Source organism: Ammospiza nelsoni, chromosome 7 (genome assembly GCF_027579445.1).
Source record: "Ammospiza nelsoni isolate bAmmNel1 chromosome 7, bAmmNel1.pri, whole genome shotgun sequence".
Taxonomy (NCBI): domain Eukaryota; kingdom Metazoa; phylum Chordata; class Aves; order Passeriformes; family Passerellidae; genus Ammospiza; species Ammospiza nelsoni.
Window position 1 is genome coordinate 9,812,281 of NC_080639.1, and position 70,658 is coordinate 9,882,938.

General features: G+C 42.7%; 2 protein-coding genes and 1 long non-coding RNA gene across 6 annotated transcripts; 2 read left to right on the forward strand and 1 right to left on the reverse strand.

Moving 5' to 3' along the window:
• The first annotated feature begins 602 nt into the window (after nt 1-602).
• MFSD6 (major facilitator superfamily domain containing 6) lies at nt 603-35,075 on the forward strand. Of its 4 annotated transcripts, XM_059476495.1 has the most exons (8): nt 5,890-5,955; nt 15,181-16,777; nt 21,821-21,918; nt 27,671-27,832; nt 28,392-28,490; nt 30,243-30,523; nt 32,637-32,655; nt 32,874-35,075. In XM_059476495.1, exons 2-8 carry the CDS (start codon nt 15,234-15,236, stop codon nt 32,882-32,884), a joined length of 2,214 nt encoding a protein of 737 aa, XP_059332478.1. In that variant the 5' UTR covers nt 5,890-5,955; nt 15,181-15,233; the 3' UTR covers nt 32,885-35,075. The 4 variants fall into 4 exon arrangements, with proteins under 4 accessions (XP_059332477.1, XP_059332478.1, XP_059332475.1 ...); XM_059476494.1 differs by lacking the exons at nt 5,890-5,955; nt 32,637-32,655 and adding an exon at nt 603-635; XM_059476492.1 differs by lacking the exon at nt 32,637-32,655 and having other exon boundaries at nt 5,936-5,955.
• Nucleotides 35,076-36,181: 1,106 nt separating this feature from the next.
• Nucleotides 36,182-50,276, reverse strand: NEMP2 (nuclear envelope integral membrane protein 2). Its single transcript, XM_059476496.1, has 9 exons — nt 50,182-50,276; nt 47,668-47,783; nt 45,971-46,199; nt 45,725-45,797; nt 44,642-44,735; nt 43,847-43,961; nt 42,957-43,182; nt 40,561-40,737; nt 36,182-38,557 (listed from the first exon to the last, which is right to left on the reverse strand). Exons 2-9 carry the CDS (start codon nt 47,755-47,757, stop codon nt 38,332-38,334), a joined length of 1,230 nt encoding a protein of 409 aa, XP_059332479.1. The 5' UTR covers nt 47,758-47,783; nt 50,182-50,276; the 3' UTR covers nt 36,182-38,331.
• A 2,503-nt stretch (nt 50,277-52,779) lies between these two features.
• On the forward strand, nt 52,780-55,453 carry LOC132075760 (uncharacterized). The gene is made up of 2 exons (XR_009418822.1): nt 52,780-52,919; nt 54,914-55,453. It is a non-coding gene; the product is annotated as an uncharacterized LOC132075760 (long non-coding RNA).
• The last annotated feature ends 15,205 nt before the right edge of the window (nt 55,454-70,658 follow it).

A 70,658-nucleotide genomic window follows, 5' to 3' on the forward strand; every position in this document is an offset into this window, starting at 1 on the left:
ATAAGGCAGTGAAAAATTCAGAACTGGGAAGCAGTTCAATATCTCTTTGTTTCTGTTTGAGAAATTCCTTTGTAAGGTCATTTACATCCTGCCAACACTTCCAGACAGACTTTGGAAAAATGAGTAGCTGTCCTGCACTGAAACCTGATACCTGGGAGTGGGGTTGTCCCCCAGCCATATACAAATATCTGAGGTCCATTTTCTTATGCTTGACTATATAATTCTCTTAAAAAACCTGAGAAAGATGCTTTGGTAACTATGGGTAAAATAAGACATTAAGTGGAAGGAACAAACTTTCTCAAAGGTATGTTTCAGCCTTAAAGAGGAGCTGCTTCTTTAAACCAGGCTATATCACAGTAGCTATATCATGGCAACTAGATTAAATAAGCTGTCCATTCTCAATCCTTGCCAAACACAAACCACTAATGTAGTTCCTGGTCTTTGCCTGAAGTCTGACCCCAGTTGTTGAAATAGAACTTTAGGCCAGAACACACTGCACAGTCAGGTCCTTCAGACCTAAATTAGCATTCTGTTGAAAACTAAGCACTTTTTTTTTCACTGTCAATAATTTTGTTTCCAGGTGAGGAAAAGAAACACTGCTGTGGAAGAATCCAATGAATTTATTAATGAGCTTGGTAAGTGCGTAGCTATTAATATCTTCTGAGATTTTGTTTGTCTTATTTTTATCTTCAGTTCCAGTCTCTGAAATAAACAGATGTTCTGAAGCTTTCCACTGAGAATACTACAATATGCTGATTTAAATACATTGTGATAACTGGGATATTGTAGGAAACAAGTAAATAGCTGTGTACATTATTTCTGAAACAATTTGTACCTTTACATTAAGTACTGTATCTAATTTATATCTCTCTAAAAAGAAAACATCTAAAATATTTCTTGGATGTTATTAAAGATTTTTCTTTGCAACCAGAAAAGAGAATATAAAAATTGAAAAAAATACATAACTTTGTCCTCTAATAATATTAGAGAGCATTAAATATGCTATTATTATTCCATGGCATGACTGGCAATATAGTTTACCTGTCCTAAGCACATTTTCATAGCTGAGTCCTTCAATTTGTCAAAAAGTTTCTATTTATTTCACAATCACTTTTGATCAGAGATACTGCTTTCAGTGCCAGTGTAACTGAAGTCTTTGGCAATCCTCTTACTGAGACTTAAGTACTCAGGTCCTTTTTTCTTTGCAGTGAGGATATCATCTCGAATTTGAGAAGGGCATCAGTAAATTGCTCATTGTTTTTACACTTTGAAGGGAGGGACCCATTTGAAATGCATCTAGAAACTAAATTCAACTACTAGTATTGTTTGGATGTTCTCCTGTTAACCAAGAAATTAAGAGATCAACCCATCAGTTATGTTGGAGGTCCTGAGAGGAAATGCAGAACAAAAAGATCAATATGCTTTCTGGGAAAAGAGGCTAGATGGCTTGGCTAACTGTGACTCCCTTCTGTATGAAATATGACATTTACTGCTTTTATTTATACTGAGGCAAATTCAGCTCTAGAGAGATTCAGATGTGAGGCCTCTGAAATCAGCAGCTAGCCTCGGTCTGAATTTGGTGCAGTGTGTTCCTCAGTACAAAAGATTATTTCCCTGCTTGTGTCAGTTAAATTTACAAGTACTAAACAAAAATACCTTAGTCTTGGTTCAGGTTTACAAAGCTACATTGTAGAAAATAGGAATTTAAGCAGGGAGATAAGACTACATGGCTGCACTTGCATCTGATTCAAACAAAGAAACAAAAACCAGTTCAAATGAAAAGTGCTCTGAGTTATCACCATTTTTTTAAAGCCATATAAATTGTGAGAGCTAGTCCTTTTATTAAAAGAGAAGAATATGTAGTTCTATATAAAATCAGAAGTAATTTTCTTGAATAGTCTTTCCATATGTAAAAAATGGAACTTCAATTTAAATTTCTTTTGGTCAGGGAATATTTTGCCATGCAATGGTATGGTGTTTCCTTTAAAAGTTATTGTCAGAAATATAATGTTTTTAAGAGCTGAGAACTCAAATTCTCATTGTTACTGCTCATAAGCCTCATAAGTTATTGCTTATTAATTAGGAAAGCAGAGATATCTGGCCCTATATGCATTTTTTTTGTGGATGTAAAGGACAATAACAGCGAAGAATTTCTTGCTGTAATGCTGGTGTTCAACCCCTTGCTCTCAGAGGGGATAGAAGTAGTTCTGGGGATCAGAGAGAAGTGGTCAGTTTGCTGTCCCTTGGTCACATACCTGCAGTCATCAAACACATGAGGCTCAGGAGGTACTTGGTACACTCAGGACACAGCAGCATAACAACCATACACTTGTTTTACTAAAGTCATGTAGAAGTAAGGACTCATTGTGCAAGGACATAGTGGGCAGAGGAGGTAGGAGGATGTGTCACATTTTAGACTGCTTTGCCTGCCCTACTCATTTCGCATTTTAATTTTAACATTTCCAGTGTTTATTTAGAATAAGATGTACAAGTATGTGGGAGCTACCCTTTAAAGTTTTAAGAGTTGGATTTTTTTCTTGGGACCCCAGAGGGTCTAAATAGATCCATCTCTAAGCTCTGGCCTGTTAAGCTTCCTTCCCTCTGTGAAGACAGGCCAATGCAGAATTCATTGCAGGTTCAGTGGATAAATTGCATAAATTGTCTCTAGCTTCTGCCTGGGCTATGGGGTCAGCAGGGCTTTGCATGTTTCCCAGTCTGGAGGGTCATGACAGGATCGAGGACATCATATTTTTGCACCTATTCAATGGCATTAATGTCATCAGCAGCCCAACTTAAACATTTATTCAGTGGACAGCAAAACCAATGAAGTTCTATTTCCTATGGGTTTGTGTATTTGTATTTTTACAAATGCAAATTCCTTGCACTCCCTTGTGTCACCACTTTAAATGTCTCACCTGTTTCCTCCCCTTCTTCTCCAGTTCCCTCCTCTACTCCCTTACCTGCCTCCAAATTCTTCACTGCTGCTCAGGCACAAGGAGTGATTCACAAAGAGTGATTCACTGAGCACATGGACATTGGACACTGTGGAGTTTCTGCCCTGGAATTTCCTCCCATGGAGGGCACTGTCCTGCCTTTCTTTCCTGAACTATGTTGTAGGAACACACTATGCTGTAGGAATTTAATATTTGTGCCCACCAAATTTAATATCTGCCAGTGGGTTCAAAGGTCTTGAGTTGAGGAAAGGTTCATTACCATATAAGCAGACACCATGCAAAGACAAATCTGAATTCAAGGGGAAAAAAGGCCTATCTAGTAGGAAAAAATTGGTGTATACACACAGAGTAAAGATAGTCACAGTATGCACAGTTTCTGTCTTTGCCTTTGTGCATTGCTCTCCCTTAGCTAATGAATGTAATGCTTTAAAAGTGTTAGATTAAAATTCAGAGGAAGTGAATACTCTGTTTGCCTACCAAACCAGACAGACCACTGCACTGATTGTCTTGCTGGCTGTGAATATTTTGTCCTTGGTTACCATAAACATTGCTGCAGCTGTGCCTGATTTGCTGATTCACTTTGGTGACTGTTTCTCAGTTGCTCTGTTGGGATTTTTCTCTAACTGGTAACATAACTGCTTTTAGTCTTTGAAGAAGTAAGGAAAAGTCACACTGTTCCTCATACTAATTTAAAATCGTCTCAGATTTACCCTGGGATATGTACAAACTGTTGTATTATAAAGAATTTCCACAAGAGGAAGAAAGGAATGTCATAGCTGCCTTAATACAATGCCTCTCCTAGCAAAGGATTGACTATAAAAGTAGTTTTCATCTTATGCAAAATATATTAAAGGTCTCATGGAAGGAAAAGCTTTTCTGTTGGCTTCATTGTATTCTGGAGCAAGTCCTAGCAGCATAAATCTCACCTTCACCTTATCTTTCTAATCTGACTGATGTAAATGATTGATTGTTTTTTGGCTGAGTTAAAAGCTGCCAAAGGACAGTAGAATATTTTATATCAACCAGAAATTCTTGATTTCAAAGTACAGTTCCAGCTCATTAAAGAAACCAGTAAGTTTTTCTAATAATGAAAATTTAAGTTCCTAGAAACTATATTTGCTTTATTTTCTCTCTAACCTAAGGAACAAATCATAGAGTCAGCTGACACCACCTTGTCCTTTTCAAGCAAAGTCTCCTATAAGTCTGCATAGTCTGCTGGTTAGCCATGTGCCATCCTAGCAGGTATTTGTAATTAATTTTGTTTATTTTACTTTTAAAAGATAAACTACTTTGCTTTTTCAGTTTATTTGGCGCTTTCTTTTAGACCTTAAATTTGGTTCTTTTGTTTTTAAGCCATTAAACATTTGTAACTTTTTCTGGCAAGCATTCTCACCATAATATATGGTAAAGTTGTATGGAGAACACAAATCAAAATCTTTATAAAATAACATGTGCATTGAAATAAAATCCCACAGAAATCCAAAGGCATGGATAAGTTAACCCAGGTGAGTGTTTGTAGTACAGAGGTTTTATATGGCATGTTTATGTACAATTTATATTAATTTTTGAAAGTATTAATTCTGAATTTTCAAATAGCCAGTGGTCATGTACATATTTCGTAGTGTCACTGTCTTAGCTAAGAGAAAAAGATTCTATTTTGGTATATCACATTTTTATATCCCATTTTACTGTCATTCAGAGCTTGAGGTTTTTGAAAAAGAGGTATTTCAAGAATTTGAATGTATTTTACACCTGACTCAGCTTTTTGTTTTGTTTCACACTAGCAACTATTTAAAGAAAAAACCCAACTTTATACTTCAAGTAACTTAAAACGACATTTCCTTTTCTCTGAAGACTGCTTTGGCTAGCAATATTTGTGATAGATACATTAGGACAGTTTGTGAGCAGTGCAGCAGTTTGGCCATTTTTCCTAATCTTCATTTTCATAGCTGAAAAAACTCTCTGAGCAAGTGTAGTAATTTGTAACAGGCTGCAATCCAGCTGTTTACACACAGCCTGGCTGAAAGAAATAACCATGCAGAGCCCCTGCTATGTTCAGTTCTGCCCAGGCTAGAGCAGCTTGTCAGGCTGGAATAATTCTGTTCTGTGCTCAGAACAGCAACACTCACCTCACCATACTTAAATGAGGATGGATTGGGCTTTTAAACTCAGTAAGAAACCATTTTTATACATATAAACATTGTACATCACTCTTTATTGGTCATATTCTATTCTCTGGTCCTCAATTGTAATATCTTGTTCACCTAGCAGGTTATGCAGCAGCCTACAAAGAAATTATATGTGTTTGGTCTTGATTCCTCTATTCAAAGAGTGTTTAAATATTTCATTTTTTAAAAATTTTATTTAGGAAATGACCCTGGCACCTATGAGACCAAGTAGAAGGAAGGGGGATGATTACAATGCAAGTGTTTAAAAACACAGCTACAATGAAAGGAAAAACACAGCTGCAAACAAGGCTGCAGAATATGGTCACATTCCTAGTGTGATGGGCAACAGTGACGCTATCAGAGATTAGAGAAAAACTGCTTTTAAGACCTCAGTAAATGTAGTCTGTGACTACAAAGATCTGCTTTTCCTTTTCAGTTGACAAACAATGACTGCAAATTATTTGAATTACATGTTCTCCCTAAAAGCTTTTCTAGTAATTTGCCAGAATAGTCTCCATCAAGACGAAATAATTTTGTTTGGAGCTTAGATCTGGTTTATTTACAGTGCCATTTTGTAGTAAAAGCCCCACTACATGACCTGATAATTGTCTGTCTCTGAATTCTGCAAGATTACAGGAGGCCTGCACTCCTGGTCCCAGACGTGGTTTCTCTTTGTGGTTAATTAGCCGTGGGGGAGATTCTCAGAGATGATGAGTTCTGAAAATCTTTCCAGAGACAGATGATAAACAAGCCTTCTCCTGCCCCAGGTCACCTCCCCTAGGAAATTCAGCTTCTGTCTCCTGCCTCCTTCAGGAGAAGCCTTTACTGTGGAGGTAAGCAGGATGTTAATGGGACGCTGTCACACACACAGACTGTGCCCCGTTGGTGTGTCGCCGTGGCAGGGGAACAACCTGGAGAGAGCATTGCCTTCCACCTGCAATCCCTGCACTTCGGTGAGAACTAAATTAAGTGGGTCAAATGCCTGTCGTGTTTCTGTTCCTGTTTGTCTGCCTCAATCATGCAAACTTGTAGTTTTCTCTCAATTTCTTCCCCTGGGCAAAATAATGCAAATTATGCTTTATTCTTTGAAAAAAGGGGGATCCTCCCTCAGAAAAGGGAGGTGCGAAATAAGATGCAAGTAGTGATGTGTTTGTTCTGTAGTATCTCAGTTAACGATGTCTGCAACCTGTCCTGGGCAGGAGCTGCCGTGCTGTGCCACTGGGAGGGCTGGCCAGTGGAGCTTGTTCATTTTATCAACCTGCTTGGAATAGGGCCCAATGTGAACTCTTGTGTAAAGAGCACCATCATTTAATCCTCAAACATCTTCAAGACCTCCTGTTCGGTTCACGGCTGATGAACACTCAAAATCTCTGGCTGGCCTTTCACTTCGTGACTATTCTCCTTCTTTCGTTTAACATCGCTGACCTTTTATATTGCAGCACGACTCAGCTGTTGCTCAGGAGTTGCCCTCTCTCCCTTTTTCTGCCTCAGTGATTAGTGTGTGGGGAAGTTTATGTTGTTGTCATTTTAAACATTTAGGGAATTTTATTTGTGTGCAAGTCTAGAAGCAGTGTTATCGAAGAGGTGATGCCAGTGGCTGTGAAAGGCACTACGGCAATTAATTCTTTATGCTGTAATACGCGTTCGGGACTTGTGACGCGCAGGAAGCGCTGTGAATGTCATTCGGCTCCTGGGGCCCAGGACGCTGCCCAGGCAGTGTTTTTAAGCGCAAGGCCCCGCCGTGTCCCAGCAGAGGTGCCGGTGCTGCCACCCGGCAGCCGTACGCGGCCCGTGAGCGGCCCGCGCAGGGAGGGCCGGAACGCACCGGGCCTGGCCGCCGCGCGGGCCCCGCGGAGGCGTTGCCGGGCGCTGCGCGGCCCCCCCGCGGCGGGGCGGGGGGCGGCTCCGTCCCTCCCCGCAGCGCCCCTGCGCGGCGGCGGCGCGGCCCGGCCGGGGGGGCGGGAGGTGCGCGGAGCCGCCGCCCGCAGCAGCCGCGGCGGCAGGGAAGGGGCTGCGATGCTCCCGGCCGAGCGCCCCCCCGGAGCCGCCCCCGGGCGAGGTGAGTCAGCGCGGCCCCGCGGTGCGCGGGGGGCCGGGCCGGCAGCCGGGGCCGCCCGACGGGGTGCCGCCGCCTCCCCTGCCCGCGCTCCGCGGGGACCGGCTCCGCGGGGCCGGCTGTGGCGCACCGGGATGGGGAGGCCGTTCCCCCCCCCGGTGTCTGCCCCGGCACCGGCTGCAGCGCCCTCCCAGCGGGGCGGCGGGCCTCGTCCCCGCAGCCGCCCGGGATGCTGCTGCCCGTGGGCCCGTATCGCAGCTTCTCCCCAGCGGCGTTTCCTGCCGCGCCGGGGCCGGTCAGCTGCGCCTCCCCGGAGCCGGCCGGTTGTGTCAGCCTTGACGGGTGCCGAGCTCGGTGGGTGCCGGCCCGCTTCTCCTGAAGCTCAGCATCGTGGTTGAAGCGTGCTGCGGCCGAGCCGTGTAATACCCCCTGCCCTCCCCGGTGACAGAGTCGTAGTCCCGGAGGTGGCCGGGCCGTGTCCCGCGGGAGCTCCTGCACAGGCATCCCCGCACTTCTCCTTGCCGCCAGCATCCAGGCGTGGCGTTACTTGTGGCTGTCACTCGGATCCACAGCCCTTACATCCTTCAAATACCGTGGGGTTTAGTAAGCGGGCTGTCGGTTGCTCGTCTGTTTATTGGAACAAGCGTAGGAACAGATACTTAGGAAGTCAGCGCTGAAGGTGCCATAGCTGCTACGGATGCCTGTGATGTTCTAAGTTAGATGGAGTTTTAAATCCCTGTCTGTTTAGTGGCTCTAAAGTTTTAGCAGCAGACTCTTTTTAAATCTTTTGTTAATGAAAAAGTGCAGTGTTGAGGAGTGATAAACATGGTTGGATAACCTAGCACAGAAGAGAACAGCTGAATAAACATAGTGCTGAAGTATTTCAGTAAAACCTTCTCCAAACATTATTACATTACTAAGATGTATTAGGTCTTGTTGTCCACTAGTTGGTAATGTCCAAGGAAAGAGATTACAAAATGCTAGTTTTCTAGCTTGGTTATTTTGTGTGTGTTTTTTGTTTCACTGGTTAGAAATAGACAAAGGTGACATGTATTTTGTTGTTTGTATTCTCTGAAGACCCACCAAGGAATAGGCGAAAAGAAAACAATCATCCCTTTAAGGGTTAGTATTTGTGGTAGTTGTCACAAGTCCAGTAAAAATCGTAAGAAGACTTTAAAAAAAAAATCAAACAGGGGGAGTGAGAATATGAGAGTAGAAGCTGACAATGTGAGGAGATAATGGGAGGAAGCTGTGATTTATCAGTAACAGAGCTGGTACTAGGGTACAGCTTGAATGCAGCCTAAAATTCATCTTAGTCCTCAGCTACAGTACAATGGGCCTGAGTTTATATAGCAGTGTGGGAAATTATGAGCTGGTGGCATGATCCACCTGCAGATTGGTCCCAGAGGCTGGAATGGCCAGGAAGGCCTTGCTGTCCTGCAGCAGACCAGGACTGCTGCTGCTGCCAGGCTTGGAGGGGCAGCTGGGTGCCCTTGTCCCTCCCCAGCGCTGGCAGCACTGTGCTGATCTCCTGGAATGCCCTGAGCACTTGCCTGGTTTGGAGCTGAAAGCACACTTGCAAATTACCATCATTGATCAAGTGTAAACCTTGGAGGCAGTTGACAGCTGGAAAACTGGTCAAAAAAACTGGAGGCTGATACCAACTAAAAACAAGCTCTTTAACAAATAAGAGTCTACTTGGACATCTTAATGTGCACGTATTAAATGGAAAACAAGATTGGAATGCAGGAGTCCTAAGATGTGAGTTTAATGGTTTTTCTTTAATAGATGAGGATTCATAGTGTTCTTCAGTTTAATGTTAATACTAGCACTATTGTAGTAGCTTTAGACCAATCTTAAGTGCATTAAACCTATTATAAACCTGATCTTGACATATTTCAGACATATTGTTATCTCCCAATCTAATTGACTCAATGTCTCAGTGTGTAGAGTTTTTATATCCATAATGAAGAAGCAGAAAAACCTATAGCCCAACACATTAAGTGCGTATCACCAACATAAAGTAGTTTGAAGTGCTTTACTTTGAACAAGTTGGTTTCACTTTCATGGAAACCCTAATTACGTTGGTTAATGTTACAACACTTGTGTCTTTCTTTACAATTGAAACAAGCATATTTCCCAGCACAAATTCACTCTATGTGAATTGTTTCTGATTTTTCAAATTCAGTCAGGTGCTCATGCTGGGGCCGCACAGGAGGAACTGCTTACCTTTAATGATGTGGGGTAGGTGGGGCACCCTGTGGGCCTTGTTCTGGATGGCTTGGCAGGGAGCAGCCCATCCAAGGGCTCCACCTGGAGGTTGGCTTTTTCTGGGAGAGGCTTGGGAACTCTTGGTGATGCAAGAGTGAATGGAGTCCAGGCACTTACTTCTCTGCCATGACGTAAGTTGTTTGCATAACATTCTCCTCCTTTTTGGCATGGATGCGGGTGACAGCGCCAGGCTGCTCCTTAGGGGTGAAACTTGCTTGAAAATGGAAAACATGGTCTATTATTTATGGCTGCTGCAGCAGTGCCTTGTAGGCCTGCTGGATGCAGGGCTTCCCTCTGGAGCTGCTGCACAGATAGTGAGCAGAAAGTCTTTATTGCAAAGGTTTTGGAGCTTGGATTGATAGGGCAGGGTGGCTGAGGAGGAGGTGGTGAGCATGAGCTGTGTGATGGATGCTTTCATGGCAGTTTCACCAGCTGGGGGATGAGTGAGGTGAGCCTTTGTGTAGTTTTCAAGTCTCCTTCTCTAGCAGACTTGTTCTTGATCAAACAGTTCTTAGTGACTTAAAGTGTTTTAAAGAAATTTCTTTTCTATTTACAGATTTTAAAATGTTTGTATGAAAACTTCATGTGGACTTTAATGTATTTGCTACAAAGTGAGTTTTCTAGTCAGTGAAAGGCTGGAAGGGGTCAACTAAAACGTGATGCCATTCTGGCTGGCTTTGATTTATCTGCACAATGCAAACAGCAAGCTGGCCTGCTCTGTTCCTACAGCTGCATGTTGTTTGAGAGATTACTTGATCATTCCTGCTCTGAGTATGTTTTCTGAGGCTGTATAAATATAAATCTGCTACAGTTAGTAATTTTTTAGGTATTTAATGGGTTAAGGCTCTCGTGATCATTTCCACTGTCTTCTCGTGAACTGTCACGGGTTTTTTTGGTGGTTTGTCTTTTAACATTCACATACATTCAAACCCAGATTTTGAGTCTCTGCTTTGTGAGTCTTAATTATATTTTAATTCTCAAAGCCTAGTGAATGGAATATTTATGGCGAATTAGATTTTATTTTAGAACAACAGTACACTTTCACCTCAGATCTAACTTTCTGTTGGTCTGCAGATGAAGTTTCAATGCCTGGTTCTGTAAGTAGTGTGGTATTTTCCCTGAGAGGTTTAGGGATTTGCTACCCCAGGCTGAGCTCTTGTTTTTTTTTTTCTTTTTTTTTTTTTTTAATTTGAGATATGGTTCAAAGCAAGGGTTTTTTTTTTTGTCCTAAGTTTTGGGAAGAATGACTCCAAGGGGAGAGCTGAGTTTTTAGTATACTGTATTATTATTTTACTTTGTTACTTTTGTTTTGTTTTTATTCTTGCAATGTCAGATTGTCTTGAGTAGATTAGCTTTTTATCCTTTCTGATCTTGAAATCCTGTTAATTATTAGGAGAGACAGACTAAATGAGGATCGATTTAAGAAATAAAAGCAAGAATGCCAAGAAGATACTTAACTAAATGTAGAATACCCTCTTTCTACCTACCTGCCAGAGAGGCTCATTTCAGTTTTTAAAATGACCACTGCACTGTCATCACTGGATTTCTTGGGACAAATGGTTCTTCTTCCATTCCTAAGATAGCTGCTCAAAGGTGCAAGTCTGCAGGGAAGTTGTGTCTGTTTGCAGGAGATGACTGGATAAAAACCATGTTCTAGATGTAAGGGCTTGAAAGTGGATTTTGACTTGCCGAGGAATAGGTACTAAAGCAAGTGACAGCAATGTGGGATGATGTGGGGCAGGAAACCCAGAAAAAATAATAGTTTGTACTTATATTTAAAAAATCCCATCTGTGCAAATCTTGAAGGGAGAAGAGCCTTGTGGTTAACAAGTGCATTCTTTGCGGAGAAGCACACGCACTTGTGCATGAAGAGGTTGGGAGAAGGCGTGATCTCACGGAATAATCCCGCTCTGAGAGCGCTGCGTCTGCCGGGCTCCCCGTGCAGCTGCCAGCCAGGGAGGGGAGGGATGCGCTCTCTGCCCACCGCGCTGGGATCGCGGCTGGGGAGGGGGAATCGGCACTGCAGCGCTCACTGAGCTCCCTTCCCATTGCAGCCTTGGAGGGGTGATGGGATGGTGAGGAAACAAGGGCCTGGTTCCCAGTTCTGAGTTCTGTAGCGGTTTGGAAATGTAAACCTCTGTCAGGATAAAAGCTCGTTTGTTAGTTGGAGGACCGAAGTGCTATCTTGTGACACATGTGCCGCTGTGCTGTGCCCTTGCTATGCCTCTTCCCTTTACCCTTTGCAGGGCTTTCTCAGGGTTCCTGGAGGAGTTCTTTCCAATTTACATCTTAGGGCTTTCTTATGTGTTTCTGAACCCTAAGTTTGGGGGTAACACCTCCAACCCATTATTCCTGTTTTCAGAGTGAACATACCACTCTGCAACCTCTGTGATCCCATTTGTCCTGGCAGAGCTGATTACATTCAGCAGGCCTCTCCCAGAATGTTGTGTTCTCTTCAACTTCAAATGAGTTAAAATTTATAATCACTCTGAAGTCCATCTGTTAACTCTCCTAACCTTTCTTCTTTACTCATGTTCTCTGTTGTTTGTTCTCCATTGTGCTTGTCTTCTGTCCTTCTATAGTCTTATGCATTAGAAAAGTATTTGCAAAGTACAGATACAGTATTTGAAGGCAATGGTTAAAATAACCAATAGATAACTAGTCTCTTATCACTGAGAAGTATATTGGTTTTTCCATCTGTCTAGTTTGCTGCATGTTCAATCCCTGACTGGCACGGGGCTTTTGCCATTGAAGGTAATCCCCATTGGTTCAGGGTTTTTGTAGATTTCTTTCAGTAACAATACTTTGTTCATTTTCTTGTTTTCAGTCAATTAATTTTAGAATTTAAAACATTGCTTAATATGACTTTCAAAAACCTGACTCCTAAACAAACTAGTGATCAAAACAATAAAGAATGCCATATGGCTCCTACCGTTCTTGATGCTGTTACATTTCTGAAGAGTATATTCTGTATTATTAATAACATTCAATGAAGCTCTTAGTGTGGGAAAATATTTATTGGAATTATTTTGAAATAGACTTTTCATAGCCTTCTAACCCAGGATGTTCTAGTCAGAATAGCAGGAGTGGTTCTTTTGGATTATGCAATGCATTAGAAGATGGATGCTGAGGCCAATAAAAATTGTGGAGGGGGGAAGAATATACAGCAACTGAAGAGTTTAAAGATTAACAGTATCATAATTTGTTATGTTCTCACTATTCATACAACATATGGAATTGAAATTCCACTTCAAGAGAAAAGGGAAACAAAATTAATAGTAATTGCTCTAAAAGCTTTCAATATTATTTTTATGAAACCAGCTGCATCAGAGCTCATATACAGGAATAAACTTGTTTAAATGAGGATGATTTCAAGCCATACTTACAAAGAAGTTCTCCTAAAATATCCACGTGGTTAAAATGTGAGTTCTATCTTGTCATGTCTGGGGAACAGGAAATCTATTCTTCAGAAGTAAATGCTGTAAAGCTCTGATGCAGCAAGCAAGCGAGTTGCTGTAAACAGATGAGCCTGTACTGAAAGCTCAGTTACATCCCCTTGACATAAGTGGGGCCCTGCACAAGATCTGCGGTCTTTGTTGTTAGAGAAGGGCAAGGCATAAAGAAAATAAGAGCACAGATAATTTACTCATTAGAAGGGCTTGTTTTATGGATATAGAAATGAGCAAAAACCCCACAGTTCTTCCACCTGTCAGGTGGATGTGGTTGGCTGAACCAAAAATTGCAGGAGCTCACTAGACAGCTGCTGGGTTTTGGTTCATGTGGCTTTTGCTGGTAACAGGTAAGAGCAAGAAAATGTGCTTTCACATTTGACTGTTCTAACAACTTAATTAGGTCTGTCTAGTCTTTTGACAGTTGAAATAGTTTTTAAAAAATTTAATTGGATTGTCTCTGAAGAAACTGGAGGAAAAAACTTGAATCTCTGTGTATATGCTGGCATGGTTTTCATTATTTTTGACCTTGAATACATGAATATTTAAGGTTCCAAGATTTGTATGTAGCCTTTTCTCCCTAAGTGAAACCAGAGATCCTCGTAGATAGTATCCCATAGAAGTGACATTTAAAAGTGAAAAACATAGACAAACCTTATGAGTGTTTGGGATTTTAATGATGGTATTTTTAGACTTGTCTTTCACTGAACTGTGTAAGGTTTAGATTATTCTCATGAACTGTTGTTTTTAGAAATACCCATGGTGTGTTGTCAGCTGTTATATATATGTTGAATCAATAGGGGACAATTAATTTAACATACTACTGAATGTTAGTCTCTTCTCTCTTATTAGCCTTTGTCAGTATTAAATAATCCATTCCAAATCCATTGTCAGTATTAAATAATGATGAATTATAGTTAATTTAAAGGCACTGAATATACTGTTGCATGACTAATTTTAAAGGGATGATATTGTGCTTTCAGATGAGTAATGAAAGACTTGTTTCATTGTCCTCTTATGCTTGGAATAAAGTACAGAACTGCAAAAAAATACTTATCATAGAATGATATAATATCCTGAGTTGGAAGGAACACAGTAGGATCATCTTGTCCAATTTCAAATTCCTTGAGCAGGTCAAGATCACAAATGGAGTCCTCTTTGAGAAATTTCAGGTTCTTCTGGTTCTGCTTGCAAATATTGGTCCTTGAAAAAGTTACTCTGTGATAGTAATACTAATCCAAACAGGAAAGGATTATAAAACCAAAATATATAAAACATTTAACTTTCTCACAATGAACATTAGGTGATCTTAAAGGTATCAACAGAGCAAAACCAGTTTTTTAATAATAATTTGGAGCTGATAGCCTGCTGGCAGAGCTGGTTTTTGTTCTTTGAAAAGGAAGCTTTTCTTAGTTAGGCTAGTTTATTGGAATGGGTTGTGTTTAAATGTGAAAGCTGGCTGGTCACTCAAAGTCTAAGTGTTTATTTTTTAGTGTTGCTTATCAATTTGGCAGGCACTTCTGCAGAAGATAAGTGCAGGCAGCTGCAGTGCTGTTGCCTCCCAGTCCACCTCTTTTCCATTTCAGAATTTGACTTGAAGATAGCTTTATAGGGCCTGTGTCTGTTTCTTTGCTCCCAGGTCTTTGATGTCTTTGAGATTGTTACCCTAATTTTGATCTTTAAGCCCCATCCTAATTCCCACCTCTTCCCATTCAGTGTAGAAGCTCAAGCCTCCCATCAATTTCTGCTGTAGTTGTGGAGTGCTTAGAAAAATGTGTTTCAAGAGGAGATTGCTGAGCCTTTTGAAGGCCATCATGAGGATTTGGATAATATGTTTTGATGATCAGAATAACCTGGATATATGTGGCTGCATTGCTTAATTACAGAATCGTGGCTATCCTTTGGCATAGGAGGGAATACTGGAAATAAAGCAGTTGGCCTTGGGGGAGAAAAGCTAGCTTGAAAGAAGAGAACTTGCAAATACTAGCACTTAATTGGCACAGTAACTCTGAATATATAAGTTATTCTCTCTCCTAAACATGAAAGATGTTTTATTGCAAAATATGAAAGCTGATGTTGGGAGAACTTCACAGAATTAGTCATAAAACACATTTTTATTGATGCTACCATGTACCACTAGTCTAGACAAATGGTCTTCTCCACCCTGAACACTGCATTTATTGCTCAGGAATGTTACTTACAAGAAAGAGGCTCTCTGTCCTTGATGGCTGGCATTGCAGGTCCTGCTCTCCTTAACCACCTTATGTTTTATTTGTTCGCAGGGTAGCCCTAGTTCCTTGAGAGTCCACCAGATCCTGGATGCCTGTGGTAAACCATGGCAGCTGATGATAAGGTGGCCATTCTAACTGACGACGAAGAAGAGCAGAAGAGAAAGTATGTGCTTGCAGATCCTTTCAATGGCATTTCCAAGGATCAAGACTTGCCACCCAATAATGAATCCCCTTCAACAGAGACAACCACTGCCCCAGATGAAGAGCTGGATTGGTTAGAAAAGCACTGTGTCAAAATCAACAACGATCTTCTGATCTCAAAGGTCTTTTATTTTTTCTTCTATTCTGCATATGGCTCTCTCTACCCCTTGCTGCCCGTGTACTACAAGCAGCTGGGTATGACCCCCAGCCAGAGTGGACTTCTGGTGGGCATCAGGTACTTTATTGAGTTTTGCAGTGCTCCCTTCTGGGGAGTGGTGGCAGATCGCTTCAAGAAAGGCAAGATTGTCCTTCTGTTTTCACTTTTATGCTGGGTTCTGTTCAACCTGGGCATTGGATTTGTGAGACCAGCCACCTTAAGATGTGTACCAAAGGGCCTTCCCCCTGCACATCCCACCAACGCAAGCAGCCTTTTAACAACAATCCTGCAAAACACCTCCATGGCTTCTCCACTAACCACAGTGAGTGCTGCATCCCCGAAAGTTCGTGGGAGGAGAGACCTGGTCACTTCCAGTTCAGCCACTTTGGAAACAACAGGGACACCTAATCCCGAAATAACATTCCCAGTACCTACACAGAGCAATGGTGAGGATTTTACCTTGGAGAACAGTACCCATTTGATTTTGCAAAGCACCACCACTAGCCCAGTCTCACTAGGGAACACAACTCTGAGCACCACCCCAGCTTCCATCAGCACAAAGCCCATGCCTTCTGACCAAGTTGTGCTCGTTTATGATCAGCAAGAAGTAGAGGCCATCTTTCTACTCATTCTGCTGGTTGTCATAATAGGAGAATTTTTCAGTGCTTCGTCTGTTACCATTGTGGACACCATAACCCTGCAGTACCTTGGCAAACACCGGGACCGCTATGGATTGCAGCGTATGTGGGGGTCTCTGGGCTGGGGGCTGGCCATGCTCTCCGTGGGAATTGGCATTGACTATACTCACACAGAAGTTGCCATTGAAGGTCAAGGATGTAAAGCTCCAGAGTACAAGAACTACAGGATCGTTTTCATTGTTTTTGGTGTCCTCATGACAATGGCTCTGATTGTGGCCACCCAGTTTCGATTTCATTACACGCACTTCAAGCAAGATGAAAATAAGAGAAAAGAGGTTGAGATCTCACAGGTGGACAGAAATGCCTCCAACGAATCTTCAGATAACACTCCTACCAGTATGAGCCAGTCACAGTCTTTCAGTTTTTGGGACCTAATTAAACTGCTGTGCAGTATCCAATATGGCTCTGTGCTCTTCGTGGCCTGGTTCATGGGGTTTGGATATGGCTTTGTATTCACCTTTCTGTACTGGCACTTGGAAGACCTAAATGGCACCACTACTCTCTTTGGAGTTTGTTCTGTGCTCAGCCACGTGTCTGAGCTGACTGCCTATTTCTTCAGCCACAAACTCATTGAATTGGTCGGTCACATCAGGTAAGATGGCAGCAATCATTAAAGAGCTATACAAAAAATGGTGACTCTCAGGCTCAGCCCTTGTGCTACAAAGTGAAACTCCAACTAATCTTTTTTTTTTTTTTCAAATTCATGCTCAGTTATGTGGCTCACATGATGGATTTTTTTGTTATTTCAAGAGTTGAAAATGCTCTGAAATGCTTGCTTTGCATTTGAGTTGCATGTTAGTATGTGCTTTCTGCCTGGCACCATAACCTTTTGCAGATGGTTCCAGAAGATAGCCTTGTTCCCTGATGCATCGCTCTGAGATCTTTAGAAATTGCCACCCACTCAAGGGTTGTCTGTTTTGACATACAAATGCCATTAGTTTTTCAGTTTTTTTCCTGTGAGTAGCAGCATTCTGCTTTAGCCTAGTTCCCCTTGCAGGGCAGTTTGCTGCCCCCACGGTAGCCTGGAAAGGTGTCAAGGTGTCAGCTGCAGGCTGAGAGGGAGAAGCTGAGCTGAGGAAACGAGGTGAGCACCTCCTGTGTACATGGCCTCGTAATCAGACTCTGGGTGTTGGCAGAATGAGGTTGCAGCCTGGCAGTGTCACTTACTAGTTCAGGGCTTGCTCTCTTCCTTCAGTTGCAGTGTCTGTGTCAGCTATGAAGTGAGATGGCTGCAGGGCTTGTCCTGTTGTTTTTGCCTTGTCTAAGTGAAAGCGACTGCTTCCAGCATATTAGTGAGCATTGGTTTCCAGTAAATTCACTACATTGACTTAATAGCCTTCTAAATCCCTCCTCTACTTTTTAAAAAAAAGCACAGGGGAGGAAAGATGGGGAAAACCTGAGTTAATGAAGCTGCAGAGGTGGTTTTTTTTAATATTTACTCAGGTATTCTGTGCATGTAAGTTCAGAGCTGTGTGTTGTTAGCATCATATCCTTTCCAAATACCCAGTTTATATTCATACAGGCATTGAGATGTAAGTATTTTTAAGCTGTTTGCACTGTTCTTTTTGTGTATTCTGTTCTAAGGTCCTGCTCTTCGTTTTGCTTTTATTGGGAGGAATATTTTTATTCATTTGCCCTCTACTAAAAATGTTTGAGATGTTTAGCACAGTAATTTGAGAGATTACTTAAAAGATGGAGTTCTTTCTTACTTGAAACTGAGGAGGATCTCTTTACTTAGAGTCAGTCCTAATCTCTGAATTTGACAATAATTAGTAAGAGAAAATGACACCTTGCATGCAAAGCCTGGAGGAAGGATATGATGATGGAGGAGTGGTGAGAACAGATCACAGTCTTCATAGCTAAAGATAGCTTGGGTATGTTCTTTCAATGTATATTATAGTACAAAATTCAGGCTTAGACTTCAGCTAAAGAATGAAAACTGAAAGAGTAGTAGGATTGTGAATAAGATTAAATGGAGGGGATGGGAGCATTGGCCCATTGGGCAGTAAAAAGAAGGATGATAAGAGGGGATAAGTTCCTTTTTTTTTCTTTTTTTTTTTTTTTTTTTGGGGTACTGCTAAACCTGTGAAGCCAAGATGGGATCAAGATTGAATTGTTTAAACACTAGTCCCTGTTTGCTATGAAACAGCATTCTACATACCTACACCTGGGAAATGCACATTAGTCATATTTTAGTGTTATCTAATGCTTGTGTTTAGTCATCACAGTTTGAGATGACTCCTCCTGGTTGCCTGCCACTTTGTACTTTCTGAACTTTGTGTGTTTGAGAGGAAGCAAGCTTTTCTTTTTTTCTTACCCAAAGAAATATGGATAGGAGTTTTCACAGCTCGTCTTTGACAGTTCTGTGTATGTGTTGTCTGCTGCCTTCTAGTGCAGATAATAATTTTCCTATTAGGAATAAAATTCCTATAGCCTCCAGCTCCATATCTTTAGTCAGAAGCATTCAATGTTGATATTTTATTTATTTTTAATAGCTCAAAATTCCTTTCCTCTGGGTTGTTGGACTTCTAGATGTAGACTTTCTTTCTGAAGTGTTTGAATATTGTCATTCAATTTTTCTTTCTGTGACAAGTGTTTGAAGACAGGCATGAGTACCAGAATTGCATTCATTGTCACAGTAGCAGGAAAAAAGGCTGTTGAATGTCCTTTGTGGAACTGCAAGGAAATGAGCTTTACACCCTATCAGACAGAAGCTCAGTTTCCCTTTTCAAGTCTTAAAAATCTTTCTGTTTCTACCATTGTATGTGGTGGCATATAAAACCCTTAAAACAGTTTGAAACCTCCTATATTTTCACAGTTTTTTAAAACTAATGTTCAGATTATTGTCCAAGCGTTTTACGCGTGATGGTATTAAATATTTGCTGATTAAAATGCCCAATTTCTGACTTCATGAGCTCTACTATTCATACATTTGTGCAGTGCATGTGTGCTTCTAGTGTTTCTTTGAGAGGATATTAGGAAGAAGTTCTTTACTGTGAGGGCTGAGGCCCTGGCACAGGTTGCCCAGAGAAGCTGTGGCTGCCCCATCCCTGGAAGTGTCCAAGACCAGGCTGGATGGGGCTTTGAACAACCTGGCCTAATGAATGGTGTCCCTGCCTATGGCAGAGGGGTGGGAACTAGATGATCTTTAAGTTCCCTTCCAACCCAAATCACTCTATTGATACTGTGAGCAAAAAAATGTGCAAAACTGGCTATGAAATATTTAGATCCCACCTGGTGTAGAAGCACTCAGAACTGCTAGTCACTTAAGAAGATGATGTCAAGCTCTGAAAATAACTTCCTACTTGAGGTTAAGCTAGAATGTGTTTGTCTGACCACAGTTCCAGCATGTGAGCTTTTATGGGAAGCAGAGACTGGTAGTCATGGCTGTAAACAGCTCAGACTCCTTGTCACAAATATAGATTCAGTGCTTTAAATGTGTAACCTGTGAAGTGAGTATGGTGTCTCTGTGAGTGCTGCATATAGGGTTCATAGGGAACATCTGTTTACATTTTCCATTTAGGTCTGATAGGGAGCCTAAGTGATTATTATAAATTCATTTTTGAAAAGACTCTGTAAATATACAAAAGTTTTCGTGTGACGTACCCCTCCAAAACCATATTTATAGAAATCTTCATAAACTGTAATTTACCTAAAATTCTGTACATATATTCTAACAAATTAAGAGGTAGAACCTGACTAAATTGCTGCTCTTAAACTCCAAATCCAAATCTTTCTGCAAATGTAACGTGTTGGAAAAACACAGGTAGGTGAGTGGTTAGTGATGATGGAAGAGCTCTGAAGCAGCAGGAGGTCACATCTCTGGTGTGGCTATGCTAGGGAACAGCTGAGATAGGAAGACAGTTCTTGGTGAACAAAGTTTTTGCTAGACAAAAGTGAAATTAAGCTGTCTAGAACTCATCCTAAACAGAAAGGTGCATCTGTACTGCTGCTGAGGAAAACCAAATGTATATGTGAGGCCATTCCTTTGTATTCCTGAGAGTATCCATCACCCTGGACCTTTCTAGTAGGGGAGTGAAGACAGGAGCCTGCAGACCTTGTGACTTTGGTTACCTTTTGAGGCTGATGTGTCCTAATACATTTCAGAAATGTGGTTTTACATAAGAGCTATGTTAAGTTGTGGCTATGAAAGGAGCCGAGTTATTGGTTTGGAACAGAAGGCATTAATTAAAGGATGAGATGAAATTTATGATTCACAGCAGAAAGAACAAGTTTGTTCTCATTATTGTATAACAGTGAACTTTTTCATGGCTTCCCATGTTTTCTTCCTTGAATGCTTGGCCTTTTGTTGCCTAAAGGCAGCTTAAACCAGCTATTCATGGACCTCACATGTATCTGGAAGCAGCACAGCTTGGTTTGATCTATGACTGAAGGGGGATGACTTCCTGCCAGCTTGCCCTACTTCTTGAAAGTAAATTCATCTTGCTGTGAAATGCACAGGCCTTTTTTGATATCACTGACATGATAAAAACTCTAGAAGTGGATTTTTCACTGGCAACATGTGTATTTGGAGACCTCAGATGTTGGCAAGATGCTGTGTTTTTGTGATGGTGCCTCACTCTAGATTTTCCAGTTACTCTGTACCATTTAATTAATTATTGGTGTGCATTTGTAGAAAAACTAACTGAAAAAGCACCACAAAGAATAAAGAGCCCTTTCACAAGGTCAGTGCTTCACCTTAATTACCAATTGCATTTATTTCACTTATGCCCAACCAGGGTTCAGACAACAAGCCCTGTTGGGACAACAAATTATCCTTGTCCCTGAAAAAAATCTTTAAAGGTTGCAATAGCACCCTTTTTCAAGCTGTAAACATGTTTTCAATTAAGTCCTTGTTTCCCAAGATCCATCTAAAAATAAGAGGAAGATAGCTGGATGAATGAGCACCCCAGAGGGAAGCTATGCTAAATCTAAAAACTGGAAGGGAAGAGTCATCAGGTTAAATGTGCAATGGGAAATGCACTTCACAAATAGTCTTTGTATTTCATTGTTTAAAAGCTGTTGTAAGAGTTTTTGTTGGTTTTCTTTTCTCTAAATTCTGAGATGCAGCATCTGCTGCTTTTCGACAGGATGGCTAAGTTTTATCCTGAGGCATGTTATTATAAACCATATTGCTTCTGTGGGATGTGTTTTAGAGTAGTTCTGAGCAGTTTGCAGATACTGGGACTATAAACTTATATTAATTGGGTTAAAATTAATTCCTTTAATACAAACCTGCTCCAGGCTTTCATTGAAATGGCAGAATGAATCTCTGGATGATTAGAAAAGCAGGTTGTTTGGAAAGGATGTTGAATGCACTCAGAAATTCTCTCTCTGAAACACAATCCCATTTAGAGTGTGGCATAGAACTACAGACCTCAATTAAAAGCTCAGTGGGTTTGCTGTCTCTTTGATTTATTTTTTTTCTATTAGGATTTTGAATGTGTTGAATGGGCAGGAGGAGAGTTTATGTTTGGGTGTAGGACTTGAAGGATGTATTTTCTGTTGAGCAAATGCTTTAGACTGGCAAACCGTATGCATGCAAATAAGTTCTAAATCAGTGAGCTGTATTATAACATACCAGAAAGGGAAAGTGCAGACTGTCCTGACTTTTTCCTTTCTTTGTTTCCTTTAGAGTGCTTTATATTGGCCTTGCCTGTAACACAGCACGATACATCTACATCTCGTACCTGGAAAATGCCTGGACCGTTCTTCCGATGGAAGTGCTGCAAGGTAAGACCTTCCAGGTGCTCCCATTATCTTGTTTTCAAGTGAGCTATGATTAAGTAAAAAATCTGGTATTTCTCTATTGTTTTGACCACAAATACCCCAGAAGATGGAGGTTCATAAAACACATAAACCATTGCTGTTTATCCTGGGAAATATTTGACGTCAAAAGGGTGGGTGTGCATTTGATTGTGCACAGTTCTGTGTTTATTCAAACAGAACTGTGTGAGACCAACACACCCTTTAAATAAACAAAGAGACAGAAGCATGAGCTATGAGGGTACACACCTACTGCAAATCCTGTTTGGTGATAAATGTGAACGTCATTAAATGCCAGAGGTTGCAGTCCTTGAAAGGATGCCGCAGAAAACCTCCAAGCATAGTCTGGGTCATTCTGTCTCTGTTAAATATTTCAGTTCCATCAGTGCTTTTAGATTATAGAATTTTTGTTTTAATAGCTAGAGCAGCAGTTCTCTCAGTGCGTTCTCAATGCTAAGAGAACTTCTTTAAGAGACATGCCCTTTCACAATCTTATATTCAAGGATAGAGGTGTGGTCTATTGACAAGTAACTTGAGTCCTGTTTTCAAATCCTTTGTAGAAGTCTGTAAGAACTTCATTACAATGTTAAAGTATACATTGTTCTAGCTTAGTTTTATGACCTTTTTTGTGACTTTTTTTTTGTGGTGGGTACCACTTCTCAAAACCATGAAAAAGTGGAACTGCTTTACTTTCTGTTTCTTCAATATTTGAAGAGTACCATTTTTTACCATCTTTTTAAAGCCAGTATTTTGGTTTTATACAATAATATTTAGAATTTTTTCCTTAGATTATACTTAGAAGTTTTATTCTTCTGTGTGCAGCATAACATGAATTTAAATTAACTTTTTCTACTATGCTTACAGAAATCTTTGTAAGGTAGACTTTGAGTTACAAAATGCCATTAGAGAGCACTGTGTGGATCTCTACATACACACAGAGATCCATTTGTGTCCTGGCTCCTTAAAGTTCTGAGCTACCAAAACACAGTTTATCATATTATAATTGCCCCAACAGAGGCTTTTGAATTTTGTTACTAAAAAAGCCCCCAAACCACAACTATTGAATTGATGCTTCATTGTTCATACCAAGTGTTAAAATAGGAACATGTTTAGAAAGAAACTAAAGAATGAGTATGTGTTATACTCCCACCTGCTCAAACATCTAGGGAAAACAAATGATGAATACAAAGCTTTGGATGTTGCCTTTTAGGTGATCCTGATTTAAAGATATCCCATATCTAAATACAGGGAAAAACCCTTTTGGTTTAACCTACACAGCCATAAGTTTGTGCCTGGAAGAATCCTGTAAGTCATGGCTGAAAAAGAAGTTTCTTGTACTTTGCATGTGGTTTTTATTCTGCTGAAATTTCAATATGAATTGCACAATACATAGGTTTGCCTTTACATAGAGCAAGATTACACAGTACACAAATCTTGAATAATTGATGTTTGAAGAAAAAATTAAGGACTTTCAAAATAATACTTTATCATAAATGTATCTGCCAGATGTTACCATATTTAGCCACTGCTGAATCATGGGCTCCTTGGTTAATCTGGCTATTTGCAGTTATTTATAGTCAGCAAATGAGAGAGCTAAACCCAAACCAAGCCCACGCACAGCTCCCCCACCCAGCCCCGGTTCTCTGTGTTCTGTGTGCCCTTTTCACACGTCATTGTTGGTCCCTGATGTCCATGGGTGCCCTGTGTGTGTCTAACCACTGCCACTGCATTTGTGGGATTCCAGTCATCTCATTCTGGGTTGCTAAATGGGGGATCAAGGTTATCTTTTTAGAAGTACTGCTGACTTCCCCCCCCCTCATTGATTCATTCCCTTTTTGCTCTTACCAGTTTTCCTCTTTTCTAGAGTTCTGTTTTTTCTCTGCAGCAGTTCCAAGTCCTCTTTCTTTGGGCTCTGCTTTCTCTCCAACATAACCACTGTATTGTCAGTGGCAGTAAGACGTGATACCTCAATGAAATTTGGTGAGGTGGAAGCTCTTATTTTTAAGTGAGCTTGTTGACAGAGGGAAGCAAGAGTTGGAGCTGCTTTCTCTATGTAAGGATTGCATTGAGAACCAAAAAAGAGTAGATTGTGTACAACATGTGGGCACCATGTGGGCCATCAAGTTGACAGGTCTTTGGAACGCCTGGTGAAGTCCTTGCTCTAATTGTGCAGAACTTTTTTCCAGGAAGCTGTCACATTCTATGTAAACTCCTCAGCTTGAGTGGTTTTAAGGCTAACAGAACTTTTAGTTGACTTCTGTAAAAAATTTACTTTTCTGTTTAATATGTTCCTGCAGTACAAGCAGGATTATCCCCATGTGCTGTTGCTGGAGGGCATGGAGACCTTTCTGAGAGATGACTCTGCAGACTACATCTATTGATTGTAATAAGAACCATGCTGTGTTCCAGCTGCCTTTTGTAGATGGGATGAGGACAGCTCTCATTGCATTGCACTCTCAAAGGAGTAAATGAGGAGATTTAAACAATTCACTTCTCAATCCAAAGTTTTCAACCACTATGCTGTATTGACTTGCACAGGCAATGTATGAAAATAAGATTTAAGGCTGAATCTGTAATAACTGAAGATTTCAAGACATCCTTGTAAATCATATATATATATATATATTGCACACAAGCAATCTTGTTCATTTGGCACTTAGCAGATAAAGTTTTGCTATGCTAGTTAGCTGCAATTTATTGTTCCAGGGCACTGGTCCAGGTTCTCTGATAACAGCTATGGTAGCTCTCCAATTTGCATGACAGGAATTTTTTCTAAATTACAAAACCATCTTGTTAACCTGAAAATGAGCTGTTTTCACTTGGCAGTTACTCAGCAAACTCCAAAACAAGTACTATTCTAAGAAGTGACTCCTACTGATGTTCCAGCAACACAGTTATGTCTAGAGAGCAAAGAGTTTGGCCTTTGGCTGACAATAATTATGATGCATATTTCTCTTGAAATAAATTTGGATCCCTAAATCTTCAGCTCACGGTTTACATATGAATTATCCTAAATTCACTAAAATTACAAGCATCACTCTAGGATTGCTGCACTTGTTGGAACTGTTGTGCAGATGATGAAATGGTGGTTAGTGGTTTTAGCAAATAATTTCACAATATATATAGTGAGCAACTTCTTTTAAAAAGAACTGTGGTTAGCAGTAACAGTAATCCACAGCAGACTTCTTATGTGAGTTGTGGTAAAAACTGTTTCAAATAGCTACTGTTGTATAAATAATAAAAATCACATTAATAATGTACACATACTAAAATAAAAAGGCTGTGCCTTTAAAGGCAAGTGTAGTGAGCTGATTTAAAGTATAGATTTGTTTTCAGAGAAACTGAGAACACTGTGTTCTAGTGCTAAAGATGAAAACATCCAAGAACCTGTTGGTTGAGTTACGGCCTTTTGTGTTCAAACAAACTCAGTTCAAATAATTTCTGATGTGTTTTTTATTTGCCCAGCTTTAAGAATTTGCTTGCTCCTAACAGCCAATAAAACTGAATGTTTTATGTTAATTAATGCATTTTCTAAACCAAAACCACTTTACCTATATTAAATTAGCTCTGCTTTGTTATTGGGACAGCTCTTGGTTGCTATTTGCAATGCATCCATGGCTCTGCATTAAAGAAAGTAGAGACTCAGTGAGTTTTAAAACTCTTTAGCTTTTTGCATAGAAAATCTGTGAGTTTTAAAGCCTTAAACTCTAAATGGTAAGGTAATACAGACTCAATTTAATGCAAGCTTTTTGTTTTTCAATACAGTGATGTACTAGTACCAAAACCTTGAGAGAGAGATACATTTACATATATATGTGTAATACCCAAAGCTTGAGGAGTTTTGAGTTTGATTTTGAGTGAATTTGACCTGGATATGTCCACCTGGTGGACATCTAACATGTGTGTACCTGCACTATATCAATTTCATATAGTGCTATTGCTTATTTCTCCTAAGCAAAATCCACATTATTCTGTATGTTACAAAAATGTGTTTTCCTGCTCTTAGGAGTCTTCAGCCTAAATGCCTAAGTAATTATTGATTGTCCAACTGTTCATTACTAAGTCAAGTGTAGAGGACAGAAACATGTTGACTGAATCATCAGTTGTGCCAATATTTGTTTAAAACTGAGGCAGTAGAGCTTAGGAATTGGTAAACTGTGATGACTATTTTTAATACCTCTGAAATAAGGAAAAAAAAAATCCCACTCAATCTGAGGGTGGCAAAATAGTTCAGGCTTATTTAATGTGTGATGAACTACAAAACTGTTTTGTTTTTCTAACTTCTCCGCAACCCTGCCTTTTCCTGTCCTTCCCCACTCCACACAGGCCCCCAGAGAGGTGTTCCAAGGGGAAGGTTCCACCTACAGCCAGCCTCCCACGCTGAGGGCCGTGTGCTGGCTGTCCCTTAGCTCTCCTGCTGGAGGAAAAAGTGGTCCCAACCCCAAATCTGCTGGGTAGATAAACCTGAATATGCTGGGTAGAAACCCCAAATGTGCTGTGTAGACACTTGCACAGTTTCTGCTGTAGGCTGGGGCTGTCATTGGACTGTGGTTGGTGGCAGTGAGAAATGGGCCTGTCATGGGGCTGTGGTTGATGACACTGAGGACTGAGGCTGTCATGGGGCCATAGTTGATGGCAGTGAGCTCTGAGGCTGTCATTGGGCCATAGTTGATGGCAGTGAGGACTGGGGCTGTCACTGAGCTGTGGTTGGTGGCAGTGAGCTCTGGGGCTGTCATGGGGCTGTGGTTGGTGGCAGTGAGCTCTGGGGCTGTAATTGAGTTGTGGTTGGTGGCAGTGAGCTCTGGGGCTGTCATGGGGCTGTGGTTGGTGGCAGTGAGCTCTGGGGCTGTCACTGAGCTGTGGTTGGTGGCAGTGAGCTCTGGGGCTGTCATTGGGCCGTAGTTGATGGCAGTGAGGACAGGGGCTGTCATGGGGCCGTGGTTGGTGGCACTGAGGATGGCTGTTGTAGGAGTGGGTGAAGCAGTGGCAGCGCCCACGCAGGATCAGGCACAGGGCAGGATGCAGCTGCAGCAGGAGGGAGGCCCAGTGACTCTGCCTCTCAACAGCAGCCATGGAAAGTGATGTCTTTGGCCTAACCTGAGAAGCTTGTGTGCTGTTCTCATCTGGACCATTCCATGCTAAATGCAGAGTGTGTTGGTGTTGAGTTTAGAAAGAGTTTGCTGGGAAGTTTTTGGGGGTTTGAGGGAGTTTGCTAGGTTTTTGCAGGGAGTGAGAAGGGCAGGAGGGGATTATTTCTTGCCTCTGAGATGGCATGGATTTCTCTGATACTGTCTGGATTTTATGACCTTTGTGTGCTTCACTGTGGTGGTAAGGAGACTGCTGAGAGGCATCAATGCTTTAATTGCCTGCAGCTTGTGAAAATGGGACTGTATTCCAAAGGCCCTGGGTCACTGTGAAGGCACAATGAATCTGGCAGAGAGACTTGTCTCCCTAGGGACTGTGTCTCCAGAGGAGAACTGAGGTCATCTTAGAGGGAGAAAGCTTTTGACAGGCTCTGCAGAAGGACTTGTCCTGTCTCTCTGTGGCTTGGTTGCCAGTATCACATTACCAAAAGCCAATTTGTACTGCACAGCCATTTGTCACTGGAGGGTTTTTGTAGTTTTTCTCTCCACGTGCTCCAGCTGGTGAGTGCAGTTGCTCAGATGTTGTGTTGGCCCCCTGTGGCCCTGGTGCTCCTGCTGATGTCTCCTTTCTGCAGGTGTCACACATGCAGCTATCTGGGCAGCCTGCATCTCGTACCTGAGCGCGGCCGTGCCTCCGGAGCTGAGGACATCAGCACAGGGAATTCTGCAAGGCCTGCACCTGGGGCTGGGCAGAGGATGTGGAGCCATGGTTGGAGGGGTTTTGGTCAACTACTTTGGTAAGTAAAAGTAATATTGAAAAATTTAGTTTTATTTATTCTGGCTTTACCAAACTGTTAGCTTTAAACTTATTTATGCTGTAGGTATTGTTATATGTTAAGAGTTATACACTTTGTATACAGGATCATAGAACTTCTCAGGCTGGGGAGGGCTGTGAGATATCCAGTCCAGGCCCCTGATCAAAGCAAGGTCAGCACTGCATTCAGACCAAATTGCTCATGGCTTTGTTCTGTCAGTGTTCCAGATTGATTCAATATGTTACACCTAGATATTTCATTATTGTGTCAAATACCTAACCTCATCTGTAAGATGAATGAATCCTGTGTGAGAGAATAGGTTGATACTATAAAGCCTCTCGATGAACAAATGAGAATCTAATTACTTGCTTAAAAATCCTTTACAAAGCCTGTTGAAGAAGTGATGGGGGAGGAAAATGTAATGAAGCAAGCTAATAAGAGTCTTCATGGGCAATATATAGCCAAGAAGCACATAATGCTGACTCATTTTATTTTATTAAATAAGTAGGTTCTCAAGGGAAAAAAAAAAATCTCATTACAGGTCCTGCTGCCACATTCAGAGGAATAGGAATGGCTTGTTTAGTGATTCTGCTTCTGTTTGCACTGATCCAGTGGATGTTGGTTCCTGATGAAGAAGAAGGTAAATATTCATGTCACAGAGACACTACAGAATTAGGAGTAGTGAAAAACAGATCTCTCTGTAGCTGCTCCTGCACCTTTACTTTTGTATCTTTGGTGTCTTAACTTGAATTTGACAAAACAGTTCATTTTCAAGTGGGAAGTTTTTGTCCTGAGCAATGAAGAAATTGAAGTGGGGTGCTGCTGCTGCTACAGGAAGGGCAGCATTGAGTGTCCATAGAAGAAAAGGATGATCTGTTTTGCTGCCTGTATGTCCTCTCAGTTCTGAGAATCCTTAGGTTAGTCTTCACAGCTGTAGTGAGTCATTTCAGTTGCATCAATTCGTTAAGGTCACCTCAGTCCCACTTTGTGCTCTCATATTCAGTCGAAGCCACCTGCTAGAAATTGTAGAGATGGCTTCAGAGGACAAAAAATTTTATAGATTTTTTTTTTAAACCTGAGATATCCCCTCTCAGGGGGAACTTGAACTTTTTAATCTCCATCTTTATCAATATAAAGGCTAACCAGAAACTAAATACTTAGAGCAAAGTTAGGGGTTTACTGTGACTACAGTTCTTACAAAGACAATAAAATTCTGGCTAACTGTGAAAAGTCATGAATTTTTGAGCTGCTTTTTGCCCAAATACTTTCCAGTATGAGTTTTGAGTATGAAATGAATGTTAGTTTTCTTTAGCTGGAATATTAAATTAAGTTATCAGGCTGCCTGTACTGAAGTGTTCAAATAGATATTTTACTAGTATTTTCCTCAGTTGTGTTCAAATGATAATGGCAAAAAATGGAAAGGTGAAAAGGCTATTTGCTGCTTCACTTTGCCATCAGCAGTCAGTTAATTACACATGAATCTATAAAAGGCCAGTTTGTTCATAGTGGCCTTGTTCTCTTTGTTTCTGTCCTTGGTTTTCATTTAATACACACTACCCATTTTAACAGTGTATATGTTCATTTAAAGCATGACAGTAATTAGGCTGCTTTCAAGCAGACCAGTTGGATGAGTAAAATGAAGCATGTGGTCAAGGGTGTGCAGGATTACTCTCCTCGTTTCTTCAGTCCTTGAGAACATACAGCCCTTGCTTAAAATATCCAGTACTATCTAGGAGTTGTAAACCAAATGTGTAAGAGTAATTTTTTTAATTTTGAAAGAAAGATCTTCTTAATCGGTAAAATATTTTCTTTGGAAATTTTTTTTTTCAAAGTTCACAGGATGTGTTTTTTACAGAGAGCACAGAGCTATTACTGAAAATAACCCCCAGTTACTAAAAATCTGTTTAATTATTTTTTGTATGAATACTCTGGCTCTTCAGGATTGTAAGGCACATTGGGTTGGGTCATGGCAGTCATTTTATGGATGACATTTCAAGATAGTTACAAAAACTATTACAGTTTATTGCAAGACCTGAGATGTAAAGGTCTCTTGGGAGGATTTCTTCCTTTACCTGAAACTCTTTGACAGATACTTTGTGTCTTCCAGTGTGTCACCACCCTTAATTCTTGTCTCACTAACTGCCTAACCCCATAGGAACTCTTTGGTGGGAACAGCTGGAGTTTTTCATGCTCCAGGGCCCAGCAGCCACGTTTCCCTAACCAGACTGTGCTGGGTCTGGCTCCTGGTGGCTGTGCCAGTGCTCTGCTTTCAGGGCAGTGATAACCACAGTGTGAAAGCAAGGAACACTTCATGCTCATTGTCTGCTTCATCAGGGTTGTTCTTTTTTAAGCTTGTTAGCTTTTCCAGTAATGGTTTTGTTTTTAACTTCAGAAAAGACAATGCTGGCGGAAAGGATTCCAGTGCCTTCCAGTCCTGTTCCCATAGCAACTATTGACCTTGTGCAGCAGCAGTCGGAAGATATCATGCCTAGGACTGAGCCCAGACTCCCTCCAAAGAAAACTAAACACCAGGAAGAGCAAGAGGATGTGAACAAGCCTGCCTGGGGCATCAGTTCTTCTCCGTGGGTCACCTTAGCTTATGCTGTCTACCAGATAAAAGAGATGGTTAAACTATCCAAAACCAATCCCACTCCTGAGAATCAGCCTTTACAGGTAATCTTCTAATGTTCAGGAAGCTCTTATGTAATTTTAGCAGCTTTAAAATCTTTATAGCTCTGTAAATCTGTTAGTACCTGGTAGGTATTTTCTGTCAGCTTGTAGTATAACTGGACTTGTGACACAGTAGTTGAAATAGTGCATGAAATAGTGTTGTTTTCTATGTGTAATGTAGCAGGAATAACTTTGCAAGTAGTATCTTCCTGAAGATGGTAGGAGAAGAGACATAGAAAGGGACTCTATTGTACAGACTTGGATATATTTGTATTCCCTTTAAGTTTACATTTCTTTTCATGTTAGTTGGAATCTGCAGGTTATGCATTTTGTAAAATTAACAAGGTGATAATTGAACATGAAGATGCACAGCTGCTTAACAGACTGTAAAATTAATTTTATTTAGTTTTGCTTCCTTAGATGATGTTGTCAGACACGTACATGGCTGCTGTGTGCCAGACAGTTACTGACTGGATACAAAACCTTCTGTAGAAGTTAATCTCTTTTTTACCTAGATAAGAGCTATCCTGGGACTTAAAATATCTGGTGACCAGTGCTTACTGTGCACCATTACCCTTCAGTCTCCCCACAGAGCAGCTTGTAATAGCTGCCTCAGTGGTTGGATGGGCTTGGATCTTGAACTTGTAATGCTCTGGCCATGCCTTTCCAGCTGGAGCTGGAGCACACTGCTAAGCCAAGTAGGGAGGTGCTGTCAGTCAGGGCTGGAACAGCATGGGCAGTCTCAGCCCTGTGTTTACCTGTCTGAAGTTCAGGGTGGGCGAGGTTCCTTCTTGCACCCAGTAGGCGTAAACACAGAAATGCTTTTTCCACAAGTGCTGTCTTTAGAAATGGGTAATTTGGGATGTGAGTGTGAATCAGCAGAGCTGGGTGTAGGAATTTCACCTGGTCAGTGACCTCCTGCCTTTCTTACTTGACTTTATTCTTGGAAATGTGTGAGAGGCGTGCTTTAGATTCGTTGGGGTTTTTGTTCGGTTTCAACTTTTTCAGAGTCAAAGAATGTGAGCTGAAGATATCACAGGGTCTCTGACATCAAAGTAATGTGTCCAAACAAACGGCTCAATTTCCCATTGCAAATGTCCTCAGGGTCTTGGTTAGTGTAAGCAGCTGCCCTCTGTTAAATCAGAGCAAAGAAGTTACACAGAAGTCAGGCAATGGACATGGCAAGAAAATGATGTTTTGCAGGTGTGTGCTGTCTGAGAGTGACTTGTCCAGCACTGCCAGAAACAGCCCAGCTGCTTCCCTGAGCACTGCAAAGTGCCAGAAGGGCTTTTGTGCCTGTTCTCTATGGCACATGTTCTCTTCACAATGCTTTTATTCCTGTAAAAATACAGTGCTGATACAAAAGTAGTTGTTAATGTGCCAAAATTCAATGCACCAAGAAAATTATATCTTTTTCTTCATCATGTGTATTCTCCAAAATTTCTCATCCCTCCTTCAGTGCTCCAAGAGGACAAATTTGCTTCAAAATATTTCAGGCTCAGTCATTTATTTTAGGCTGATGATACTGAAATACTGAAACCAGGAAAAGGCTGTCAAGCTCTCTTACTGAATTTGTTAAATAGTTTCCTTTAAATGAAAATAGAACATTTGGAAGGAGGGTCAGTGAACAGAGAATTAGTGACAAAAATGATTCCTTCTTATTTCATTAAGATTTTGGATTAGTTTTGCTTCTGCTTGCTCATAGTCCTTCAAACCAAAGGACATACTAGCCTTATTCTCTATGCTTCAGTGCAAAACAAATAATCATAGGCAGTGCATCACCTTCTAATGAAATGTGTTAGTGTGGAGATTTGCTGTTTCAGCCCTGGGAATGTAACTGGTGTTTAAATGTGCTCTTATGTTCCCTGATAAGGCTTGGTTGAGAAGACTGGATAGATTTGTACATCAATACAGCAAAAATTCTGGCAGTCCGAACAGTACCTTGGAGAGGGTGGGATCAACTGAGAAAAACTGTATTTAAGAAGCATGAAAAAAAAAGTTATAGACTTGCTTAGTCATAATAATTATCTTGTCTAAACACTTTGAAGACCAGTTAATTGCTTTTTTCCCCTTGAAACACAAGTTTGTTTTTTGCATGCTTCTTGGGAAAGTGCAGTTAGGAAAAGATATGGAAGGTAAGCTGCTGTCTGCTTGCTGTTAGTGTCATCTGGATTTAAATGTACCTTTTTGCTTTGCTGCTTTAAATTTGACTCTTTTTTATGTTGTGGGCATTCAAAGCAAGTGCCTTGTGATGTTCCAGCAGTGCCTGAATGCATCTGGGGGGTGCCAGTGGGGACAGTGTCCTGAGTACTTATGTTGACTTTTGCCATGCAATCCTTTCCCCTCTTCTTAGAAAACCAGTGAGAATTGCAGTGCTTCATCAGCCAGCTCAGCAAGACAACCCCAAAATCCAAGAGGTGCTGAGCAGTCCAGAAACTGTTCAGCACCAACAGCTGCAGCACCATCAGATTGCCAAGCAGATGGCAGCCGCGTGGTGTCGGATGGTGATGCTCAGCCTGCTGCTGCAGGGCCCTGAGGCGCGCTCATCTTACCAAATCCAGTGCATGGAATTCTGCTTCTCACCTGGGAAACGCTGGACTAGGAGCTCTAAAGTAGGACTTCCTTCATCTTAACAATCATAACGTGATGCAGTGCAAGCTTTTAACTGTATAAAGAATATTCATATGACTACACAGAGCAACATGAGCAGGGAAGCCAAAAGGTCGGATTCTTGAGGGAAGTGATGTGGGCAGATGTAATGGTAGGGAGAATTCTCAGCTGCTTTGCTAAAGCTGAGTCAAGTGCTATGAAATTTCTTTACCATCTGTGGAATAAAGGGAGTTCACTCCTCATTTGTTGAGGCACAGTGTGTCTGATTTGATTGGATAATTTTTTTTCTTTAAATTTATTCCCAAATCAAAATTAAATTACTTTTTTAAGGGAGACACTGAATTTCCCTGAATAGTCTATCAGAAAATACCAGATCTAATAATTCTAGCAATGTCATGAAAGTATCTCTGGAAAGATTTCTCAGAAACAGAGTAGCTTAAGGAAATGTATCTTAATATCATGGTGAGGGATGAAGTAAACCATATGCATATTCAAATAATATGTTTTTGAAGCTAATGTTCAGCTGTTTGAGATGGAAGTTTATTTCTGCAAAGCAAAGGTTTTGAACTGGCATTTTAGTGCCACACAAAAGCTGGAGGAAAGCTTCTGAAGAAGTTACCCTCTGTGCTTGCAGCCCTGCATGTGGGCATAAGGTTGTGTGCATTTGGGTAATTTTAGGTTTGATGTTATATTGAGACAGGAGTCTTTGATCTAGATTGCACAGCCTGAGATTGATCAGTGATCTTTTTGGGTTTTTTATTTCCTCATCTATACAGGGGTTTATTTAATGCAGTGTAGTTATTATGGTTATTTATTAAGAAAAAAGTAAGCTTTAAGTGCCTAGGGAAGGTGGGGGGGTAGGGAGGAATCACCTAAAAATCTTAAATGTTTAGGATTATAGGGGCAAAGTAGTGGATGCAGAAATCAAGTAGAGTGAGATTCTCAGGAGGAAGCAAATGTAACTCAATTGCAGTATGTTTAGGAAGTTACTTTGCCCAATGTCAAGACACTGGAGGACTTTGGATTATGTTTTGTCATGCTTCTTAATACTGTCTGCAGCCAGCTCGTGCTGGTGCATAGTGAAAATTGCTGCTGGAGGGAAATCCTCGGGCTCAGGGAAGAGTCAGGGGATCAGTCAGGACAGTGTTTTGGCCCATGCTCTTAGATGAGCAGCTTGTTCCCAGGAGATGCTGAGCACTCTGCTCCCCTGGGGGTGAGGGAGCGCTGCCCTCCTGGAAGTGAGATGTGTGTGAGGTACGAGGCCTTCCATGGGGAGGGTCTGGGGGGCTGAGCTGAGCAGAGGCAAGGCCAGCAGGAGCCCAGAGTCAGGGAGAGGAAGGTGGCAGCAGCTGAGCAGGAAAGGGGGTGCACAGGTTTACCCACTTTGACAACTTTTAGCTTGACTGAAGGGGTGTCCCGTAGCTGTGCTTTAGCTGTGCTTTTAGAACAACCCACGTTCTGGCAGTGCCTGGGACCAACACCATAGACAATAAAAAGAAACATCAATGACTAGCCACTAGTTACTTTTTTTGCACTTGAACTTAAATGTACTGTACTCACATAAATCCTCATGACTTGTCTAAGTGTCCTTTAAAATCAGAAATGTATTTATTGTATGTTTGTATAACTTGGGGGAGAACTAAAGACTGAACAGGTGACAGGACAGAAGGATGCTAAAAATCATCTTGAGGCTAACCAACCATTTGTTGAGTTCATGCTGTATGGTGTTACCTCAGCTGCTACTGCATAGCACCTGGATTGTGAAGTGAAGAGCTTGTACACTGTGTTTACACTTCAGAATTGTGTATTTGAAATGCCTGCTCTTTTTGGAATTGTATAGTCATTCTATGTTGCAAAATGGACATGTACACCTGGATTTTGATATTTGTGAAACTGTAAAAACTGTGGTAAGAAATATAAAATATCCATAACATATTTAATAGTATCAACATGAACTTTTATTTTATTTGTTCATATTAGAGTCAGCAGTGAACATAATCAACCTGAAGTGAAAATAATTCAGTGATAATGACCTTTTACTAAAGTCACTGGAGGATGCTGAACCAAGAGCCTGGGAACTACTCTTGCACTGTGTTAAAATAGTATTTGATAATAAAATCTGACTGTAGGCACCAGTTCCCTTCTGTGGGGTGCAGGGGCTGTTAAGGGACAAACCAATGTGTGTTGTAAACTGGTCAGTGTGAAAGAGTGCAGAGCATCACTGTGAACACTGCAGAGAACACAGAAAAATGTAACATCCTTTGTTAAGGGAGAAAGGCTTTTGTAGGGCAATGTTAGGGCAATGGATTAATGCCTAGATTCTGTTCCTAGATTTTCTAGCTGAAAACCAAAACAACAGCACTTAACAATTGTGTTTCAGTAAGGCTGTGTCATCTCCACATATCACAGGAGCACTGTGCAAGTGAACAGGGCTCCAGTGACAGCAGCTGCTTTTGGTGGGTCTTGTTTATGAAACCCTTTCAGTGTTGGAACAGGCTTGGGAGGATTTTTAAGGTCACCATTAGCTACCCACTAAGGTAGCCATCATCTTTCTCCTGTTGCTGCCATTCTGTTTTGCATGTATTTAAGAGTTTCCTGCTCTATTTTGAATAGTATTTACCCATCCCTGCCAGACAGTGGATCTCACAACTACATACAGCGTGAGTTGATTTTTATTTAATTTTTATTGCTTTTTAACTTTTTTCCTTGTTGAAGTAGGTGTACCTGGTATTCTTCTAAAACATGTAATTACCTAAACTAAGGTGGGGGGTGGGGCTTTTCCATTTAACATATTGCTTAGGTAAAATACTACCTTAATGTATAATCTGGGCCATTGTATGTAAATACATGTTATGTATTTACATGCCTCCATATTATGGAAGGGTAATCATCACTACCTCACCAAAGAGAGGATATTCAAAAACCTGTTTAAGCTCAAACAAATCTGATTCTCTTCCTTGGCCTCAAATTGCTTGGATGGGAGTTCTTGGCTAGCTATGAAGTACACTGAAAAAACCCTGTATTTCAAAACATGCAAAAAACATTAAGACATTTCTTTGAGTATCCTTTGCCTAATCCGTAATGATTTTATTACTCCATTTTCATGATGGTGACACAAAGATAAAATAAAACTGATTTGGTCTATGGTCATGGTTCAGGGGGAGTTTTCACCCTTCTCCCAAACCAGCCAAGATAATGAGGCCTTCCTCTGTTTTCACAACTGCTTGTGGCTAGTGCCAGAGCCCCCCAAGCCAAACCTGACTTCCCAAGTGTGGGTGGCAATTTAGCTGTGGATTTGGTAGCACCAGCCAAAGGTGAGTCTTGCTGCTAGCAGCCTTCCTAAACAGAACCCTTGCTCTATTTTTGAATGTTCTTGATTTAACAGCAAGTGCACTTTGGATCACCTGCTTGACATGGCTTTTCTCTGCTAAACATGCTTTAGATTCTGCATAGGTACTTAAAACTTTATGGCACTAAAAGGTGTTAAGTGTCTCTTTACTGTAAAATGGAAGTGTTTCTTTTAAGCTGAAGCAATATAAAGGAGAAACGACCACATCAGTAAGGCTTTAAAGCTTTCAAGCACCAACTCTGAGTCCTTTGTTACACAGAGGAGCTCCTGGATTATGGTATGGCCACACTTAGCACCGTTGGAGGTAACGGGTTTTGTCCCTGCTGCAGCGATGGGCAAGGAGAACCCAGGACAGCACCTGCACTGCTGAAGTCATGCTGCACCACTAGGCATGTCACAAAGGACAGACAGCCCTTTTAAAGCACATAGATCCAGTCTGACATGCCTTTCTTGAGCACCAACTGCTCCCCATTGCTCACAGTTCCCAGTGGCTTTGTGAGATCAGATGGTGCATTAATCAGAATTAATGGTCTTTTGTCTTCTGCAGTTTGTAAGACAGTAAAGGAAAACAGCAGAGTGAGAACAGAAGAATACAGGGAAAGACAGTCTAAAGAACAAAAGAAAGAAATTACTTCTTCAGGTGGGTGAACTGAGGTACACACACTACTCCCTAGCATAGGACTGTGTGATACATAAGCTGAAAAGACACATGACTGCCTAAATTTCTCTCTGGTCCTCCCCGCTTCTCCTGTGAGAAGCCCCACAGACAGCTGAGAAAGGGAAGGTAAAAGACAGATTTTACCCTAATTGTTTTCCAGCAATGATTTTCTGCTTCTTACTCAGTGAACAAACTACTGGCTACTCTGAGGCCAGTGGAGCTCTGTGTGGGTTATCTGCATTCCCAGTTCCAGGCTCACAGCAGCACTCTGGCTCTGCTAATAGCAGCTTCTCCAAGCAGCTGAAACAGCCTCAGCCTTTGTGGCCTTTTTGGAGCTCTGCAGAGGCCTGGAATAGACAGCAGCACCTGCCTGAGGTAAGCTGACACTGAAACTGAAGGCAATAGCAAAAATGTTTAGGGATGGAAAAACCTCTCCCAAACCATTATCAGAGGTGGAAAAGCAGAGGGCTAGAGAAGGGTTTAGCAGAAGATCTGTACAAGAGGGAAGAAAGTATGTAAATAAACAAAGACTTAGAAAGAACAAAATGCTGTCTAACTACAGCAGAGGTCAAGAATGGAATAATATGGGCGGAGGGTGAAAAATCAGACAGCATTCTGAGGAGCAAGGGGAGCTTAAAACTAAAGGCAGAGGCAGGATGAAGCTAACAGACCAGCCCAGCCAGAAGGGGAAACAAACCTCGTTCAGCTGCATCAACTCTCTATAAAAGTCTCACAAACAACAAACACAGTTTATCAACACTCTAAAAGCATTATCAGAAGTCTTGACACAGAGGGTACTGAGTAAAAAGGAGAGTATTAAAAATGGCTTTTCCTTCCTCTAGTGCTCAGCACAGAGGACTTGATGGAAAGGGCCAAAACAGATTCTCTGTTTACTAGAGGTAGTGTTCTTGGTAAAAGAAGGCATCCTGGCGGACAGGCTGTCTCCAGTACTTGCCTTGGAAATACACAATGTTTGTTTTCCTAGTGAAAATACCCATAGCATGAGATTCCTCTTCACTTGAACAGCCCCCATGGTAATCAGGTGACATTGGTGATACAGGAAAGAGTTTTTTTCAAAGATCCTTCTTTTTCCACCAGCAACCACAAGAAAAGGCCAAGTGTGAGTTCTCATTCTGTATCCTCTCTTTCTAGGAGAAGTGTGTTTTCTGTCTTGTTGTTGTTATTTCTCAAAGCTCAGAGCAGCTCAGTAGCATATGGAAATGGAATTTGTGAATGCATTTCATTTTCATTCTCCTCATCTTCTTCATGGACAGAATTGGCTGGCTCATCTTGCTCAAACTGTGCCCTTGTCTCAAAGAGCTGCTCTTCCAGGAAGAAGCTCCCAATGCCATACTGCTCATCATGTGCCTTTGTTTCTGCAGCTGAGACGTGGGGAGATCCCAGAACAAAAGCTGCAAACCTGACAAATTTTGGAAGGGAAAAGTTATCAACTGAGAAATATAAAGAAGAAATACTGTAAATTCTAGAGGTATTGCTATTTAGGAAGGAGTGTTGTAAGGACATCCCCACAGGCAGTGCAGATGAGGGGAAGTTCCAATAACGGATGGCAACAACCACAAAGATTGGTTTTCCCAGCTCATCTTTTCAGTATTTCTGTAGAAGTAACTTTTGCTCTTCTGGAAACCATCTGCAAGGTCTTGTGACTAAGCAAGAAGATCTAACTTCGTTTTCACATCTTGTCAGTACTTGCAGGATAATCCAGACTAAGCATTTGTACAGTGGGGTAGTTGGTACTTTAGCTTCTAAAAATAAATTAAAGCTGTAGCACATTTGAGACAAAGGCTGCAAGAATTCAGGTGTGTTGATATTGCTAATGAAAGGAAAAATTGAAAATTCTGCACTCCTACGTTGTATGTAGTCACCCTGTTGCTGGTGCTGTGTGTGCACTGTGGGCAAGCTGAGCTCAAGTCTTCCCAAAGAATTCCTGCCTCTAGTGAAGCTGGAGCTGCAGACTGGGAATTCTCCAAGTAAATGCCAGAACAAAGCATGAACTTAGCACTGTCCCTATACTGCAATCCTCCACCAATCTTCCTTTCAGTGGGCAACTCCATTGAGGAGAGAGAACGGAGCTGGAGGTTTCTGGCAAGAGTGTGGGAACAGACGGCAGTTCTGGCACCTGGGTAAGTGTCGACAGCATCAGAGAAATGTATGAAAAAGGAAATGCAGCTACATTCTGGAGTTCTGGTAAACTGATCAATAATTTACATTTCAGACTTAACATTTCTGTGAGATGAATGTCGTCACCTCACTGTTCTTGGAAGCTCTGTTAGTCTAAATGGGGAACAGTTTGCCTTGGGATGAACCACAGTCTGATGCTTAATGGGAGCTGGGAGGGGTTCTCCAAATTGATTTGCTGTTGGTTCTCCTTTTTATTTCCCTTTTCACAACCAGAGAACAGTCTATAACACCTCTATTAATGAAATGATGGCTAGAAAATGTGTGTCAATACATTTGGTGGTATTTAATTTTACAATACAACAGTAAGCTTTCACTTTTTTCCCTCTCCATCATTCTAAAGGCAAGCAGCTTAGAAAGTAAGACTGGTTAACAGTAAATCTATAAAACCTGGCAGAGAGGCTGTCTGCGTGCCAGTCCAAGGAAGATGAAGGTTCTGAAACTGGGTTTAACTTGTTACTGAATAAATTCCAAACTGACTGGGGTTCCTTTAAAATGGTGACAATTGGTTCTGTGGCAAGGACTAAGTCTTTGTGGCTGGCTAATATTTGAAACTCTGCTTCTGATCTCTTGAAGTTTTTGTTTTTATGGGAATACACTGTTATGATTAATTTTATACTCTACAGGGTTTTCTGGCTTTGCTTGCTTGACCCTTCCTGACCTATATTTGTCTTAGTTTTATCTCTTAAGCTATACATGGCACAGCTCTTCTACCTGTTCTACTTGCTTGTTGCAGGTATTGATTTCTTTCTCTGTATACTTAGTCTTAGATAGTGATACTTCAATAATAGGATTCCCTGACTCTGCAGATTTGCAGTTGGAGAGCTTACTATAGGTAATATTTGAGTATGTATCTTCACTGTGCCCCAGTTTTACACCACAGAAAAGGGCACTGTTCTAAAACCTGAAGCAGGGCAATTTCACTGGTTAGAGAGGCACCAGAGTCACTGCAAGGGCTTACAGAGGCACTCTAGGAAGCCTTTAAGTTCTGTGACCATGAATCAGCTGTGAAGGTCTGCAAATTGCCAAGAGTAATTTGTGGTCAGGGAGGAACAAAGAGAAATTCAATGCCATCAGCGAGCAATCCCCTCGAGAGGTGTGGCTGTGGTCCTGAGTGGGATATGCAAGATAAACACATCTGGAACAGTGCCTGCAGTGGCATTTAGGTCTGCAGTGTGTTTAGGTGTGCAATGTGTTTCCTGTTTTAGAGAAGCCAAGGTTTCTTACCTGTGTGGAGCCTGGAGTTTGGATACAGCTATCCATGATGGGAAGTCAGGGCTCCTGCAGAACGAGCGCAGCTCCTCCAGAGCTGTGATCGTTTCACTTTCACCTTGTTCTCGATACTCCTCTTCAGTAAGATATTTAAACACCAATTTTTTTGATTTAAAGTGATGCTTCATTTTTCTAGAACAAAATGAAAATAAACAGTATTTATAAAGTCTTCTGCCATGTAATTATCTGCCCTTTTTCTCTGTACCTGCTATTAAAATGCATTAGTCACCTCTACCCTTTTAAGAGAACAAGCTGCATTCTTATATTTGAGGGCAAGGCATGTAATGTTTGCTAGCCTGTTTACCCTAGGTCTTAACCAAAGCTGTAGAATTTCACATGATATTTAATGAGCTTCAGATGAGCTTTAGATCAGGTCCTTATTGTGTATGCATGGACTAGAATCTCACAGAATTAAATAGATGGCTGCTTGCTCAGCCATTTTAAGGTGCAAAATGTGTCTGTGCAGAGACATGGGCTGAATCAAAACTCAGTCTGCATATGTTACATCAAAGATAAGCAATGCTCTAAGCCTGTTGTGAGTTGTTCATGTTGTTTACTAGCTAGCTTCTCTTAAATCTTGCTCTGAATTACAAAACTGAGTAGTCTGAGGCCAAAATGTTTACAATCTGATGGTTTTTTAGTTGCTGCGTAGTGATGTATAATATAATTAGATATAAATTAGAAAGTGTGCCATGTTCTGTTTCCTTCTGTCAACTGCTTTCAATTTAAATGTTGTGATGAGTTAAGAGAAGCAAGGGCTGGATGCCCATAAAACTTTCAGCTCTGTATAAAAACACCTGCTCCAACATCAGCAGCATTTAACTTTCCTTCTTTTATCCCTTTAAAGCAGAGAACTGTAGTAGTTGTTTAGGTCAAATGGTGAAGGGTCTTGCTGGCTCAGTGAGATCCACTGTTCTTAACAATAAATACTGCAAGACTTTAAATTATTTTGATATATTTGCTGCTCTGAACTGTGTATCTGGCATCGTGGCCTCACAGTTTGGTGCTGTGACTTAAGGATTTTGAAACAGAAAAATTCAAAAGCCCTTTTCATTCTCCTAAGAGAGATTACTTGTAGAGCTGTATTTCTTTATAGAAGCATCAGTTCATACAAACCAAAAAGAAAGAACTACATGAAGAATAAACTACAGTGTTTCAGAGTAAAACTTGAAAGTAAAACTTGTGGCCACATCATACTGATTCAAGAGCATTTCGAACCTGTTTACAACAGGTGCTGATCTTACATGTTGCTTTTGAAACAGCTGTTGCTCCTCAACTGCAGGCAAAAATTGGTCTACAACAAATGACAAATTCTACCTAAAATAAAAACAATTCAGGCTGCTTCATACTTCAGCATGTAAAAAGAGAAGATAAAGACTAAAGCAGTATGTTTTTCAAAAGTAAACAGTGTGTATAAAAAAAACCCCAAACCCAAATTATTTGTTTTTTATTATTTTGGTTATGCCAGTTCTAGCCTTTGCCTCTTCCTACTTCTCTGCGGTTCAGCAGAGTCCACAGCTATGGAACAGTCTGTACTAAAGACTATGAAGCTGGATGCCATCCATCCCTGAAGGTAAAAAACAGATGTCAATTGGCAAGGCTTTTTAGAATCTTCATTTGAGCATTGCACTTGTGCTAAAGCATATTTCAAATTCAAGGATGAGCAAACACGTTGTTCCTGTATTGCTACTGCAAACACTCAGCAAGTTAAGGTGTACCTACTGCAGGCAGTTCCTGTTCAATTCCAAAATGTAAATGGGCCTCTAGGAATGCTGAGGAATATCTCCCTAGTTCTGATAGATTGCTTCTATGAATGAAAAGGAGAAAAACTAAAATCATGGAGAATGCTATTTTGTGGACATGTGATTTTAGTCTCTGAACTCTCTTCAACCTCCAAGGACTGTCACTTTTGAACAGCTGCATCCTTGGTGATGGTTCAGTGTTTTATCTCTAGGATTCCATATGAGTTCACTGCAGCTTCTCTCACTACACATCAAACCAAGGCAGTACTGCTGCAGTCTCATCAATCAAACAGAAATGTTCTGGTTGCCATATGCTGTGGACTAGAAGGTGCTACATTTGTCCTTAAGAACACAGTCACACTTCTCCATTATCCACAGAACAAAACTCATGCTTAAAACTGCCAAGTGGAAAATCATTTCTGTGTCTCTGGACCTTAAACCTTTCCTAAGGCAGTTTTACATTTGGCAAAATTCTGAACTAGTACTAGAAATTCCATATATACACCATTATTGGTGTATATGTGGTATAAGTCTAGGGTTTTTTTCATGATCAGCTTCCAGCATTCCCTGGTTCTCTCGGGATTTGGACATTCACAAACAGACACAGACCTGGCAATGTGACAGGCAGCACCCAGGGGGTAACAGAGGCCTTTGGAGCAGAGGCTGACTGCTATGACTGCATATGCAACTTGAGGGATGGTGACTCCAAAGTAGATGAGGACAAAGGCTGTTAATTGGAGTGTCCATGTGAACAAGGTTATGCTGAGCTCTGTGGTCAGCGGCCCATGCTGATAGCTAATGGCAAAGCTGGTAATCCCCACAGCCAGAAAATACCCTGTAGGAACAGAAAAGGACATGGAGAAAAAGATGCAAACTACCCCTAGAACCTTTACTTTGCTTCCCAAAGCTGGCAGCTGCTGTGAAGTGTAGCCTGCTGATTCCTGTGTTGTGTTACAGGTAACTGCATGATGTTTTATGTGCTTTCTATTTCCGAAGTGTGCCAAGAGTTCACAAGGTTATCTCTGAACAGCTTTTAGCCAATGCTGTGGGCTGCACATGAATTCTCACATGACCATGCTGAGGCAGGTGCCAGATCAATAGGTTTGTCAGCCCCTGCAGCCACATCCCATTCCCAATGTGTACATCCATTTCCCACAGCCAGCAAGCTGCAGACCAGAGGAGCTGCCCTTTTGCTCTTACAGGAAAAGTATGTAACAACAGCAAATAAATGAACAAATAATGCAAGCAAAATCTGCTCTTAGAACTCTACATCTCTTACAACTTTACAGTCTTCTACATCAAACTCTTTATTCAATGATACAATGTGAGTAAACACTCATTTAGTGGATTAGGAACCTTTAGAATATTTCAACATCTGTGGCTTAGGAGAAAATAGAGCTCTATATGAGTCACTTGATTTTCTTTTTTTATGGGCAAGTATTCATCTGACCACTAAATTAAACCAAAATCTGCAGCACATTTCTTGGTAATTTTCTTACCCAACAGGTAGATTTTGTGTTCAGACCACAACCACTGTATATTCTCTTTGAAGCAGTAAATAAAATAGAGAGAGACCATCCAGGAGCCACTCATTAAAATCCAGAAGGTACTGTGCTAGAAATTAAAAAAAAAAAAAAAAAAAGTGAAAAAAAACTTCATTAAAAAAACTCAAGCCAGAATCAGGACCAGTGTTTCCAAAGGAACTCACAGGAAAAAGCAGATATGAAATTCTTTAGACCTACAGGGTTTGAGACTTCCACTGCACAGTCCTCTGCATGCTACAACACAGTATCAATTCCAAGCAGACCAACTGCATCCCTGTATTTGTGTATCCTGTCACAGTATAACCCTACTGACATGTTCCCAATTAACATATCTCAGCAATATTATGGGAATGCACAGGCTTTATTAAACTAAAGGAAAAATTCCCATCTGCCTTACAATGAATTGTCTCTGGTGAATGGAAGAGAATCTGTCTCAGCTGCCACTGTATTTTTATTTAAATTGATTCATAGACTCAGAGGTAAGTTTAGCTCCAGTTCAATGAAAATAATTTATGTTTCAGAACAAACTCTTCTTGTACATCACCAATGCCTGTTCAGTTTAAACTCAGGAGAAAGCTAAATAGAACTTGACTCTGACCTAACTCTATTTACTTGATTCAAGCAATGCTGCAGTCATTTCAGTGCAGTTACCTGGCCACAAAACCAGAACAAGGTCAGAATCTGGCTCTGTACTGTCACTTCTTGTATTATGATGATTACTATTATTTTATTTTATAAATGTAGATTTACCCTTGGAATAAACCTTTTAAGTGTCAACAGGACAAAGACTAGCAGAGCAAGAACACCCAGTATTACTCCAGAAAGGTAAAAGAACTTGGCACTCCTGTAAAGAGAACAACAGAGAATATGGTGAGAAGTATCATTTGTAATTGGTTAAGACACCAACATTTGTACAAACAGCAGTGATGTTCAGTAAGAACTGAAATCAGCTGTAAGTTAGAGTTGTAGTTATACAGTAAGCAGGCCCAGTTCAGGTATTAAATCTGTGTAAGGAAAAATTCCCAGGAGATACTTAAGGTCACTGGAGTTGTTAGAGGTTAAGAGACTGTGCTGGGGTTTTTTAAAGCTCACACTACTTCTCCCTGCATTGACCTTCTAGTCTCTAGTACACAGACGAAAATGAAATAACCAATATGGTTCTGCACTGCAAGAGAAGTTTTATTTTAATTTAAAATGCAGAAAACCCCCACAAACCCACAAGTTTTTTCTCCTAAGCATATGCATTCATAAATTCTATCTTCTTAATTCAGAGTTAATGCTATAAAACCTATTGCTGCTCTGCTTGTTTCAGAGGTGCCTCCTGACAATTATTTTGTGACTCACTTTGCTTTGAAGTTGTGGGCACATATTTTGCTGTAACAACTGAGTATCCTCCCTTACGTGCTATGAAAAATGTGCATCAGAAGAAAGGCTGGCACAAAGGTGGAGGCAAAAGAGGCCCCACATGACTTTATTTCTAAGGAAAAGCATCATTAATAATCAGCATTATTTAGCATTCAGCTATCCTCAGTGGTCTAAAAAAGGGAAAAAGGACTTTTCTGATCCACACACTTGCCCACTGAGGATTGATTGTCTTGGTGTTCCCCAGTGCAGGGAGCTTGGATACAAAAACCCTAACACAGCTGATTGATAAACAGCATTAGGCACTCCAAGATATGTCACAATCTGTCCAAACACAAATGGTATGAGGAAGTTTTAAATATATATTCAGTTCCTTATTTCACTTTCCCAAAGAACTGCCTCTTTAGCTTAGAAAACAGACCAAAGATGCACAAGCTTTGGGAAAGAAGGTCAAAAGCAGCCAGTACTCACCTGCTCAGGCTGTTTGCAAAATGGAACAGAAAAATTCCAGCTACAAACAAAAACAAGAGCTTTCCATCTAGCACTAAAAAGGGGGGAAAGAAATAGAAATTGACTTTAGAGTAATTCAGTCTGAAATGCTGATTATATAAAATATCAACAGAAAAGTCCCAAGCTTCTTACAGAAGAGATGGTACATTCAGTAGCACTGGCAATACCAAGCCATCTGTAATCTGAACTCAAAGATTTGGTACTTACTTTCTCTTTTCACCCTCACAACGTATGGTTCAATTTTGAAGGGTTGTATTTTGAAACAAACGTCCTCTCCATATTGTTTTATGCTCAGAAAAGTTTCTGTACATGTCTCTGGCTTCCAGAGGATTTGAACAGCACATGCAACAAACTCAAAAACAGTTTCTGAATTCCGGCAGTTGTTTTTTTCTGAAATAGGCTCAAACCGGAACCTTTCTCTGCTGTTAACTTTTATCTAGAAACAAAGAACAGAAAACACAGAGAAGCAGCTCACAATCACTGTGGGGTTTGGTGAATTATACTGCATATCAGCCATGCATGTGGTAATGAAAATCAGTCTTAATGGTTTAGTATTGGTTATTTATATTATGCAAAGATTAATTGTTTACAATTAATACCTTACAAGGTAATTCAGAGAACTCACTGGCAGCAAAGTTCAGTGGAGGGACCTCAATCCATCCAAAAGCACAGTGGGTTTGGTTTTACTGTGACACTTGCCCACACACAAATTTCTAACAAAGCTAGTGATACCTGACTGACCACAGTTTGTTTTGTGAATGTTGATACCCTTCCTCCTTCCCCTCCTGAACTGTAACAAATTTGATTTGCTTTTCTTTATAATGCAATCTTCATGTTGGGGACATAAGAGGGATGAGGAAAATGAAAGATAGCATAACCAGAAATTTAAATAGAAGCACATTCCTGTTGGGTATTTTGGAGTTTTTTTTCTGGATCCCAGTGCCCTCTCCCACCAAACTGATCAAAGATCTTGTCCATCTTCTAAGCTGAGGTGATTTTCCTGAGGACTCTGATACATTCTTTAGGGCCTACTAGACAACAAAGACCTATGTGCAAAAAAGTGATGCAAGGGATAATAAACCAGGTTTGTACTGGGAAAGGAGACAATGTGTCAGCAAGCAGTTTGTTGTGGAAAAAATCTGAACTTCCTGCTTTTAAACACTGACTCCAGGAAAGTTTGTGGGACTGATGGAGGGTTCTACCACCTGGAGCCTGCTACCATTCATAAAAACACCTGCAACATGTTCCTGAGGAAAAGTCCTGGGAACAAAGTGATGTTCCACTTTCGGATACCTGAGAGAACAGTCCTCCAACAGAGACAAAATGAAACTATTTCCTTCCTTTGTCTGGAGACACACTTCCAGGAAAGTAAAGGAACCATGGAGATGGTTAGCTCACTCCTTTAGCTGTTGAAGGGATTTTTATCTGCTTCAAGCTAATCTCTAAATGTGTGTCTGGTAAGATGACCCTCTGCTAACTCAGGAGAAGAAACACATTGCTGCTGCTGTTTGTTCATTAGTCACAATCTAATGAGCCTTTGGTTCCTACACTTTGGTGTGCTGTGGTGAGAGAGCCACAGAACTGCATGTAGTCCTCAGATTTAGAAGTTCCATAAAGGCAGCTGGTGATAGGCAGAAGCATTTGTTGCAGAGGTTAACAGTGATCCATCAACAGAAAAGGTGTGCAAGAATATAATACACAATCCTGAATTAATGTTTTTGTCGCACCATAACACTCTTAAGGCAGAGACGAAACCTCACTGCATCCCAACTGGAGGCCCATAATGCTGGATTTATATCATGGTCACAGCTATTTAATTCCATAGAGATGCTGCCCTGATCCTGCTAACTAGCTGGGAAAAGCTCACATGAAATGTACTGACTGACCCCAGAACAGCCTCTCACCTGGATAGTTGACCACAGGTACTGTAAGTGAATGGTTCTGTTTTGCACATAGCAGTAACAGTTTTCATCCTGCTTCTGGATGACATCCATTTCCTGCAATAAGCTGCAGTTTTTACCTGGGGGAAGCAAAAAAGTTAATTTTAGGCATGTGTCAAATACAAATATCTAATTATAGTCCATTTCATTGTTGTAAATCCTGACAGAAACATGTTCAATATGATTTAGATGGAAATTCAAATTGGACTTTTAATCAAGTAATTTAGACTCCAAAGTAAACTGCAATACCTTTGGAAAAGAAAAAAAACAAAAACAAAAACCAAAAAAAAAAAAAACAAAAAAAACCACACACAAAAAAAAAACAAAACAAAAAAAAAAAAAGAGGGTGGTGGTATTTTTAAAAAATGTACTCCAGAAAAGCTTGGCTTCAGCGTCAGTGTTTTGATGGCACTGGAATAGGGCCTCTGGGCCAAATTCACTGCTGCCATGAGTGGGTGTAGCTCCACCAGAGTTCCCTGTACCAGTGGTGAATGCAACTGTGGGAGTCTGAGCAGGTAAACAGACTTACATATTAACACAGTCATTTAGCACATGACACAGCTGCTGATCACAAAAGTCATACTCCTCTCCCTCAGAAATGTTTGTGATGTTAAATCACACAACTCTTCTTTTTAGAACAATTTTTCTCCTGTCCCCGTCCAGCCATGGCATGTAATAAGGGAACTGCACTGACAGCTCACCATAAATTGTTGAATTAGAGATGTGAATTGTTCTAACCCTCCTGAAACCTTAGTGAGCCCCTATGATCTTCAGAATTAAGATTGCACTTTTGAGCAAAAGTGGACCTAAAAGATTAATGGAGCAAAGTTTCAGATACATTCTGATCTATATACATGTGTAAAATATATCCTACAGTGCATTACCACAGTGTTTCAAGAACATAATTAAAGAGAAGCATAGAGGAAATAATTACACATCCTAACAGAGGGACTCATCTAGCTTACTGAATAGAAAATGTAGGTCTCAGCCAAGCTCAGTAATAACTAACATGCAGCTAACTAACATGCTGTCATGCACTCAGAGCAGCAAAATGGGTATGTGCAATCTCAACCCAGACAAGGAGATGCTGTTTGCAGGTAAAAACCTGCTGTGTCTCTATAAGGAAGATGAAATTAGGCTAAATTATATTTTAACAAATTTAGTTAAGCCAGTGAAAAATACTGTGTAAATGTTCTTACTCAGGTTTATTATAGTTCTTACTTAGGTTTATTATAGCATTACAGAATTATTGTCCACACACGATCCTACTAAACTGGTTTAACCTTAAAATTTTTTTTGTGGAAAAATTACCCATCGGATTCATTTTCATTCGTGGCAAATCCAGTGGGAGGGAGCACAACCACTCAGACAAGCACTGGCTGTACCTTTAGACAGGCACTTTCACGAAAGCCATGGCACGATGCTGCAGAAGGATTATTTGTCACTGACGCAGCAGGGAGGTGAGGCTGGGCACTACCCAGGCCTAAAACCAGGATAATCCAGCAACAGGAAATGGCAGGGCCAAAACACAGCCCAGAGAGTCCACACCTCCCCTGAAGGGCATCTTAGGATTTCCTGCCACCACGGATAAAGTATCCATCCGTGTCAACGGCAATGTCATCCACGGGCAAGGCTGGCAGGTATTTTCTTACCACCCATAGTTTTAAGGCATTTTTCTTGAGAAAAAACAGCTGCTTGAGATGTTACATCAGCTCCACAGAGCGAGACAATGATGTTCCAAAAGGAGACATGCTTCGGTATAAGTAACTCTGAGGTGGTGCTGGGTTTAGCTATTGGGAGGACACACTTGTAGAGTAACTCAAATTCTAAGACTGCAAGCAAAGAAATTCGAAATTATAAGCCATCAGCATCTGCTGCAGAATCCAGAGGATGCCCAAGACTCGAGAACGTCAATGCAAGGAGGAAGCCGGTTCTCCACTTCCTTATTGCTACTACAACTGAGCACAGCCTGCAGGGGTTTGCCTGCCCTCAAACACGTTAATAAAAGACCTGTTCTGCACCCTATTCCCTGGCCCGAGCTCCTGAGGAAGCCAGAGGGAGCCGGACACCCAAGAGGCAGCTCCCGGCCCCGCCGCTGGAGCGGGCGGGACGCGCCCGCCCTCAGTGCGCCGCGGTTCCTTTGTCCGTGTGCGGGCTCCGTGTCCTGTCCGGACCGCTTCCCATTCCCTGTCCCCGGCTACGGCGCGGGGCCGTCCTGCGGGACCCGTACTGCGAGGGAGAGCCGGGGCACACGGCAGAGCGCCTCAGGCCGCGGCTGCCCCGGTTCCGCTACAGCTGCCGGCGGGGCGAGCGGCCCCGGCCGTCAGCCGGGCAGCGCCATGTTGGGCGGCAGCGGGGACCGCGGGGCCCAGGGACAGCGGGAGCGGAGCGAGTCCCCGCTCCCGAAGGGATGGGCTGAGCAACCCCCGGCCTGTGAGCGCCCGCCCTGCCCCGGGCCCGGGAGGGGACGGGCAGTACCTGCTGGCGGCGCCTCCCCGCTGCCCGCGGCCGCCCCGGGCAGCGCCAGCCGGACGAGCAGCAGCAGCAGCCCCGGCCCCGGGAGGGCCCGCGGGCGCTGCCGGCGGCGGGGCGGCCACGCCGGACCCATGCGGCCGCCTCCGGGCTCGGCCCTCGCGGCCGGCGCAGGGCGGGGCAGGGGCGGTGCGGCCCCGCTGCCCGCTCCCCCCGCGGGGCCGCCGGCGGCCCGGGGCTCCACCCGCGGCACCCGGAGCTTGTGAGGGGCTGAGGGATCCGTCTGGAGGGGGACAGCCCGCCCTGCGCTCCTCTTCTGCCCTCCTTGGGGCTGAGGGGAGGAGGAAAACCATCGTGGCTTGGAAAGGAGGAGGAAAAGCATTGAAGGTACCGCTCAGCCCAAGCGTGTCCTTGCATTGTGATCCCCTCAGAGTGTTGGCTGCCCAGTAAAGGTGTAAAGCAGCTCCAAACCAAACGTGGACAGCTTGTGACACTTGCAGACCTCAACCCAGGCGGTCACCCAGCTGAACGGGGACGGTGGATGTCCTCCTTACACACCCTGTTCCCAGCCCCAGGGAAAGGTCACCAGGGTGCCTTTCGGCAAGCAGCAGTGCCTGAGCCAGACACTGAACCACACATTAACCAGCCCCTCTGTCCACCCAGAGGACCTGCCCGAATGAAGTGTTGTTGGCTGTTGCGATGGAGGTGAACATGCACAGCTATTCTGTGTTTCCTGGGCAGCCACAAGGGAGAGCCAGGAGCAGGACACCGCTCCCCTGTCAACCCTGTGAGACGTGAGCGAGGTCCAACTCAGCTCAGTCCCCGCTTGCTCACTGCAGTCATTTTAGATCGCTAGTGAGTCACAGTCACCAGTCAGGGGTGGAAAGGGCTGGAGCTTTTTTCCCTATTCTATGAAAATCAATAAACACAGTTTTGCCAAGGCATTCTGGCATCACTGTTGTCTATTTTTATACCGAGCCCTACATTTGGCTTTTCCAACCTACTTGCTTTGCTCCAGTGCGTTCCCTTCCTTGTTCTTAGAACAATGCCCCTTCTCTGCGTGAGGGTTGCTTTTAGTTTTAATTTTTTATTGTTTAGGGCGGTATCCAACTTCTGGGGGTGCCAGGATGGGCTTTTTTAACACCTGAAGGGTGCTGCCCACTGCCTCGCACCTTGTCTGGGCGCTTACATCTGCAGGGAGTGGGTGGTGCAGGGCTGTGGCTCTCCTCGCCTCACCTCCTACGCCCGCTTGGTGCTGGCTGGGCTCACATCTAACTGTGGATTTTTCCTTGCAAACTCTGAGGAAGTGAAGGATAAGGGCAAAAATAGTTGGGATTTGATAGCGTGTGCAACATCTGACAAACTTGAGTCCCCAGAGGAAGCAGTCATTGATTTATATCTTTGTCTTTATGTAACTTGGGTGTTGTCTCTATGTAACTTTCCAGGCACTTCCTCTAGCAAATCTTATAAAGAAAGAAATACTGGGGTTTGTTCCTTTGGTCCTGATAAACCCTTAGGAATGTGTTACCTCTCAGCTGTGTGTCTACACAACAAGGGACCATCACAGCCAAGTTATTAGAGGAATCCCTCTCACATTTTCAACTTGGAATATTTTTTCAGCTATGTTAACCTTCTTGACAGTATTTTTTCTGGGAAGGGAGACACTCTGCATTCAGTTCTTGCTTGTATTTTCATTTTTAGAGCTCTTAGCACTTCACCGCTAATTAACTTTCAATAACTGTTGTAGGGTTACAGTTAGTCAGCATGAATCAGACAGAAAATGTAGCTTTAGGGGACCACACTCTGTCAAAAACTATTAGAAACCTTTGCTTGATTTCCGAGGAGAATATACTCGCTCAAGCAGGATATAGCAGCTATTAGGCAGCGTTCTCCTGCAGTAAGAAATCCTCAATAAAAGAGACTCAGTGGTTTTGGTAGCAGCCCTCCTTTCAGGGTGGCTCTGAGTAATTATGCAGCATTTTCCTTTCTTCCCATTTGTTTGTCTGGTTTCCTAAATGGTGGTGGTGCTCAGGCCAAAGCTGGGGTTCTGAGCTTAAAGGTGGTATTTTTATCTGTTGGCTCACAAATATAATTCAAAATAGGAGAAGAGGGAGGTCACTTATAGGTGCAGGCCAGCTCTGCCCCTCTGCCCTTCCCAGGTGTTTTCAGCTGCAGAAAATTGAGAACTGCTTTTGGCTGGGAGCACTCATGGGAAGACTTGGCCGTGGCAGGCAGAAGTGCTGTTGGTCCCAGTGATGGGGGACATTCCTGGGATGCAGCATGCAGAGCTCTCAAGCTCCACACATGACAAATTTACACTTTAATAATGGGGAAGGACGAAGGGGAGCAGTGCAGAGCCATGTCCACAGCATGTGTTTTCCTCCTGGGCTTTTGGAGTCCTGCCACCCCATACACTCTGACCGCTAAAACACTCAACATCATCCACAATGCCCTCGTCTAGGTGTGTAAAAGCTGGCTGCAGTATTAGATGGGATACCAAATCCTCTCGATGCTGTTAATCCATGTTATTCTACAAAGGCCCCAGGTGCTCCCTGCTGATGATTTATTGGCCTGTGCAGCAGGAATAGGCCACAGCTGTGTAAGGTGGGGAGGGAGCTCCTCTGTGCTCCCAAAGCCCTGCCTGCCTTGGGCTCTCGTGCTGTTGGAGGCAGCCCCAGTTCCCTGCAGCACCTGCAAGGCCAGGCTGAGCAGAAGGCACTCGAGTCCCATTCCCACACCACAAGGTAATGCTCATTGCCCACTTGCAGCCTGCTCTTTACTTTCTAGCTAGAGCTTATAGAGGCTTTCAATTTCCAGGTGTGCTGTTAAAAATCTCAACACATTGCTCTGGATGACTAAGGATGCTTCCTATGGTTTATTTAATTTTTCTTTTTTTCCCCTTTGCCCTCCCTTCCCCCTCCTTACATCAGCAGTGGGTATAATTTGTTTGCAGGGTTCCAGGGTGTTTCATCTTTCTTTGGCTAGCCCCAAGTGCATGGGGGTTTGTTGAAGCAACAGCACTCTTGATTTCTTAGAGCTGGTATGTGGGTGTTGGATTGTGTCATTCGTAGGAGGTGAACGTCAAAGGAAGCGGGATCAACTGCTGGAGGTTTGTGAGCCAGGTACTTAATATTTGGTTTCCTGGAAAAGCAAGGAAAAATAGCAAAACAGGCAGCCTTTGAGTCTTTAGTTTTCCCATGAAATCAGATTAACACAATACCTGTGCGTGCTCGAGAACAGTTTGGGTTGGTTTTGGTTTGGTTGGGTTGGTTTTTTCCCCTTGGTTTATTCAGGATGGAGGATGACTGTATTTTCCTTTAAATAGTTTCACTTGTTTTGGTGGATTCTGTTGAATGTTTATTCCAGTAATACAAATAATTTGTGTTCTGTTAGGGCCCTCACAAATAATGCAATTCATTATCAGGTACATTATGTTGTCTTTTTATTTGATGTAAAATGGGGTCTTTGAGTTAAATTTAGATAGAAGAGCTATTTGAGACTATTTTGTTCATCTCCAACTGTTTTTTTCAGAAGTGCATTAGTCTGAAGTATTTCATGGGCAAAATACTGAGTTATTTTGGGGACAGACAAATTGTCTACAAAAGAAAAGTATAGCTGCTTATTTTTACAGTAGTTTTAGGATAATTGATGTTTTATTTGACAAGTGTAGATACCAAGGTAGATAGAAAATTCCAGCAGAGTGCTTTCTCCTAAACTGCTGTAGGGAGCAGGTATCTCTTGCAGTCCTTGTTCAGGCTAAGCTTAAAAACTAACTAGGACAGAGGTGCCCTTAAAAAAAAATTATTTATCCATCCCATGGATTTGGCAAAAGGACTGTAGCAGCTTTCTTGGCATTTCCCCTTATGCTCATTTTCCCATGGCTGTCAAAGGGATCTGTAGGTCAGGGGAAGGAAAGCTGATGGTGAAGTGTTCATAGAAGGACTTTTCTTTAATCACTGGAAAAACAGTCCTTCCCTCTGATTTTAGCAAAGCATTGTGGGGTGAATTTATGGATCTCATTGATATTTCTCCTGATTTACACAACAGTAAGCAGTATGTAAGCATAACAGTAAGTTAAGTAGCAGTGGGCCTTAAATATTTATCTGGTTTATTTTTGGAATGGCAGTTGCAGCTATTTATAGAGCAAGGAAGCAGTGATACAAATCTGACTGGATTCCTTCTTTGCTTTGAATCTGTGAGAGGGAAGCAGTTTGGGCTTTTTGACCACAAGCTCTTATATATTATGTTAAATTTGCACTGATTAATAGGTAATAAGCTTCATTTTTCAAGAGGTTCTGAACCCCTGCTTACAAGTATGAGGGATTTTGTTACCTCTGTGAAGGAGCCTTGATGCAGCCTAAGAGCAGCTGTGAGAGTGCCCTGAGCTGCTGTGCAGCACTGATACCTTACATGGATTTATCCATGGGGAACGGTCCCAAGAGAAGACACATTTGTGGTGGGTCACTGCTTACCCAGAAAACCCAGAATGGAACATGTTCTCCTGTGGGAGGCTGTGCTGGGTGTGGGATGGGTGGATGGGGGTGCTGCTGTTAGGGAGCCTGTGTCTGTGCCAGTGTGCTGGGGAGGCACATTCCCTCTGGTGGATGGAGATGCCAGAAGAGAGCATGCCAGTAGTGTGTGCTAACTCAGAAATCAGCACTTCTGGCTCTTAGGCCACTGGTTGATGCGTGGCTTAGCTTAGTTGTTACCTAAATCTGTTATTTCCTTTTGATTCCAGATGGTTTCGAATCCACTGATGTTGACAACCTGACTGAATCTCAGACTCCTGGGCTTCACTGCAGCTGGACAACCCTCACCCCATACAGACAGGCAGGTCAGCACCTGGCAGGACCAGTTTTATTGCTGCATCCCTCCTGTGGAGAAAGAGGGCTTGCCCACTGTCATGAACTTCAAAACATCCCTCTGTCTTTCATTTAAAAACTAACCTTGAGAGCCTGGGAAGGAAAGAGAACTAACAGAAGTAGTCAACCCCCTGTGTTTGCTATGAGAAACCACAGAAGGTGGTATGGTTCTGTAAGGAGGCCATGGGAGCAATATTTTTTTATGGACAAGTGCATGTCTGTCTGTCTTGAGCCTTCAGATTTATTTTTATACTGACTGTTGTTTCCACATTTATACAGTAGCCTTTAGTAATTCTCCTGGGATTTGACCAATCACTTTTGGAAGAATGAATTGCTAGTACTGTTAAACAAACGTGAAAAGAATTATTCTCTTTCCAGCGTTTCTTGAAATTAAATTTTAGCCCTGGTGTGCTCAACTACCTTCAGGATTAATCTCTGTATTGTCAAAGGAGCCTGTCAAGCCCTTTTAGATCAAAGGAGGCTGTTTTCTATTAAGAAGGTTCTGATGATGTTTTCCAGCTCTTTGGTACAACACAAAGGCAGCCTGTGGCTCCCCACTGCTGTTTGACCCGTTAAGTTTTTGAGTGTCTTGCTGCTTTCTATTTTCTTTGTGTGAGCTCTGCCAGGTTCAGCTCAGGCAGGTGGCCACTGGCACAGCCATAACCAGGCACCTCTAACCCACCTGAAATACCTCCTTGCTCTCTCAGAGCCTGTCTGGTCAGGGTTGTTGATGGTTTCTTTTCACAGCTCGCTGTTCCTTACAGCCTGCACCCGTGTGGAGTCCATCAGTGTGCAACTCCTGTGGCTGGCAGAGCATGCTGCCTTGGCATGCTTCCCTCCCTTCCCAGGATGCCTGGCCTTCTGAAATTCCTACTTTTCCTGCTTTCAGATACAGTCCTCTGTCATTACACATTTTCTGTGCACTTCTGAACAGGCTACTTAATGACTTTTTTTTCCCCTCACCAGCTCAGAATTTTTTGACTGCTGCATTTGCTCTATTTGAATACAAACATGGGAGAGACAAAGAAATGAGTGCTATGGAATGATTAGGTAGAGATATGCCAGTGGCTTTGCCTGATTAATGGATTTACATTGTACATTACTCATAGGCAGCTTTCCAATGTCTTTCTCTAAAACAAGGTAATTTGTTTAAAGGGCTATCTTTTTGTAAAATGCTGATAAGCAAGCCATACTTGGTGTATGTATGGACATCTAGGCAGGGAGAGCCAGCATAGGATGTACAGTCATTTTGCGCCTGCTAGTCACAGCCATTCCTGCAGGTACTTGAGGAATGCAGGATGTGCCCCAAATAGATTTTAACAATTATTCCCTGATGGAGTCATTTCAGCCTCTCCTGACATCCGTACCAGCTCCTGCTGGCAACAACAGGATCTTTGTGACGGTGACTGCAGCAGAGTACAAATGCTTTTCTTCTCCTTTCGTGCCAGACAGCAAGTGAAGGTAAAGACTTGCTGTGCTGACTCAGAGGAAAGGTTGAACAAGCCTGGGCTCCTGCCTCTGACAGTGGCCAGAGAATTTTCAAGAAAGTCACTTCTCCCTGATTCATGCTCTTCACAAAGTGAGTATTTCCAGCTCTGGCATCTATTCTGACAGGATGAGAAAGGATAACACAAAGAAAGAGTGTGGCAAGGTGAGCAGAGAGGCTTACTCTTCAAAGTACCAGCAGGCTTTAGTTTTCTGATCTGGTGCCAAATGCAACAAAGGTACTTGCCAAATGCCCTTGCAGTAGGACTTGTCCAGGGGCTTTACAGCTTTGCACCTCTCTCTCTCTCTGTGTCCTGCTGCTCTGATTCTGTTGGAGTCAGTGGGATTCCTCTGCTGCTGATCCTGTGTGAAAATCTGGCTTCTCCTGGCTGCAGGGCACATCTCCAGAGCGTGAAAGAGCAGGAGAGCCCAGTTCATGCCATTAGCAGGGCAAGGTGTTGGTGAGAGCTGGAAGTTCTTCTTGGTTGTTTGGGACTGGGGAAGGACACGTCCTTCCTGCTGAGCAGGGAGACAGCCTGGTTTATCTGCTGTCCAGTTTACTGCAGTGTGGAGTGAGAACACCTTCAGAAAGTGAGGGGTGATGCTGGGCTGGTCCTTGTGGTTCCTACCATCTACTCATGACCAGCCTTGTCTCATGCTCCAATTTCCTCTGGATGTGAAGCCACATTCAGTGTTGTAATAAATCTGCCAAAGGTTGTGGCATCAGTACCTGAGGCACAGGTGCCTGGAGGAGGATTAGGATGCTGGATTATATGGGTATATAATGCTGAAAATACACAAGAGATGCAGGGACAAGAGTGACTCCAGGTTGAAAGTCAAAACTCCTTTTCCAAGCACTTTCAGCTTTTTAATCACACAGCATTCCTCTGGCCTTTGTAATTCTATACTATGGATATGAATGCAAAAGGATATAAAATATTTATGTCAAAGTGTTGAAGTTAATTGGGGACTGAATTTCTGGCTTGGATACTTTCTTTCACTCCTGAGGAAAAAAAAAAAAAAAAACTTTTTAAGCTGTTAATTTCAAAACCAGCATGGTCTGGAAAAAAGAGCTTTTCTTCAGTGTCATTGCACTTTATGTTTGTTCCCAGAACTGCATGTCCAAAGGAAAGCATCCCTAGGCAGGTGTTTTTTGCCAGCTGACTTGGACCTTTGGCACCTCCCAGCTCTGAGCAAGCTTCCTTGGTGTGGAGACATGCCAGAGTGAGCTTGCAAACACAGTTCCCTGCTTCAAAGAAGTTCCAATAGCAAACACACCAGGAGATCCTGCCAGCTCCATAAGCCAAGCAGGCTGCAGTCTGAAGAGGTCAGAAACAATTTAGACACACCTGGAAACACTCATAAAGCCCTTGGGCCTCGTCATTATTGCTCAAGGTGTCCAGCAGCTCTGCAAACATTCAGAGGGTGTCTGAGCCAGGCAGGTGTGGCTTCAGCAGCTTGTATGCCCAAATAAACTCAGCAGGCTGGAATCACACAGCTAACGCTTGTCCATTTCTTAATTTGTTGTTATCTAAGTGTCTATAATCCTTGTAGGGAGATAAGATGCTGGCTGATGCTTTTCCACACGTAGAAAGGACAGGGATAAAAATATCCACAGTTGTGTTCAAAGACAGCAGGGAAAAAGCAGCTCCTGCTGGCATCAGGCCAGGGCAGAAACATCCTACTGCACAGTCAGGTGGCCACTGCCTGTGGCACAGTTCTGCTCCTGCCCTTCCAATTCCAGCACTGCCTGTTGTCAGCAGCAGCAGCATCTTCCAGCCCAAAACACCCATGCTCACTGAGCTGATCGTGTGTGGCCACAGGATGCCTTAAGACAGGGTATTGCCACTTGCTGAGCGTCAAGAAACTTCTAAAACATCCCCAAGTGGCCAAAACTTGCAGTGCTCTAAATCATTGTCCAATGTTCTGTAGGCATGTATTGCTCTGCAAATGTTCCCTGTTGTTGGTTTTGCTTCCAAGCTGTGCATCCAAGCCAGGTGCTATATTAGTTTCTTTTGCTGTGACTCATGGCACCACAGCCCTGAGAGAGACCATTGCTACATCCACTGAAAATGGGAGCTTCAAACCTTTGAAGAAGAAAAATGGGAAGGTTGTGGAAGGGTGACCCATCGTGTGCACAGAACTTAAAAATGGGGGGAAACAGGAACAGGGAAGCTGTGGGGGCACAATGGCTGGGGTGTTCCTGATCCCTTCCCAGCAGAAAGGAGGAATACATTTGGGTGCACTGACTCCCTTTATTTGAAGGATAATTAGCTGCTGAGCTTTGAAGTCTTACCTAGGTGGCTAAAGTGTGATTGGGATGCCCAGCAGTGGGGCTGAGTGATCAGATGTTCCACACTGGGTCTCCACTGTTGTGGAGCACAGCCCTCTGGGTCTCCACTGTTGTGGAGCACAGCCCTCTGGGTCTCCACTGTTGTGGAACACAGCCCTCTGGGTCTCCACTGTTGTGGAACACAGCCCTCTGGGTCTCCACTGTTATGGAACACAGCCCTCTGGGTCTCCACTGTTGTGGAACTCAGCCTTCTGGGTCTCCACTGTTGTGGAACTCAGCCTTCTGGGTCTCCACTCTTGCACTGCAGCTGGGACCAGCTTTCAGTGGGGAAGCAGACCAGCTGCTGCTGTTCTTGTTCTGAGCACTCACAAATGGAATTTTCTCCCTCATGAGAAATACCGATGACATTTAAAGTGTTCTGATGCAAAGCAATGGTGTTACAGCTACTGTGCTGTTTCTGATTTAGAAGGATTTATATTTCCAGTGTGACTAACAGGTAGTCAGTGCAAACCTTGCTGTGGATTGTTTGGTGTTCCCCAGAAGCAGATGTTCTTTAGTCAGGGTCTCTAGTTCCCTGATGCTGCAGAACACCATGCCCTTCCCAGTCCAAAGGCAGCATTCCTGCTTTGTTCACTGCTGGCATTTTCAGGAAAGAAATTCTTCAGTTTCAGGCTGAAATAATTCCTCCCCAGTTGTTTTCAGCTGTAGGTTTTCGGTGTACTGGGAGCAGAATGTCAGACTGGTATTGTGTGGGGCATGGCACGTGGATCTGCAGGACCTTTTTAGTATTAGAGGCAAGTAGAGATCCTGAAAGCCTTAAATAGCACCGAGAGAAGGTGATGCCAGGACTGGGCAGAGTGAGGGTCAGGCAATGCAGTGCCAGCATGGATGGGATATGGGTGAGTTGGGCTTAAAGAGTCTTGGTTTGGCTATTGGTCCTCTCAAGTGAGGCTTGACTATAAAATCATGACCCTCGGGCAGTTTGGAACTAGGATTTCTTGCTTAGAGATGGAATATTCCCTGCCACAGAAACTGCATTAACTTCTTTAGTGACAGTTTGTAACACACATCCTGGCTGTTTAATTGGATTTATCATGGCTATTGGGAGCATAAATGTGTTTACAGATTTGTTTTGAAAGCTTTTTTGTGTGTTTTTCTCATAGCAAGTCAACTTCCATGTGGTGCAATTATGTTCAAGATGTTCCCTGTAGCACTGGAATAATGTCAGATTATACTGTGTGTGCATGTTGTTCTTCGAAAGGATTTTATCTGAGGCATGATACACTGTGGCAGGAGGAGAAAAGGAGCTTAGTTTTTATGAAGAGAGGTATAAAAAGCTTAAAACACAAAAAATTCTGTCAAATCCTGTTTCCTTTTTATAGGAAATATTCGACTCTGTCTATTGAAATGTGAAACTTTTTCCCCTTTAACTTCCTTCATGCTCCATCCAACTCTGCCAGAACTCAGTGCACACAGCTTTCCACTGCTGTGCCACAGCCTTTCCAGCATTGAAAGGTTGAGGCAAATGCAGCAAGACATTTCAGAGACAAGCATTTAGGGGAAATGAAAGAAGAGATGACTTTCATTTATTTTGAAAAGTGTCTTAGGTTTTCTTTGGTTCACAGTGTGGCCTGGAAACTTGCAGTGTGTTTGATGCAGCGGTACAGGAGGCCCATGTGAAGCCTGCTCACATCCCCAGCCACAGAGCTGGCTCCAGAGGGATGCTGTGGTACAGGAACCACCCTTGGGTGTCAGGGGCTGCAGCACACAGTGCTCACTGTTAGATCTGTCTTCTTTTTTTCTTTATTTCTTTCATTAGTCTTATTATTAGTTTGGATAACAATGCAACTTAACGTGCAATTTCCTGTCTGATGGCAGTTCAGATATTAAATGTCACATCTGCCTGCTACTTTAATCCTTAACTATGACAAGTTTTCCCAGCACTTCTAAAAGAGACAGTTGTGATATGTTTCACTCCCTGCTGCATGATAGTCAGAACCCCAAATTTGTTCCATGACCCATTATTATTATTATTACTACTACTCCTAATTGTTGTTATTAGTAAGCCTTGTAAGAGGAGTAGCTTGGAACAGCAGCACAACACCTCTCCCCACCATGGGAAAGGGTTTTCAGATGTCACTCTTTGCAGCCTGTCACTCTGAGAAAGGAAAGCTGTGACCAACACACAAAGTTGCCCTGAAGGATGACTTTGAGACGTGTCTCTGCTCTTTCCTGCTGCCTCCCAAGTCCATCCCCTCCCTACAGAGCCTCTCTGTCCCAGGGAAAGCTGCCAAGCCCTTGGCTGAGGTCAGCAATGCCATAAACAATGCAGGCATTTGAAAACTAGAAAGCTCCAAGCTCCTGTTGTGGTGACCAAAGGGATGGATGGAAAGATCAAAGGAGAGGACACACAGCTTGGGAGGGTGCAGTGGGTTTTGGAAGCAAGCAGCAGTCAGGCTCAGTGCCTGTGATGCACAGAGCATTGCTGCTGTGCCACAAAAGTGCTGATGGAAAGGCACGAGGAGCTTGCAGCTGTGCTTTGCTTCTCAAGGAGCTCCAGGCAATGACCTGCCTTTCTGTCACAAGCTCTAATGAGGTAAGGGAGTAGGAGAAGGGATTCAGGCACAGCAGAGCTCAGTGGAAAGGGAAATCCATATGGCAGTTGCTCACTAGAAACAAAGCTGAGTGATTTTTGGCAATCAGATTTCTGGTGGCCCTGTGTGGATTCCTACCCCTGAGAGTGGCAGCAGAGCTGAGAGCAGAGCAGTGTAACTCCATGCAAGCTTCAGGTAACAGTTCCCATTGGCTCAGCAAACCCCAATCTGCAGATCTGCTTTGCCAATTGAAAATTTGGCCTTGATTTTAAAGAAGGTGAGGGAAAAAAAAAAAAAAAAAAAAGAAAGATAAAAGCATGAAGCTCTTGGGCAGGTATGTAAGAATGTACCCAAGAATGTACAAACACACCTTTGTGGGCTTAATCAGGTAGAGATTTGTCAAATTTTCCAGAATACTTTGTACATTTGGAAGAAAATCACCTTTAAAAATCAGCATGCTTTGCAGAAACTTGGCGTGCAGACCATTTTACAAAATTTGGGTTTTTACCCTGCTTCAATCAGAGTAAAAAGCTTGAAAGATGAGCTGCTTGAAAGCATTTCACAAGACCCATGAGTCATGCAAAATCCTATCGCATTTTTCCTCTGGTTGAAATCACACACGTTATGAATGCTAGAAGAGTTATTAGATCATAGATAAAGAATGCTGCACAATGGCTTGGTGAAAATAAATAAATAAAACCCCCTAATTTTCCTCCAGCTTCTAATTCCCTGGGGAAGACTTCAAGAGGCAAGAGTGGAGTATCACAGCTCACCCTCAAAAAGGAGTGGCATGCAGCTGCATCCCTTGCAGAGCTGCTATTCCTTCTCTTGGTTTCTTCAGTGCTCCAGGCAAAAGGAGATTTTAAAACCACTCCTTTATCTAGCACAGTTAATTTCCCCACCCTGTACCAGCTCAGCTTCTCTGGCAGGTATGTTGGGGGATGGTGGACCCAAGCTTTCATCTGCTCCCAAGTCTTCTGCTAACAAAATTGCCCATTTGTGATCCCACAAACCTGCTCTGTACCCAGAGAGGCAGGGAGAAGGTGACACTGTGTTTATGTAACTCAGCTCTACCAGTGCTGCCACTTCTGTCCTGTTAGGATACCTGTATCCCCCAGGTATTTTTATTACTAGAGCAAATCCTGCCTGGAACTACTGCTGGGAGCTGTGGGTAAGTGCTAGACTGGCCTTCCAACTTTTTTTCCCCATATTTATCTCTTATGCCGCTGTCACTTTTGAAATCCTTCTCCTTTTAGTTTCTTTTCCCTGCAATGCTGTGGTTGGGCTTCCCAGATGTGTTCCTTGTTGATCAGGAATTTCTAAACACTGAGGAGGAATTGCAGGAAAGCACTAGGCAGTGGGTCTTGTGTGACCATAAACCATAAAAACATTTAATCAGATGGAAAGTCTTGCTTTCTATTTCAGTCACCACTTTTTGGAGCATATATTAGAGGTCAGAAATTAATTTTGGCACAAATAAAGTAAATTCAGGCAAGAGGAGAAACATGTGCCATTTTTGTCAGTATTTTGTGGGGGAAAAAAACCAACCAGCTGAGGGAAAACAATTATTTTTAATTGCTTACATGATTGAAATATGTATGATTAAGCTGGTGTTTAGCTGAGGGAAAACAGTGTAGTTCAGTGACTTTGCACGTGGCACAGAGATGAACAGTTCTGCTTCTCAACAAACCTGAAACATTCTCACTGTTCAGGGGTTTTCTAATGACCTCTCATTGCTACCTTTTTCAGGTTCCCTTTTTCACACATTTTTTTCTTTCCCACAGTGATTTCATCCTCTCTCTAAACAGTTCCCTCTGGAGAAAAGACAATGGAAAAGAGAAATGCAGCAGCAACCTTTGGGCATTCAGCCTCTTCCTTCTTCCCAGCATGGTGTAGGATCTGCCATCTGATCTTCCCTCTAGCAGAACATGTGAAGGGTCAGTGAAAGCCTTGAAACAGGTAAAATTAAACCTGTCCTACTTTTGGAAGGTTGTAAAATTGCACACGTTGTAAGGAACAGTGATACTAATTTACTGTAAAATCTTCTGTGTATGTTAATGAGCTAGGTCTTGCCAGTGCTTAAAATAAATCTCAGTGTAGAAAAGGCTTGCAGAATGAGCAAAATTGCTCATTACCAAGAAAAAAGTTCATCTGTTGTCAAAAACACTTGGTCATGTTAGATCTCCAGCTGTTTCTTTTGGGTAACACCAGACCAACTTATCCCTGCTCCTGAAGGTAGTGGGTGTACAGTTTTAATGTCTTCTACAGTGAGGGTGGTTTTATAAGACTTCTCAAAACAGGTAAGAAGATGCATCAACTCAAGGTAATTCAGCCTAATTGTTTGGATTGAAATTTTCCATGTCAAAGTTTAGCCAGAAAGTTTCATTACAGGAAATGTTAGGTAAGGGATGAAGCTCCCAGCCCTGAGAGTATTCATCACCTTGGGATGGATCAGCACCTTAACCAGATCATATACTGTTCTGTTTTTGAAAAGATAGCAGTGAATTTTGGAAAGAGAAAGGCCTATAAAGTGATTATTGGAGTCAATTTTGCAGCCATTCACACAATACTCAAAGGTGACCATGTCTTTTCTGCTTTGTTTTCTTAGCAAACCCTTTGGAAGAGGTTCTATTCTGTGTGTATTTCAGCTGTATTTCAGTGTACTCAGTGGGATTTTATTTGTATGTGACCTTTCTCAGTGATGTCCAACTTGCACAGAGGAAAGCAAAGCTGCAGGCTTGGTTTTTGCTTGCCTGTTGCTAAAGCCCTGGTCTCACATGTCTGCGTTGGCCAGCAGTCACTTTGTGACAGATCACCAGGCTAGGCTTTGCTCCTTTCATCCAGCTGTCACTGCTGCTCTCTAAGGCACCACCACCTAGGCTGTATGTCAGGAAAAGGCAAAACTTGCTGGTCTGCCTCAAGGCAGCATACAGGAAGAAAGCAGAGGACTCCTTACTCTAGATCCCACAGAGGTGGCCTCTGGTGGCACTGGGGACAGCTGCTGGAGCTGGTGATGTGTGCTGTGTGCTCCCAGCTGTCCCAGGGGGTGTTGCTTTGGTGCAAGGATCTGAGGTGATCACACGTGTCTTGGTGGGTTAGAGAAAGAAAATTTATGGTTTGTTTATGTTTTATTTATGTGTCAGTAACACCAGGATATCTGACAAGGATGGGTCAGAACCCCCTGGTGCTGCAAGACACCCCCAGATTCAGGGGATTGGGAGTGAATGTGTGAATTCAGCAGGGACAGAATCACAAAACTGTCTAAGCTGGAAGGGGCCCACAAGGATCATCAAATCCAGCTCTTCAATGCATCAAAACCAATACAGTGGTTTTGATGAACGGATACAGAGTTTAGCAGAAAAAATAACACTCCCCCTTTTCCAAAGAGAGTGACTTGTAGGCATTGAGTCAGGGCTGCCTTAAAAGACAGCAAACTGCCTGCTTTATAGGTTGGGACAGATGTTTTGCCATGTGAAGAGCACTTTGTGTAAAATGCAAAGTGAGTGTTTCTTTGTTGTTGTGCAGTGGATGTTCCCTGTGCTGGTGTGTCGCCATGGTGCTCGACTGGGGAAGCTGAACATCAAAAGCTTTAGGGAGCTGTATGGCTCAATTGTTTCTGCTTTCATCATCCATTAAAAAAAATCTAAATGGAAGATGAGAACCTGCCTGCCTTAGGTTCATATGGAAGCAATTGCAGGACCAAGCAGCAGAAGGGCACTTTCTCAAAGATGAGTAGATGGTTGGGCCTCTACAGGAAATCTGCAGCAAACAGATAATTCAAAAATAACTTTTTGAGACTATGGGATGTAAATGAAAAGAAATAGCTAATCAAAAGGAGAAAACACTGAAAGGAAACATCTGATGTCAGAAGCTCTTGGCTTTCATTCTGATCTTCTTGGTTTTTTCTGTATATAGCTTTTAGAGTGCCCTTAAGTCTTCTCAAAAGGTTAGTACTCTTCCAGTGGCATTAGAGAGGCTGAGATGATATTTGCAATGAGGGTAAGTGACTCTCTTGAGGTTTTGGCACCCACAGCTCCAGATTAACTGGAAATGCAGGCATTTAGTAAATCTGAAAATAAGTGCCTCTTGGCCCTGTGCACTTCAGAGAAGTCAACTGGAGTTTTGTGAGAGAGACCAGAGCAGGAACACAGTATATTTCACATAAGGGGTGCATTTTTAGAAAAATTAGGCCCCCCAGAATGAATGCCAGCTCATAAAGTAGTGGCCTCCATTCTTTTTGTCCAGACTATGTCATCAATGGAAGTCTGGGAAGCCCTGCTGTTAGTTCCATTGATGGGAGCAGAGAGATTTCCCTTTCTGGTATTAGTTTTGGCTGACCAGAGGTGTAATTCTTACAAATTTCTGTTATTCAAAATTTCCTTGGGTTTCCAGTTTCCAGGGTAAAAGAGCTCCATTTGAGGTCCAGAGTGGATTAAACAGTGAGTGCTAATCCAGACATGGTTTTTGAGATGCTGCACTGGTAGAGGGAGATGGCTTCAACCAGGATAAGGTGGAAGGAGGGACCTGAGAATCAAAAACCAGCACAGGAGACAGAAGGATAATACCAATGAGGCATATCCCATATACACAGCTCTGTCTCAGTTGTACATAAATGTTCCCTGCCTCCCCAGCAGTCACTAACCCACTGATTTTCTTCCAGAAAGTAAATCCTTGACAGACTTGAAATGATGAGTAATGACTCCACTTTCTTCCATTCCAGCTGCCACACAGGCAGTACGTTGGTTGCTCATTGACCCAGCAAAATTGAATTTGAATGTCTTCCCCTTCTCCTGTTGTCCCATGTCTACCCTATCACTTACCAGCTGCTTGCTGTCATGGCACAGTGGGACCACCTTCTCTTAGCAGGCACTGTAATTGTTTTTTTTACAAGAAGAAAGAAAATGCTGGTAGGCAGTGGTACACATCTAGGGAAAATGTCAGCACTTAAACCTGAGCCTTGCTTTCCCCTCTGAGCTGTCAGAGCTGGATCCTCTGCCCTTCCTTACAAGTGGGTTTGAGGAGGTGGTTGTTTTGGCTGGAATTGGAAAGGCACAGGTGGTACCACCAGCTGTAAATTGGAGGAGGCACTTCCTGATTATGACCACTGCCTACACACAGATCACTGCCAAGAGAGGAGCTGGAAGGCACAGAAGCCTTCTCCTTACTTGGAAAAGGAGGGTAGTCATCACTCCTCTCTCCTGCAGGCTTTCACCTGTACACTTTGGGCTTCTTTGTCAGTGCTTGGCTTCCTAAAATGCTGTGGTATGAACAACCCTCAGCCACCAGTGAGAGATGGATAAACTGAGGCACAGAGTATTTAAATTCCTGCATCTAACATTTAGGTACTTGGGTCTGTATATACAAATGCATGGCGTGTTTGAAAGCCAGCTTACTTTTTAAAGAGGCTTCAGCATGGATTCAGATGTCTACTTAGCCATGGCAAAGTAAGTGGTGAAAGACTTCCTGACCTCTGCAACATCAGGATTTTGCCCTCTGGCTCTGTCTGTCAGTGGTGAAAGGCTTGTACCGAGCTGCAGAGCAAGCACGCACCAGGCTCACCTGTGAGGTGTTTGGAATGTTGCTCTGGGAGTGGGGGGGAGGAATTTCAGAGGGCACCAACAGCTGCCTGGTCTCAGCTGCAAGAACACATCCCCATTTGCACTTATGTATTTTTATTTCCATGTTACAATTTTTTAATTATTGCCTGGTGCTCATGTCTCCACCTTCACATCATGGAGACCTCTGCTAGCTGGCCTTGACTTGCCTTGTCTCCAGGAAAACTGGGCTGCCTTGTCACCCATGTGCTGAAAGCCCTTTACCTGGGGTGATGCCTTGGCCTCTTGCACCCTCAGTCTTGGTTTCCATTTCTTGTCCTAAACGTGGATCCACAGCATGGATGGATCCACAGCAAGTGAGGGAGAGCCACCGGAGGGTTCACCCGCCGCCGCACGCTCCACGCCCACCAGCAGCAGGAGAGAGAGAGCCAGATTAAAAGATTAAAGTCCCAAACTGCAAAGCCCCTTGGGCTCCTGATGAGATCTGAGTGCCTGCTGCGAGGCCAAACTCCCACTCTGGGGGTGCAGAGCTGTGTGCGCTGTCGCTCACCAGCTGCTGGCTCCCAGCATCCCCTCGCTGGATTTACAGACCAAGAATTAAATAACAAACCAGTTTTGCCCTGAAGGAGGGTTCTGAGTGATGCCTGGGCAGTACCCAGGGGCTCAGGGGGTGGCTTTATGCTCCCCTCATTGCACACCTGAGTTTTGGGGTTGGTAGCTTTCACTGGCACCTTGCTTGCTTGTGTTGTGGTGGCTGGATTGCTTTGCTTGGGATGTGGGATGGGGCTGGAGAGGGAGGGGTGGCAGTCAGCAGCATGGTAACCACCCAGAGAGGGTCCTGAGTCCTTTGGTGCCAGCTGGTCACCTCTTAGAGGTCTCTTACAAGCCTCACCCTAGCAAAACTACCACTAGGTGTGTGCTCACAGTGTTTTTTCTCTTTTTATTTTTTTTTTCCTCCCACTTGATCTCTATTAGGACTGGGCAAATAATTGCCTTTTTGGATTTATGGCTGAAAGGCACAGAAGTCAAACTGTCACAAGCACTATTACTGTGTTTCTGTCTGTAATTTGTGTTTGACTAAAGCAGTGAGTCCAAGCCAAAATGATGATTCCAGCATCACGGTACTCAGCATGCTGAGCTCTCAAAAGCAATTTTTTCCCAGTTGTTTTTTTTTTTTTTAATATTGTTTTTACATTTTTGAGTGTTTTTTTTTATCAGAAGCAGGTCATTTCAAAATAAAAAGTTCAGCCCTGCTATTTTGAAAGTGTTGAAATAGTACATTTTGGCTTCTCAGGAGTTCTTCCTCCTTCTCCTCCCCGTGCCTTTCAGACAAAGCTCTTTGTCAGACACAGGCTGAAGCTGTGAAGATGTTCAGTTCTGGAGCTCCCTGTTTCAGCACATTTCCCAGCTCTGCTTCAGGTGACACTGAAGTACAGTGTGTGCCAGCACCTTCTGGCCCTTGGGGCTGCGTGGTGGCCACACAAGCCGTGCCAGAGTGGCCATGAGCTGCCCCTTGTGCAGCCCTGCCCTGTCTCCAGCTGAGGAAGCATCAGGATCTGTGCCTCCAGGGAGAATGGCAGCAGGACCTGTGTTTCCCAAGCTGCTGAAACCAAAATATCACACAGGCACAACCCTAAAATGGAGTAATTTCCAGGCTTCTGCCTGTTTTGGGGAAGAGTAAAGGCTAGGTTTTGTCAAAGTCTTTTTGCATTAACTGTATGCTCATAGGTCTTTGTGATGCATCTGTATCTTCCAACTGATTATAATTAGTGCACTGTTTTATTTACATAGGATTAATGTAATTCAAATGACTAGATGAAGTTCTTTGATCTCCAGGGTACAAGAGGTGAGATTATGATGATTTACGATTTTAAACAGTCGCTCCTGGCCATAAAATCTATTCATTTGAAAATCAATAGAAAGATATCACTTGCCATGTTGATGAGATAACTTCCTCTGCCACTCAGCCCTGACCCTACTCTCCTAGCTTGCACCATCCTATCAAGTTTGAATACCTTTTTTTTTCTCCTGGAAGATCTGCTCCACCTGATCCTGCAGCACAGCCCTTCTGTGTGTCTGGGGTACTCTCCTTTTAATTTGAAGCCACTTTCAGATTTATATTCTCCAAGCATGCAAACTCTTCTTCAAAACTCTTTTCCCAACCATGCATTCAGTCAGATGGTGTAGCTGCCAAAAATATATGCATCTCCATATTTGTTCTTTGTTGCATTGGATGAATTTATAGGTGCAGTGTATGAGAGACTGTAAACTTTCTGATCTCTAACAAGGGCTGTTGTCTGTTCAGCAAGTCCTGCCATTGCACAATGGCATGAATATTTATGATGCTAAATAATAATTCTTGCCTCTGACCCTCTTCATCAGCAGATCTAGCATTGCTTCATTGAGGAAGCAGTCGAATCATTATCCTAATATCCAGATGGGGAAACTGAGGTGCTGCAAGGTGAAATAACTTGTCCAATGTCAGCAAAGGAGAGCTAGAAAGGGAATGCAGCTGTCTCTGTCCCCAGCTACACGGTACAGCCACTAGACCCTGCAGCCTTCTCAATGACAGCTCATGAAATTTCTCTTTTATGCAATGCATTCTTCTCTATTAACAGCAAGCAATTCCAGTGTTTTCTTCCCAGGTATTAATAGCCTCCCTGAGAAATATGCTTCAACATGCATTTTCAGCAGTATTTGTGTGTGTTGTGCCCCAGCCAGCAGCTGTGACCTGCAGGGAGGAGAACAAACCGGGGCAGGGTTGCACCCACACCCCTGCAGTGTGCTCCTGTGCTCCAGCACCCCATCTCTCCTCCAGTGGCAGTCAGGGAGGTTGGGACCGACCACGGAGATGTTCTGCAATACCAGCTGCTGTGTTGGCAGCCTTGGAGTTGCCTCTGGGTCTGACTTACTGTCTTGTCTCCTTGAATATAATTGCTCACTGCTGATGGGTTTTTTTTTTCCTTTCCCTTTGATTCTGTAGTGCTCGTACCCTACTCAGATTCTCATCAATCTCGCAATCTGGGGAATCTGAGGAAACAGAGAACTGATCATCTGCAGACTTCTTCTGTACAATATGAAAGTGTCCCTGTGCCATGTGTGATTGCAATCTCTTTTTCCTTTAATCAGACAGAACATCAGTGTGTCAGACTGCACCAGCCAGGTCTGTGTGCTGGGTGGGGAAGGACGGAGCCGCTTCTGCGGAGCTGCTCCCTGGAGGTGACAGCACATCTCTGGCTTCCCCCTCCCTAACCCTCCACCTCCCCACCCTGCTCAGCTCAGCCTTGCAAATGCTCCATGGCAGGGCATGTTCCACGTTCCATGCCCGCTGGGGCAGGCTGCCTGAGCAGCACTGGCTGCAGGAATCCTGGAGGAGCGGCAGAATGTGTCTGCCTGGCAGCCTGCGTGTGCCGCGGGTGAGCCTGTTCCTCGCTCTTTGGAGGCCTCCAGGGACCAAATCACTCCATGGAATTGGCCAGAATTGTAACGATTCCCACTCAGGTACCTTAGCACGGTGGTAGAAAAAGCATGGATAGAAGGTTGGGTGGGTTTATGTGGGTGCAAGGGTGCTCTTTATACATTACACTGGAATGGTTCATCACAAGCTTTCCAGCATTCTGTAGGGCCTCTGTCATGAAGATCAGACTAGGCAGTCCACACTAGGTAAGGGCATTCAATTTTGGCACTTATTCCC

Bases quoted from the DNA above. Each gene is read 5' to 3' on its own strand.
- MFSD6 (XM_059476494.1), top strand. From the start codon at position 15,234: ATGGCAGCTGATGATAAGGTGGCCATTCTAACTGACGACGAAGAAGAG. The intron at 27,833-28,391 runs GTAAGTAAAAGT...ATCTCATTACAG, and splicing joins GGTTTTGGTCAACTACTTTG to GTCCTGCTGCCACATTCAGA. The intron at 28,491-30,242 runs GTAAATATTCAT...TTTTAACTTCAG, and splicing joins GGTTCCTGATGAAGAAGAAG to AAAAGACAATGCTGGCGGAA.
- NEMP2 (XM_059476496.1), bottom strand. From the start codon at position 47,757: ATGGATGTCATCCAGAAGCAGGATGAAAACTGTTACTGCTATGTGCAA. The intron at 43,962-44,641 runs GTAAATCTACAT...TTTAATTTCTAG, and splicing joins TTAAAAGGTTTATTCCAAGG to CACAGTACCTTCTGGATTTT. The intron at 38,558-40,560 runs GTAAGAAACCTT...AAAATTTGTCAG, and splicing joins AAACTCCAGGCTCCACACAG to GTTTGCAGCTTTTGTTCTGG.